This window comes from Cupressus sempervirens, chromosome 9, assembly GCF_028749045.1.
Source record: "Cupressus sempervirens isolate cs-2001-9-10 chromosome 9, ASM2874904v1, whole genome shotgun sequence".
NCBI lineage: Eukaryota > Viridiplantae > Streptophyta > Pinopsida > Cupressales > Cupressaceae > Cupressus > Cupressus sempervirens.
In genome coordinates, this window is record NC_143126.1 from 437,102,335 (window position 1) to 437,174,423 (window position 72,089).

A 72,089-nucleotide genomic window follows, 5' to 3' on the forward strand; every position below is an offset into this window, starting at 1 on the left:
TAGTTGTCATCATCCAACCTCTTAAAATAAACACAATGATCTAAATGACACCTATTGTATCCATGCTCATGCATAAAACTATAAAATTTTAGATACCATTTCTGAGGTGCTTGCTTCAAGCCATATAAACTTTTCTTCAATTTGCACACTAAGTTCTCATTACCTTTGACCACAAATCCCTGTGGCTGAGCCATATATATCTCTTCACCCAAATCACCATGAAGGAAGGCTTTTTAACATCCAACTACTCTAAATGCAAATCTTCAGTAGCCACAAGACTTAAAACAGTACGGATAGAAGTCATCTTAACAATAGGAGAAAATATCTCATCAAAATCAATTCCCTTTTTCTATGCAAATCCTTTTACAACTAACCTGGCTTTAAATCTTTTCTTACCTCCTTCCTCTTCTTTCAACCTATAAACCTACTTATTCTGTAAAGCTCTTTTACCTAAAGGCAACTTGCATAAATCCCATGTCTTATTCTTCAGCAAGAAGTCCATTTCTTCTTTCATTGTAGACTCCCACTGAATCTTAGTATCCACCTACATTGCTTCATCATAAAATTCAAGTTCACCAGCATCAGTAAGTAAGATGGAATACAAAGAGGGAGAGAATATTTCTAGAGGTCTAATTTGCCTTGTTGACTGTCTAACATTCATTGGTGTGTATGGTATTTGTTGTTGTAGTTGTTGCATATCATGAGGAATGGTTGGAACATCATCTTTTGGAGCATCATCCAGCACTACATAATCATCTTCTTTCTTCTCATGTTGTTGCAACAGATCTTTGTACAACACTTTCTCATTGAATATGACATCCCCGCTTCTTAAAATTTTATGATTTTCAAAATCCCAAAGCCTATAACCAAATTCATTAATGCCATATCAAAAAAATGCACATTTCTTTGACTTAGCTTCCAACTTGGTTCTATTTTCAAAATCTATGTGAGCAAATGCTTCACAGTCAAAGGTTCTAAGAAAAGAATAACTCACCTTCTTACTAGTCCATGCTTCCTCTAGAATACCACAGCCCAAAGGAGTATAGGGACCTCTATTAATCAAATATACAGTAGTATTGATAGCCTCCACCCACATGTGTAAGGGTAACCCAGCATGCAACCTCATGCTCCTTGCGCGCTCCATTATAGTCCTATTCATGCGTTTAGCCACTCCATTTTCCTATGGAGTTCTTGGAACAATTTTTTGTCTATGAATACCATTAGTGGGGCATTAATTTTCAAATTCATGACTGCAATACTCACCACCATTATCAAATCTGAGACATTTTAATTTCTTACTAGTCTCATTTTCAACCAAGCATTTCCATTTCTTAAAAGTTTGAAATACATCAAATTTCTGCCTAAGGAAATAAATCCATACCTTTCTAGTTGCATCATCAATAAATGTAATGTAATAATGAGAGCCTCCAAGGGAAGATACCTAATTTAGTCCCCATACATCGGTATGCACAAGCTCTAATTTCTCCTTTTTGTTTTCCTTCCCAGTCTTTACAAAACTCACTCTCTTTTGTTTTCCATACACACAACTTTTACATAAATCCATATTAACACATTTCAGACCTGGTAAAATTTTCTTTAAATGAAGTACTTTCATACCTTTCTCACTCATGTGCCCAAGTCTATTGTGCCATAGCACTGTATCACAATCTATGGTAGGTATTTGTTTTCCCTGCTCAATTACAGCAATTGTTACTGAACATTCATTTTTCTCTGAAATAATTAAAATAGAAGGAACAATATGAATTGTACAAAGATATAAGGTGCCTACTTTCACACATTTTGCTACTACAAGGGAACCTTTTGAAACCTTCCAATTTTTATCATTAAAAGTAACTACGCAACCCTCATCACCGAGTTGCCCTACTAAAATTAAATTTCTACTCAGCCTTGAAACATGTCGTACCTCATGTAGTAGCCAATGATTTTCATTCTGCAACTTAATCTTAATTTTTCCCTTTCCAACAATCTAATAGGGTTCATTATCCCCCAAATAAACAAGCCCAAAATCCCCTTGGACATAATCAATGAAATAACCTCTATGAGGTATAGCATGAAATGAAGCACCAAAATCTTAAACCCATGAATCATCAACACTTTCTAAAGATAGAAGCAAAGCATCCTCTTTGGATTTGTTACTTACCACATTTGCCTCCTTGTCTCCATCTGGTTTATCTCCTTCATTTTTCTTTTGATTCCAACAATCTTTCTTTTTGTGCCCTGGTTTCCCACAGTACTAACACTCATTCGGTCCTCTCGATTGAGACCTCCTCCCCTTTGACTTTCCTCTTGATTTTCCACAATTTCTAGAGTTACTTCCTCTCTCAGTCGTGCTGCCTCTGCTTTGTGCATTCAAAGAACTTCTTGATGTAGATCCATCTAAGGTTTTCCTACGAGTTCCTCACTCAAAATAAGTTCTTCATCATTGATCCACAAGCAATCACATGGTTGCAAACATTTTATGGTAGCCAAAATGTAACCTACAAAGGGGCGACAAAGGTAAGATAACTTCTTTTGCATCATCGCATGGTTAGAAGATTGTTATGTCTAAACTGCAGTGATGGTGCAAAGGGTTGATTTCATGATGTCGCAGGGTCATGACAGTTAAGGAGCCAACTTGAAAAGAAGTTGCGAAGCAACAATCAAGCATATACATGGGCAATTGTGGTTTTGCAGGGCTATGTAGTTAGAAAGGATAATAAGTTGCAAAAGGGCAACTAAGGAAAAATAACTACTTTCACAAGGTTGCAATAGTTAATATGCCAAAATGACTTTAGGTTGTAAAGCCACAATCTGAAGCAATCAATAGGTGAACAAAGGATGGAAACTAGATGAAATGGAAAAACCTAAGAGATTATTGGGCCACGTGGCAAGGTTGATTATTCAAATAATGACACAACTTACTTGGCATGGTTGCGTACATGGCATGAAGAAGATCTTTAATGGTGAACTAATTCCTTGGTTGTCTACAACTACTTTTTGATGATCTCCATGCCTATTTGATGCAAGGGACATTCCATAGTCGCCCTGAGTTATCCATTCACTCAACCATGCAGTAATGGCCATTATTTTTATCTCTTTGTGGTCAAAATTGGTATGAAAGACATGATTTTCTATATGTGGACATGCACCTGATCAAATCTTCCTTGTTTCAACAATGATTGTTCTCTACAACATTTAATGGCAGTAGTTGGCTTTGGCTTCCAATAGAAATTTTCTCAGTTATGCTTGAACTATAAAAGCAAGTTTTGTAACCCTTCCAAGGGTCAGTTTTTTCTTTGATTCTATAGCATTGCATTCTATGCTCTACTACTATAATTTCCCTTTTGACAGTGAATGAATATAATTCTTTGTTGTATCTGCTTCTTTCATTAATATATCTTGCAATATCTCCTTGCCTTATACTGATGCATTGCTTTCATTCTTTTGTTATACACTGTGTCTATTTATCTTTAGATAATATAGAGTGAAGCTCTTTCCTTATATCATTTTATCAATCTTTGATCTGTGCATGATTGTTGAGTCAAATTTAAAATAGAATTTGTATTTTGAGAATTGTATTGATGAACTATGCTTCCCTAGGTAGAGATCAAACAATACTATCTGGTGTATCACTCCTTCTAGATTAGAATAGGTAGTTTTCTTTTATGCATTTCTCCCCCCTTTTCCTCTCAAGAATAACTAGGTGCACCTTGATAGTGAGGAAGTCGGCCTTCTCTACATAATCAATCTCTAATTGCAAAGTCCCACACTTTCGAGATTGCTTCCATGTTACACGAGGTTGCCTTTAGGTAAATCTTTAGGCAAGGGTGCAAACTTTCATGTCAACAATTATGTTACATCCTTTTGATTTCCTTATTGTCCTCATGGATCCATACTTCTTAGAATTGTCAATTGCTTAAAGATTTTTATAAGCTGCTTATAAGGTAGTTAGTTTATATAAATGTTAACAACAAGGTCCATTATTAAAGTTGTGAATGTGATTTAGACATAAGATTTTAACTCACTTGTATGATAGATTCTTGGGGCTAACTACAATATCAATGAACTAAATCCCACATAACATTGCGAATCAAACTCAATATATGCTTCTAACATAAACTTGAACCCACTCATCTATTCTCAAACTATCTCAACTCAACTAGAACTCTTGTGTTATTATTTCATAATGCATTACAAATTACTATATTGTTAATATTAATAATTAAAATCTAATTATAAGTTTACATAATTTCTTTTGATTAATACTTGGTTTTTTTCTTTGATAAACAACTTATACCTTGTAAAGCCTTGCTCAAGAGCCCAAGAGAAATAACCTAACATGATTCAATGTTTAGTGATTTTTTTAAAAGTTTAAACAACATCAAGATAACAACGTGGAAGTAATATACACATACACAACAAGTACACATAAGTGATTATAAATACAATTTTCCATTCCTCAAGGGTTGTTTCACGTCGAGTCATGTTAACAAGTTTATATTAATTAGTTCAAGTCTCAAGTACAATGTCATGATCACAAGAAAAAAACACATACATCATCTCATAAGAAAAAACATAAATACAACTGATACAATAAAAATACATCAAATGAATAACATCTACTGCACATGTCGTAGGGTATGAGAATAGATACAAGCACATTAATAAATAATACAATATCATGTAGGATCTCAAAATACATGATACATAGATACATCAAATGAATAGAAGTCTCCAAGATATGAATAAGAATGATAAAGGATACAACTGCACCAAGGAGCATCCAACATTTGCAAATCTAAGGGGGACCCAAATGGTAAGAAGATGCTACCTCTTGACCGCATGGTCACCTAGTTAGGCTTCCACTCCCACCATATAGGATAGATAATGTATGTGTTAGAATATATAGTCCACCAATATAACTGGGGGGTTGGGGGTGGTAAGTCAGTTATCCAACTATTATCACAATTATCAACCTTAAATAGACTTAACCATATGAGCAATATAATTAGAAACCACAACAAGATACTCATCCACAATAACACCAGATATGTTAACTAGGGAAACCCTTGATTAGAGGGAAAACCCTAGTGGGGATGGTACTCACAAGATGATGTACTAATATAAATATTATTTGTTAGAGGATGGGCCCTGTTAGGAGTCTATGAATACATTCAGTACATATGAGTCCCTATTAGGAGACTTTGAATCCTTGTTAGGAGATTCCAACCTTGTCAGGAGTTGTGCCAACCCTATTAGGAGTTGTGAAAGATAGCTAGACCCACTGCCCAAATAGCTTCATGGTTAAGACCAATGAACCCACTATCTAAATGATCTCTATATTATTCCTTGCATCATAATATAAATGAAATGTACTTCCTTTCTCTTCCTCTATCCTATCAACTAGACTTTTGTTCCTTATGATCTTGTAACTAGATCACAAAAATCACATCTAATAATTCCTTGGATCACTTACACGCATTCACCAAACACTCTGCTCCTTTCACACTTCGCACTTCATACAATGATCACAACACATTACAAATAAGGAAAACATCTTTCCTTTGTACCATATCTTCAAAATAATTCCTTGAGTTAGCCTTGAGGTTTTCCCAATTAATTATAATAAGATAATTAATTAATTACAATAGCATTGTCAGTTCACATGTGCAATACTAGGGCTTGCACACTTGTTGACATTACAAATAGACTGTCCTCTATCATTTCCTGACCACACATCTTCTCATTACATCTTAGATGAAAGATATCGAACAACCATCATGAACTACTTTCCTAATGCTCTATTTCTATATTGTTCTTTGTAAATCAGGTACAACTTATGTATGTCTTTGACTTACACTCTACACGCTGAACCACATCATCAGGATATATTATAGAGCACGTCAATGGTCGTGCATCACTAGACAATCAAACCATTGCCTGTGTGACTAAGATCTCTATATGCTACTATGCTAGTCTTTACTTAAACCATACTATGTTGACATCAATGACAAACACAATTATGAATGCAACATGTCAATACTCTTCAATGCTTAGGATACTCCCCCAAAGTAGTATCATCAACATTCATGCTACTAATATAATCCACAATAGACATCAAACCAAAAAACAATCCTAGGCAAGGAATCATGATGGCTAATTCTACCTCAAGGGTATATAAACTACTTTAGAAGAAAGGTAATCAAAATCAAAAGGACACTCAATTCAATACCAACACCACATACCAAGTCAACATCCATATACCAAATACAATACAATATCAAATCAAGATAAAGTCAATGAAAGGTATCCACCTTAAGTCAAAGGCCACATGTCCAAGAATAATAATCAACAGATAACAACCATCATCAAACATAAATCACCAACAATAAGAACATCCAATAATAAGTACACCACTAGTAAATAGATGACACTCATAAATAAAAGTCAACTATCAACATTAAATGACATCCAATCAATAAGTAACAACTCACAATAAATACACCATCAAAAGTATTATCCAATAAGTACACCACTAGAGGAAAATATATAAAAACCATGAAGGAGACTTAGGCTACATGCTAGGGAGTGTCATCACATAATCAAACTACTTGAGTTACCTAGACTGGTCTCTCATTAGACCTCAGACCCTCAGGCATTGAGTTACCCTAGATTGGTCACTCTAGACCCTCAACATGTCACAGTTGAAACCAAAATACCCTCTCATGAATGTGTAGAAAACTAGTCATACCTCTCACTAGGTATCCTCCCATCCCCATCCTTGGCCTATACAAGCACTTAAGGCATGGGTGAGACAATATCTCTAAGTTATCTTTTATATGTGTGTCTAAATATTTTAAATTACTATATTATTAATTATTACACAACTTACAATGAGTTACCCTAGCAACCTCTTTGGGCCCCAACCCTCATTGCAAGCCACTCCTACAGACATGCACATAGACTCCCTTCTCAAAACTCACAAACCACAATTGTGTATCATACCGCAAAAGTAATATTGATCAAACTCGGCTCCTTAACAGAAAACCTGAAAATAACCTTGGTTCTAAAAACTCAAGTTCTCATAAATGCTCATCAAAAGAAATCTTATAAAATAAACCTCTGTTTGAATCATAAAATAAATCATGACATCTAGTCAAATAATTATAAAAGAAATCTCAAAAACACCTCTAGTGCACACCCTAACTTGGCTAACTAAACAACCCACAAAGAAAACCATCATAGAAATAAACATCACAAGCCTATAAATAGAATATAAGAAAACACATAGTTTTTAGCTGTATGATTTAATTTCCATCAATAAGTTTTTTCTTTTCAAAATCTATGACATAATTATTTATCAAAAAATTAATATAATAAATTAATAAGCATTATGTGAACTCCTAGGAAGACACAAAGTAGATAGATCATTCAATAAAGTTCTACAATTAATTTTCAAACCCTACCTCAAAACCATAGCTAAAATTTGAGATGATATGTGAATGTATGCAAATCTAAACTCTTTAAAACTTTCAACAATTCTTTTGATCCAATTCCAAATTTTCTCCCCAAAACCTGTGTGTTTCTCAAATGAACTACCAACCCCCTTATAAAGAACCATAACCCTAACTAGGTTTATGTTCTCCAATATTTCAAAAGCCACTAACTTTATTAAATAATAATTACTTTTATTATTTAATCCTTTCATGCACACATAAAGAGCCTTACAATTAAATTTTCTTTTATTTTCTTTTCCTCCACTTTATTAATTAGTGCAAGCACTATTTAATGCGTAGTTTATTATTTAAATTATTAATAATAATGAAAGCTCATTATTAAATGCAACTCTAATTTAATTATTATTAATTAAATGCTTATAATAAAGCAATATCAAATCTTTAATCTTTTAATTATCTTTTTAATGTAAATTCTTGATTTAGACTTTTAAATTAAATCTTTTAAATGAAGCACATATTTAATTAATTTCTAATTAATTAAATATCATCATATTTTAATTTCTCTTTAATCAATTTTCTAAATTAGAATTTTAAATTATTACACATTTAATTAGTTTTTAATTAATTAAATATTTTCATATTTTAATATTTAATAATTCTCAATATTATATGATTAATCCAAATATTATAATTAAATCATTTACCAAATAAATCACATAGTGAAATCCACATAAAAGAAACATTACCAAAACTCAAAATCAAACAATACATGAAAAGATAAACTTATGGGTTTAAAAAGGGTGGAATGTCAGATACATGTCCTCCTTCTTAGGACAAGCAATTAGGCTATGGCTGGGATTGGATCTTAACATTATCTCATCATCCTTACAATTGGGTTATTGTGATAGGGCACACTCATCTTGACCATTTAGGGAAGTCGATGTCTGATACTTACAAATATCTATAAAATTTGAGCATGCACATGTGCACATATATCTAAGCTAAACAAACAATGACAAGGAGTGGTACATCATGTAGATCCCGACTAGTAGGTGACTACGACTCTCTCCCTCAACCATATCAGACACGTCAAACATAAATGTAAAACACACACACACACACACACACACACACACACACACCATACACATGCAAGTATGGGGTAAGTATAATAGTAAATCCTAAATATAAATAACATCATATTCTAACATGAACATCTCATCATCATGAGGACATAATAAACACCTTTCTAATAAACACACACACACACACACACATGCAAGTATGGGGTAAGTCTAATAGTAAATCCTAAATATAAATAACATCATATTCTAACATGAACATCTCATCATCATGAGGACATAATAAACATCGTATGACATCATCATAAAAGTAATTTCATTAACTAACTAAGAGCAATTAAAACATCATCACTACAAGCAGGAAATTGTTACAACTTGACATAATCAATTACTCAACATATCAAAGTATTGCATTTCAAATATCAAATAAGGGCTAACCCATCTGCAGAATAGTCATATAGAATTTTAATAACTAAGTCTATAATGATAGCAAAGGAGGGGAATTACATCCTCCTCCCCTTAAGATAACAAAGATGAAATATACAATCACAAAATAACATTTGAAACACCAAGTGTTATGAGTCCAAGTTTTATTGTTCATAGTTCTATTGTTTCTAATTTTATTGTTTATATTTTATGTTGATAAGTCTCATTGTTTAATATTGTTGCAAGTTTAACTATTTGTTAATCGATGACACACAATATGCCCAGAGTTCCCAATGTTGAAACTCGATCTCTAATACCAGATGTAATGTCCAGCTCGAAAACCCAAAAGGAATAAATCTGATAAGTTACAAAGTATACTAAACTATTTTTTAAAGTTTAAACAACATCAAAGTAACAATGCGAAAGCAATATACAAATACACATCAAGTACAAATATAATTTTCATTCCTCAAGGGTTCCTTCATGTTGTGTTATGTTTAAGAAATTTATAATAACTAGTTTAAGTCTCAAGTACAATGTCATGATCACAAGGAAAGAATAGATACATCATCTCATAAGCAAAAAAAAAAAAAAGAACTGATACAATAAAAATACATCCAATAAATAACATCCACTACACATGTCATAGGGTATAAGAATAGATACAAGCACATTAATGTATAGTACAATATCCTGCAGGATCTCAAAATACATGACACATAGATACATCAAATGAATAGAAGTCTCCAAGATATGAATAAGAATGATAAGGGATACAACTGCACCAATGAGCATCCAACATCTGCAAATCTAATGAGGACCCAAAATGGTAAGAAGACACTACCTCCTGACCGCATGGTCACCTAGCTAGGCTTCACTGCCACTATGCAAGAGAGATAATATATGGTCCACAACATATATCAAACCAAAAAATCATAGGCAAGGAATCTTGATGACCAATTCTACCTCAAGGGTATACAAACTACTGAAGAAGAAAGATAATCAAAATTGAAAGGACACTCAATTTAATACCAACACCACATACCAAGTCAACATCCATATACCAAATATAATAGAATATTAAATCAAGATAAAGTCAATGAGAGGTATCCACCTCAAGTCAAAGGCCACATGTCCAAGAACAATAATCAATAGATAACAACAATCATCAAAAGTAAATCACTAACAATAAGAACATCTAAAAATAAGCACACTACCAATAAATAGTGGCACTCATCAATAAAAGTCAACTATCAACAATAAATGACATCCAATCAATAAGTAATAACTTACAATAAATACACCATCAAAAGTAATTTCCAACAAGTACACCACTAGAGGAAAATATATAAAAAACCATGAAGGAGACTCAAGCTACATACTAGGGAGTGTTATCACATGGTCAAACCACTTGAGTTACCCTGGATTGGTCTCTCATTAGATCCTGAACCCTCAAGCGTTGAGTTACCACAGACTGATCACTCTAAACCCCGAACCCTCAACATGAAACATGTGAAACTAGAATACCCTCTAATGAAGACGAAGAAAACTAGTTATACCTCTCACTAGGTATCATCCCATCCCCATCCTTAGCCTATACAAGCACTCAAGGCATGGGCGAGGCAATATCTCTAAGTTATCTTTTATATCTATGTCTAAATATTTTAAATTACTATATTATCACATATTACACAACTTACAATGAGTTACGTTGATAACCTCTTTGGGCCCCGACCCCCATTGCAAGCCACTCCCATAGACATGCACATAGACTACCTTTCCAAAACTCACAAACCACAATTGTGTATCATAACAAAAAAAGTAATACTAATTGAATTTAGATCATTAACATGCAACTTGAAAATAACCTTGGTTCTCAAAACTCAAATTCTTATAAATGATCATCAAAAAAATCTTATAAAATAAATCTTAATTTGAATCATAAAATACATTATAACATCCAATCAAATAATCATAACAGAAATCTCAAACACGTCTCTGGTGCACATCCTAACTTGACTAACTAAACAACCCACAAAGAAAACCATCACAAAAATAAACATTTCAAGACTATACATAGAATATAAGAAAATACATTTTTTTTAGCCGTATGATTTAATTCTATTAATAAGTTTTTTCTTTACAAAATCTATGACATGATTCTTTATCCAAAAATTAATACAATAAATTAATAAGCATTATGTAAGCACCCAGGAAGACATAAAGTAGATAGATATTTCAATAAAATTATACAATGAGTTTTCAAACCTTACCACAAAACTACAGCTAAAATTTGAGGCAATCTGTAAACGCATGCAAATCCAAATCCTTGAAACTTCCAATAATTCTTTTGATCCAATTCCAAATTTTGCTCCCCAAAACCTCTGTGTCTCTCAAATGAACTACCAACCCCCTTACAAAGAACCATAACCCTAACTAGGGTTTATGTTCTCCAATATTTCAAAAGTCACTAACTTTATTAAATAGTAATTATATTTATTATTTAATCTTTTCATGCACACTTAAAGAACCTTACAATTAAACTTTTATTTTATTTTGTTTTCCTCCACTTTATTAATTAGTGCAAGCACTATTTAATGCCTAATTTATTATTTAAATTAATAATAATGAAAGCTCATTATTAAATGTAACTCTATTTTAATTATTATTAATTAAATAGTTATAATAAAGTAATATCAAATCGTTAATCTTTAATCTTTTAATTATCTTTTTAATGCAACTTCTTAAATTATACTTTTAAATTAAATCTTTTAAACTAAGACATACATTTAATTAATTAAATATCATCATATATTTTAATTTCTCTTTAATCAATTTTCTAAATTAGATTTCTAAATTAAGTCTTTTAAATTAAAGCATATATTTAATTTTTCAAATATTCTCATATTTCAATATTTTATTTTTTAATGAAATAATATTTAATAATTCTCAATATTATATGATTAACCTAAATATTATAATTAAATCATTTACCAAATAAATTACATTGTCAAATCCACATAAAAGCAACATTGTCAAAACTGACCAAAACTCAAAATCAAACAACACAGGAAAAGACAAACTCACAGGTTTAAAAAGGGTGAAAAGTTAGATGCATTTTCTCCTTCTTAGGACAAATACTTAGGCTATGGCTAAGATTGAACCTGAACATTATCTCTTCATTCTTACCATTGAGTTACTGTAATAGGGCACACTCATCTTGACAATTCAGAGAAGTCGATGCCCGGTACCTACAATTTTGTATAAAATATGAGCATGTACATGTGCATAGATATTTAAGCTAAACAGACAATGAGAGGGAGTGATACATCATGCATATCCTGACTAGTAAGTGACTACAACTCCCTCTCTCAACCATAGCAGACACGTCAAACTTAAAGAGAGGCACACACCATACCTTGTATAATAGCAAATCCTAAATATAAATAACATCATATGTTAATATGAACATCTCATCATGATGATGACATATTAAACATTTTTCTAAGAAACATCATATGATATCATCATAAAAGTAATTTCATTAACTAACTAAGAGCAATTAAAGCATCATTACTGCAAGTAGGAAATTGTTACAACTTGACATAATCAATTACTCAACATATCAAAGTATTGCATTTAAATATCAAATAAGGGCTAACCCATCTCTAGAAGAGTCATACATAATTTTAACAATTAAGTCTACAATGGCAACAAAGGAGAGGTATTACATACCTTGTATTTTTATTAATATTTTTTTGAAAATTTTACATTACCTCTATTCACTGCAGTCACTAGAAAAAGAATGGAGGGAAGAAAAACCTCCAGTATTCCTTAAACCTTCGAGTCCTATTATTAATAAATAAGAAAACAGAGGCAATAAACAAATAATTAACATGGTTGTAGCATGCTTTCAAAAATTTACATTAATAAAACTGTAACTTGCACAAATATACAAGATTCAAAAAAAATACCCTTGACTTATGAACAAATTTAAATTTTGATTAATACTTATTATTTACACTTCTAAATATCTTTAAACATAATGATCATGCCTTTGAAATCACTTTTCATATATTAAAAAAGTTCTTTTCAAATTCTTACAATTAATACTTAATGACAACACTTTTACCTATTATTGAACACAATGATTCATATAATCCCTTTAAAATCACTTCAAACACAAAAAGTACCTAATATAATGTAATGATTTAAAACCTTTTTAACTGACCAAGTAAATAAGATAATTAATAAAAAAACAAGATACTATCTGATAGTACCTCTTAAGTACCGTTATGGTTAAAATCAAACAAAAAGTTTATATGCAAGAAGGATAGGCATTGGTTAAAACCCCAGTGGTCGTCATTATTTCAAGGTGAAAATTTTAAAAATATTCTAGTCATGTCGAACTGCCTTATTGACGACAAATCACGGTTGTTTTGACGGCTCTTTCTCGTCTTGTCCCTCCCATTACCCGAAGACATTTTTGACGGCAACGTCCCGTCAACTGCACTCGCGAGTCCCAATAGCCAGTTAAAAACAGAGCATTCTGCAGAAAGTAAAAGGCACTGTATTTGCTTTGGCAATACATTTGTTCTTGGAAGAAGAGAAGAGGAGAGGAGCGGTGCACAACAAAACAAAGCAAAATGCACGATAATTAAGCATCTACAGTAAGGATCCTATGCAGTCTTATAGCTGACCGTCCCCACTGTGTCTATAGCCATGCTAATCATGATCATCGCAAGCTTGTCAAGTCACATTTATTAATCAATTCTTTCAAGTTACAGTGCACTCTACTGTTTCTAACCTTTTCAATTGATTTGCATATTTTGCGGCACTGACTTTGGAATATATTGATGGACTGAGGGATTTACTCTTGGCAATGTGCGTTTCAGTGCTCCAGTTTCAGGTAGATTTACGTTATTGTGCTACAAAAAGGAAGTTTTGTTTTCATCTTGAGATGAACTAGTTTGAAGTATTTTTTTAAAGGTTTTACTGAGATTTGTAAGGATTTCTTAATCGTGAACTTTGAACTTTGAAGTAAATGTTAGCTTGTAAGGATCTGTCCGAACTTTCTTTTTCTGTGTCATATTGCGTAAGGCTTTTGCTTTATGTTTGGGAGAGATGTATTTTGTCAGTTGCTTCGGATTTTCTTGTTTTTAAATGTATTTCTTATCATTATTTAAAATTAATAAATTTCTTTTGTTAAATGAGATGAGCTTGCTAAATCTTCCGGGATTTTATGAAGAAGAGCTGTGTTTAGATATGTTGTATGTTTAAAGTGTATAAATGTTGAATGCTGTATTAGGTACATTATTGCGTCCTTATGTCCAATTTTGTTTATCTGTGGTAAATTTTGAATTAGTAATATCGATGAGACCAGGTGGAAGTTCCTGCTGAATTTTTTGGAAGAGAGATCTCTTACTCGTGGCATGTGGCCGAATCACTCTTCATTTATTTTAATTAATTTCGTTTTAGAAGTCGTTGGCTGAGAGTTCTGTTGCAACTAAACTAGTTTCTCTAAGATGAGTGTAGAGACAGCTCTCTCGTTGGATAGAATTTCCACGTATTTTTTAAGAAAAGCTCATGAAAATGTGAAATATGTGAGGTTTAATGTGATTTTCTGTAATGTTAGTGTAATTATCTCTGCCTGGGGTTTTTGATAGATATTGCTGTTTAATTATTTTAGGATACGAGATGTTTTTCTTCAGTTTTGCTTGAAACCGTATAATTTTCGAAAACATTGTAGCAAAATGCAATTCCGATATTTTAGTATATGATTCTTTGTTGCGTCATTTCTTTTGCAGAAAATACATTACTTTGCTATAATACTCTGAAATCTGGTGTAACATTCATTGTTTGAGACCATTTCTTTTCAAAAAAATTATCTCAAAAACATCAGGATTTGGTAAATGTAATTTCCTGTTACTTAATCTCGAGCTTTTGTATTTTGAGAGCTCTGAATTGGGTTAGTTATCCTAGTAGTTGTTAATTATTGTTAGTTGGACAGCTGTTATTTCTGACCCGGAAATAGCAGCACTATTTATGGGTAGCTTGGACAGCTGTTCGTCCTTATCTATGAATAGCGGTTGTATTTATGGGTGGTTTGGACAGCTGTTTGTCCACTTGCCAAAAATTAGTAAATGGTTATTATTTACTAATTTTAGAGATTCCCTTTTGGACACCTTGCAACCAATTCTATTATTGGCTGTTGAGTTGTCTTAATCTTAGCCGTTGGTTTGATTTAATCTCGGTCGTTGGTTTACCAACGAGAGTAGTATAAAAAGGGGTCTAGGGGGCATTTGGAGAGGAAGGCAGGAAGCTTTAGGAGAAGCTTTGCAGTTTTAGCAAGGAAGCTTTGGAGAAGCAGTTTGCAGTGTTAGCAAACAGTCTTGCAGTGTTAGCAAGGAAGCTTTGGAGAAGCAGTTTGCAGTGTTAGCAAACAGTCTTGCAGGAAGGCGGTGAAGCTTTGGTGAAGCTGTTTGCAGTGTTAGCAAACAGTCTTGCAGTGTTAGCAAGGGCACAGGCAGAAGCGTTTTGGAGAAGGAGTTTGCAGTGTTAGCAAACAGTCTTGCAGTGTTAGCAAGGGCGCAGTGTTAGCGCAGGGATAGCAGTGAGAAATATCAGCGGGAGAAATTAGGAGGTTGTCGGAGTTCTGCCAGTGTGAGGCAAGGAATTTTGTATCTCTTGATTTGCTGAAGTTTAATATAATTTCTCATCTGTAGAACTGGTTTTCCCTTAGGGGTTTTTCCAGGGACAATTTGTCCGAAAATATTGTGTTGATTCTGTTGCGCATTTCTTTCCGTATTTTAAGTGAAGTTGCAGTTGTGTTATTTTTCGATATTAGCTGGGAATTTATTTTCAGCAGTTTAATAATCATTTGTGATAGGAGATTAATAATCAGTGACTGCAATAGTTGGATTTTTCACAGTAGTTATCCTAGTATATGTTACTATATTCGTTTTCTTTCTGTTACTTTATTAAATACTTTTAAAAATTGGTTCTTTGATATTGAGTGAGATAGCTTATTCAAGAGTCGAAAGTTCGATAACTTTTGTGCCAACTATGCTGAAGGGCTTGGACAAAATATGTGATGCCTCAAGTGGAACGTAGTATTCCGGTGTACTATTCTCTCGTATATATTTAGCCTTCCAGGTTTGAGTTCTGATAGTTGTGTAGAAGGAAATTTCATGTCATGGATTGCTTGGTTTACTGGATATGCCTCGGGGTCATCTTTGGACGTTTTTGTACGAGTATGCTCTACAGGATTTCTCTTATTATTCATACTTTCTTCCTTTGTATTTACTAGGTTGAGCTGTTTAAGGCACCTCAATGTTTCAAATGCTCTTAAATACTTTACCTGCCTTCTAACAACTCCTCCTCCAACTTATTACTGACTTCTCATGAAGTGCGTGGTCTATGTTGTGTCCACATCAACATAGATTTTTTGCTTTGTGCAAGTGAATGTGTGAGGAGCATTGATGCTGTATATTCTAATTTCTGATATATATGCAACTCTTCAAACTTAATAACAATTAATTAGAGAGAAATATAACACATGCACTGAGCATATTAAATCAAAGTTTTCCATAGTGCTGGGAAAAATCATCAACAACAACTTTTGTTGTTTATGAGTTGATGTGTGAGGTACATTGAAGCCAGAAATTTTTATATATAGAAATGTAACTCTTAATGATAATCAAAGAGACAGAGAAAGTATATGAAATCAGAAGTTTCTAAGGAGCCAGGGGAAGTCAGCAACGGCAACAAAGGGAACACCTGAAGTCTTTCGGTTACCTCTTTGTACACATATGAGATCCATGTTGCAACAATGTTCCATGATCTCGTAGCCAGAGAGGTAGCCAAAAGACTTGAGGTAAACTATCTCACCACAACATGACTCTAAGAACATAGGGATTGGCACCTTGAGTCTTTTGGTTACCGCTTGATACACATCAGATTCTTGTTAGGATGGATCTTGCTATTGCTACTCTTTTGGTTGTTGTGTTCCTCTCAAATCAAAGTTTCATTACTCTGCTCAATAGAAATGCAAAATAAGCATGTTAAATGTATTAAATATGTAAACACCTTTGTACTGATGATATATACAATCTGTTTCAATGATTGTTGCCAAGTTCTGTGTTTGATAAGAAGTTTTTGTGGTCATTTTGTCTGTTTTCATGGAAATGAGCAATAGCTTCTTTGTGTTAAAGATTTGAATATTTTCTTTGCTGCTCTTTTCCACATTTGCCTAACAACCGCAAAGTATAGCTGGTGCTCTAAATCTTCAGATTTGTTCAGTCATTGCCAACTGCAAGTTACATCTTTTTTTCTAGAGCATTATTATTGATGAGTACTTTTTAATGATTTGAATCTCAAAGCCACTTTGGACTGGATACAGCTCTAGTTTATGTGATTATTTTGGATGACTTTATTAACGTAGCATCTCCTATTTTCAGAAATTAATAAAATCCAAAGATTCCTGTCCAATTGAGTGGAAGCAACTAATTAATCAAGTTGACTTATCTTACTCTTTCGAGCAATTCGTAAGCATCCTTTTACTTGTCTTTCTTTAACGATAGTGTCAAATTTCTATTTCACAGATTTCTCTAGTGGTGTAAATGAGCAATTCGTAAGCATCCTTTTACTTGTCTTTCTTTAACGATAGTGTCAAATTTCTATTTCACAGATTTCTCTAGTGGTGTAAATAATTTGAAATCTTATTTTCCCTCTCCTTTTTTGAATTTGATTCAGATTATGGGCTCGCATAGTGCTGCAATTATAGCGATCTCCGATCTAGTGTTTTCTTTCCCTATGTTTGTTGTCTTTTTAATGAATGCTGTTTTGTGTTCTCACACATGCTTTGATAGTTCGATCCAGCAATAAAACTTTCCTTTTGAGATTGATTCATTGCATTTCCCTAGTGCCCTTTTTTATTATGATTTTGTCAGTTAATATCCCAATGCTGGTTGTATCGGGCCTTTGGCTTGGATGCGGTGATTGAGGGGTATCACCTTTCAAATTCATTTAGGAATTGCACTTTTTCTTATCTGTTGTTGTACAACAGGCACAGAGATTTGGATGTGGCACTGGCAGTCTACCGCATTTAATGTTAAACATTTTTTACGTTCTAAACATGTAACATGTCTCCTTTATAACATCCCCCAATGATTGCTAGTTAAGCTCATCCCATTTGACTAAGTGTTAGGTTGAACGTTGGGGTGGAGTTCATAGAGAACATGGAGGTGGCCTTGGGTTTTTAATATGGTTTCTCTCAACTATGCGTCAAGGTGCCTCTTTGACAACACACGAGGGCAGGCTAAGGTTCAAGCACTGCCATAAATTCAACTCCTACCTTCTGGTGTTTCTATGACCACTACAAGGTGCCTTGCACGTGGGAAGGGAACTTGTGTTTATTGTTTGAAACTCATCATTCTCTACCACTTGGCCCAACCTGTTGAGAATTTTCATTTTCATATTTATAATAATTATTATATTATAATAATTCTCATATTGAACTCACTGCAAACCATGGTCTGGTATTCTTTGATAGTATGAGCTTTAGGTTGTAGTCAATGCCTCATTGTTTTGGATCTTAATTTAGGGTGATGGTTTCTATGTTGTGGCAGAGTGTGCTCATCTGCATGGGAATATGTTTTGAGCTTGACATGGCAGTGAGTTTGGGAAATTTTATGTAAAATGGAGAAAGGAACTGCTTAAAAACGAACTCAGCACTGAGAATACAGCCGAAACGGTTCAGTCTCTCCGTTTCTTTCAAGAGAAGCTCTAAGGAGCAATGGAATACAAGCGGGTGGAGGATGTTCTGGTAGCTACTTTAATTTTACTGAAAAGAACTTAAACAATTTGAGGTTAATAGCTTATTGCATGTTTATTTTCTGTATCTGTTTCGTAGGTGATTGCAGAATTTTGTAATACTTCAATATTTGGAGGTAAAAAAATGGTCCCACTAATGAAATAATGATTTTTTTTGTCTTGAGGTGCAAAAAACGAGCAAAAATATAGAAGTGGATAAACTAGAACTTGTTGTGGATCTCAGACATGAAGGTAAATTTGGTTTTCCAATTTCATGATAAGTTTTCCTGTTTGTATTGCTTGGCTTTGTATTTACGACCTTGATTCCATTTGAACTAATAATTTATACTAAACTTTGCAATCGAATGGATGACTGGGCTTATTTTATTTTATAGCAAACCTGCTGGAGAAGTTTTATAGAAAAACTTGGGATTTCCATTGTTTACACTATTGGTTGCAGGTTTAGAGGATTTGCACAGGAGCAATGAAAATGATGATTCTATGCTTTCTGTATCTATGTGTTCATTGGAGACACCTATTTGTGAACATAGCTCCTTGATGGACTTTGCATGCAATGAGAAAGTTACAGATTTGGAAATGACGACTCAAAGCTTGGCATCTCACAAAGATTCTCAATCTAAAGGAAACCAACTTATCAATCTCAAGTTGCAGAATTTATCAAAGTCCATTATTGCACAATACCCAGGTAATTGTAGTTTTGTACAAGCAATACGACCCTTTGATGATGATGGTTTTGGACCTTTTGGTTATGAGAGTGGTCATGACAGTGGCAGCAGCTCTAGTTTTGAGTTTCACAAGGGGAATAGGGCATTTCACAGGTCAGTTTTGGGATCATTTTCCAAATCGGTCCCTTCTAAATGGGATGATGCAGAGAAGTGGCTGGTTAGTCATTCTTGTGCAAACAATCATGCCAAAAAGAAGTCAAAACCTCCTGCAGCAGGTCTATTCCAAGCTGTTTCCACACATTCTTCAAGAAAAGGGTTTGCTGCAAACCAACTAGGGCATCGGATGAGTATGACAAAGAGCGAATCGTCAAATGCATCAGTGGTGTTGACAGACCATATGACTGTTGAGGAGGGTTTGTATCAGGATGAAGGGGAAACAAAGAAGATTGATTCAGAGTTTGACTTTATGCACACTACCTCATTCACCAAGTCGGTAAATTCAAAGGATTTTTTAGATTGCCATCCTTCAGAGGATGGTTTCAGTCGAAATCTACAGAATCAGAAAGAAGTCAAGAATGATGAAGCATTTTCCAAGACTTCACTTCAAAATCTAAAACCTATTGCGGATCCATCTAGTAAGTATAGAACCTTAATAAATGGGGAAATCAAATATTTTGTTCACTAGATCAAACTTTCCCTCTATTATTTTCTGATTCTGTAACTGAACTATGATTGGTAAGTTGATATTGTTAGCTTTCTGTCCTCTCCATGACAGATTAGGATGCTTGATGCAAATAATGTGCTTATAGAGCCCTTAATTTGTCTGGTTATGTGTAAGGTATTATGAAAACATGAACTTTCTCTGCTGCAGTTGTTTCTAGCAAGCATGTTTCTATGAGAGACATGGGAACGGAGATGACCCCAATTGCTAGTCAAGATCCCTCAAGAACTGGAACTCCTATTAGAGCCACTACACCCATGATACAGAGTCCTCTTACATCTCAACCATCTACTCCAGGAAGAGGTGCATCAGAAACTTTACTAATGGAAATGACAGAAAGTGAATTCGGGCAGAGAGAGAAAGGACGAGCTTTGTTTATGGATATGGACTTCCAAACTAAGAATGGGAAGGAAATTATGCTCCTGGGTACACAGCTGGGGAAAGATGATGTTGTAGACTGGGCTAGTAAAGAGGAAGAGGAGAGTGATGCATCAAAATCGCTAAAGAATATAGATCTGGAACAAGCTAAGAGGTACATATGGCAAACTCGAGCAACAGCATGGGAAGAGGCCGAACAAGCAAAATATACAGCCAGGTTCTCTGTTTTGTATACTGTTTCAGTGTCTTTTTATGTTCAGATGCAAGCACTTCTTTCAGATTTACTTGTTGAATTCTTCATATATTATCAGCCCAGAATGATTGTTAACCATCTCTCTCTAGGATAAGTTTTTGCCGCTATGATTGTTTATTTTTTATTAAATAAGCGTGCAAGGTTATGCTTTCACTATGATTTATGCCAAATGGTGCAGTTTGGTTCCTTCTTACTAAAGGAAAAAATAGTACTTTTACTAGATTTCTGTGGTGCTCTTCCACCTTATTTCTCACCAGAAGCATGTTTATGACTTTATTTATTTCCAGGTACAAAGAAGAAGCAGCTAAAATACAAGCCTGGGAAAATCATCAGAAAGCAAAAGCTGAATCTGAAATGATGAGAGTAGAGGTACTATCCACATTAAATCATAGTTTATTTATTTCATGTGCCATTATTATTGTTATGGTACTCTCTTTAAGTTTGAAATCTTAAAAATGCTAATAAGTTTAGAGTTTAAAACTTGCTTGTATGCCTTTTGAAGGGTAAACGTTGCATTCAAACAGTACTGGCTGCTGCCTTGTAATAGTTGGATAGTCTTGCAAGTTGGTATTTATATTCTTATAGGACATGATGGAAACTAAGGATTATATTATGCACGCATACCTGACAACCATATCCGCTATTATTAGATATCATATTGACAATGCATGTATGTTGTTCGCTTTAAGTGGATTGGTATGCACACATTATTTTCATTCTAAATTTGTAAAACACATGCTTGGAAACTGGTTGGTAAGTCAAAGAATTAGATTCATCTTGGTATCAAGCTAAACTTGTAAACATATCACACAATATTAGAAAATACATAAGTATGAAACATTTACAAATTACAATTGGAAATTTCTGAAATCGTGCATTTATAATACGTGGGGCCTTTCTTAGTTTTCATACAGGTGAGCCAAGTTTGTGGAGTCAAATTCTGTTTGATAGTGCTGTGATAAGTCTGATTGAACCTTGTTGAGTAGCAAGGGGGTTAGCCAAGCCAGGTCATCAAGTTTCTGTAGGCATTGGCATTATTTTTCATTCAAGCAATGCTAAGGCCGAGACAAAGTCTATTTGAGGGATTCTATAGTAATTGTTGCAAAATATATCACATAGCCTAGTTTACTGCTAGCACAACTAGAGAAGCTAATATTTGATTGATTTAAAACCTAAGTTCTTACCATTCATAAATTCAGGTGCAATTAATTGCACTTATGACTATGAATCGATGTATGGGCAAGAAATTCAGCAGAAACATTCCCTTTAGAGATTCTTGATAGCAATTAAAAGACAAAAACTCATGATTTGGTATAATCATAACATTATGGTGGACATCATGCCATTATTGCACCAGAAAAACACCAGATATTTAGTTTCTATAAATTTCTGTACTATTCTTGCTTCAACTCTCACACCGTGTCCAACCTGCAACTAATAAAAAATATCACGGAACGAATTATAGCTTGTTGCCATTCTGGTCATAAATTTGCATTGGATTCAAGCACACCTAAAGGTCACTAGTTTTCAGTAAAGTTAATGAAATGTTGTAGACTTTTATTTTCCTTATTCTGATAAATGCAGCCAAAAAATGTTTAATTATTATTTATTGGCTCTCCTAGGTATAAAGGCTTCTTAATCAGCGAAATACTGAAAGAGTGTCAGTTCCATGTCTCTAAAGCTGATGTAAGAGCACTAGAAGAAGCAATAGTTATAGTCTCAAATACCGATTCGTGCCAGTCAGGCCTGGCTTCCGCATCCGATGCGGACGGATACGTGAAGCCTCCGGATGAGCTGCGGGTGCTGCCCGGAAGCCACCCGGATTCCTGCAGGTGGCTTCCAGGCAGCACCCGCAGGGAATCCGGGAGCATCCGAGCATGGATTGTGTATTCGAGCATGTACGATTTTTCCTGTCTTTGTTAAAAAACAAAACTCAATATATTTGATACTCTCTACCCTATTCCTTGCGATTGTTTACAGGATTTATCTCCATCTTCCCCAAATTTCTGAGGTCCCTATGTTAATGTGATCTTTGTAAGTATTTTCCTGCTGACCGAATTTAATATGGTATGATGACTCTTTTCCCGCAAATAGTGCTTCTAGTTCCATGTCGAGTTGTTTCCAACAAATCTTACATGATTTTGATTGTTCCTCCATTCGATGGGTCCTTCCACATTCACAAGGTGGTTCCCTCCAAATTCTATCATTTCTATAACTGGTTCAGATTGGGCTTACTTTCCTCCTGTCGTAAACTCCAGCTGGAAAAGTCTCCCCTTATGTTGAATGTTGAGTCACTAAAAAAATCAATTTTTGATATTATTCTGCTTCCTCTGTTTTAACGCCTCAGTTCCTAATTCGAATTTCTCCCAATGTGGCCTGTGTAATATGCTAGAAATTTATCTATTTTCGTATATTGTTCACCTGAGCTAAATCAGATGCATATGTTAATATATATATACGCATATACATATACATATACATATGTATATGTATATGTATATGTATATGTATATATATATACAGACACGTTTCCTCTCGCATCCGCATCCTTAAAAAAAAAAAATCCCCGCATCTCGTATCCGCTTCCGGAATCTGCTTCGGAATCCGCATCCGAATCGGTAACTTAGGTTATAGTTAAACTGGAAAATGGAGGGAATTTCAGCACTATGCAGAGTTTTGTTGGAACCAAAAAGGAGGAAGGTCTTTGGCAAAGGAAAAACATTCAAGAACTAACTTTATAGTGGAAGGAGATTGTGATTGAATATTTATGTAGGAAACATACATAGTTTGAACTTTAATTTACATAAAATAGTATGTGAACAATGCCATCTTTGTTGTTTAGCATCATGATGTAATATGTGATGCAATGCCCATTAATGCATGCCATGTATCATTGTGAAGGCCTTGGCAATCTGATATAAGTGTAGTCTTAACTGTTTATGATGGGAAAAAGAGCACCTTCACTTCTCGAAGGGATGGGAAGGAGCTGGAATTGTTACTGAAATAAAAAAGGAGAACGCAATAAAGCAATGTTGATTCCGGCAAAAGGAGTTTCTGGGGGAAATAGAATGCCAAAGGTTTGTTATGCCTTGATTCCTACATGATAAGCTTGCAGTCAAAAAGATTAGCAGAAGTGAACAACATGTTGGAAGAATATAAGGACATTTTCTTGGAAGCATTTGCTTCATAATTATCACCCTTGACATGCCATTCGTACATTTTGAGTAGTTTTTAATAAACTTTGGCTTGATAATGCTTTAAGGCACTAACAACTTTGCCTTTGTTCCCCATCCACATCTATAGATAGATTTGTGCACATGCACGTGTCCTCCCACATCACAGTCGTTCTTGCAATAGAGCAGTAGCCAACCTAATTCTGATACAATATCTCACATCGTGCATTGAACTTGTGCCTAGATTTTTGAACTTTAGTTAGATGAATTGTCTGAATCCAACATATTCTGGTCAATTTTTCCACTTCTTCAGGTAGGCACCTAATGGCAACACAATGGCACAAGCAATATTGAGAAACTAAATGATTTTGGTTTTGCAATGAATGTAATTGTAGATCACCTTAAGCATTTCACAATAATATTGCTATAATTAGATAATACAATATTATTAATAAATAATAATAATATAATTAATATTAAAATATTAAAAAAAGAAATAATAAAAACATATTATTATTATAATATAAATAATATCATAAATAATCTATGTAAAATAATTAAATAAGGATAAGATTATAATGCATGAATAAGTAAATAAAAATAAAATCAACTATAAGAGACAATATTGTAGAATCTATGTTACGGATCTAAATAGGATTTAATAATAAATGATAATAAACATAAAATAAATAAGTAAATAAATAATATAAATTAATTAAATCTAATGAAAAGTCGAGAGATAGTAGAGAGATGTGAATCCTCCTAATTAAGATATAAAAGGGAGGAGATTTCATTTGAAAGAGGAAGGAAGAGGAGAAGAAGATAGGATTAAAAGAAGGATTAATGGAAGAGGAGAAGAAATTGAAGAAAATAAGGAATATGCTTTTTCAAAAGGTTGAAATGATGAAAGGATGCGACTCTTTGAAAGAGTTGTAATTATGAATGGTGGCGACTCTTTGAAAAGGTTGTAATTATAAAGGGTTGTGACTCTTCGAAAGAGTTGTAGTTATGACATGTTGTGACCTTTTGAAAGGATTGTGATTATGAAGGGTTGTGACTTTTTAAAGGGATGTAGATGACATATAAAATATGGAAGGATTGAAAAACAATTATACCCATGAGAGTTGGGTTGCAAACCATTAGAGTAGAGAAAGTAAAAGAACTAAACTAATATCTAGTTTTTAAATGAGTGCTGAGAATTAAAATAATAAATATTCCGTGAAGAACTAAAGGGAACCAAAGGTATGTTGATTTGATATTTTTATATCTGAAATAAATATGAATCATTTGGCAGATAAAATTATCAATTGAGGATTGATAATCAAGCTTGAGATGAGAACTTTCAAGTTTTCATAGACACCAAGTAAGAACTTGGTAGAGGGCATACAATAGAATGTTGAGTTTCTCTTCAGAGAACTCATAGATTAGAGGGCATTCTTGATTGAATGTTGGCATCCAAATTAGAACCTAGAGAGAGATTTGTAGAGAATCTATTAGAGACAATATGTATTGTAGCCGTTAATCATATGCATATGTTAGAGACAAGAGGCTTAGTTAGAGGTGGGATCTTTGCCACGTATATGTTGTTCATGAACTCACTCATTAAAGAGATCCTAGAGGCCTTAGGAGGCGCTCTTAATATGATGGTTGCCTAACTAAGAGTTATTCTCATCAAAGGGTTAGGTAAATCTGAGTAGAGCATCCTTCTAAGGATTAGGTGGGTTTATTACGGGAATTAGTATTTAAGACGGTTTACTAATTATTTATCTTGTTAATTGCTAATAATTGTTTCATAATCATATATTTTTATGCTATCTTTTCAATATACTTTCAAGCATCAGATACTCAAGGCCGGAGAAGGGACAATACACATAGGGTAGTTACCAGACTAGGACTTGGCAAAAATGCCTACAGATTCAGCACTTTGAAAAAAAAGAATTACATCATATTTTGAGTTTTTTTAGGAAGCAAATGTTTTTCTATGTGCTTCTCTGAATCAACTTTATAAACAAAACCTAATCAATTATATGCTACTTTGTTTGCATACACAAGTATACATCAGCCATTAAACAACTGATTCCAAAAATGGATTTTGTAGAGGGAAAATCTGCTGTGAATAAAGCAATAATACTTTGTTTAGTTTTGTTACTATTTTGCAATGTAATTAGTTGTTCTTGAAAGATTGTGTTGGTTGTTGACGGTTTGATAGTTAGGGCAGGAATAGAAAGCCTTACCCGATATGGACGAGAAGAGCAAAACATAATTAGAACACTCTTGAGTCACTACTTTGGAGAGCACAGTTGCAAAACTATGCGAGTGATTGACATAGACGGGCTTACAGTTGCAAGAAAAAACTACTGAGCTGGTGGCTGTGCAGGAAGGATTAAAAGGGAAGGCTGCAAAGATTGAGAAGGTAAAGAAGCAAGTAATGGTGGTGGTCAACACGGTGAAGGCATCCCAACAACTAGAGATGGAAGCCACACAGTGTCTCCAACACCTTCAGCAACAGTCAGCCACGGTAGTCCCTTCGGCTCCATGGACGACGGAAAAACTACTGAATCGGTGGCTGTGCAGGAAGAATTAAGAGGGAAGGCTGCAAAGATTGAGAAGGTAAAGAAGCAAGTAATGGGGGTGGCCAACATGGTGAAGGCATCCCAACAACTAGAAATGGAAGCCACAGAGTGTCTCCAATACCTTCAGCAACAGTCAGTCACGGTAGTCCCTTCGGCTCCATGGACAACGGCTTAACCCACTTCTTAGTTTTTTTTAAAAAGTTGATCTGCCCCATTTTGCTTTCTGCCATCTACAAGATGACACATCTTTTTTGGGGGGCTGATGTAGACAAAAAATCTGCTGCAAATGAAGCAATAATACTTTAGTTTTGTTAGGAATTGATAGTGTAATTAGTTCTTCTCGAAAGGTTGTGTCAGTTTCTGACAGTTGGTGGTCGTAACCAACTATTTGACACTATTTATGAATGATTCAGGAACTAGTTCACATTATGATTCTACAAACACACATTTGGAAATAAACCTACATCTTTCTGCCACCAAATGTGTTATATTTGAATTGCTGTGCTATATGTGTTATATCTATGTTCCTATTTACTCTGTATTAAAGCATATACAGTGTAGGGAGTAAATCAATTTGATCTAGAGTAACAATGACTTTTAAAATATACATTTATACCTTAGTTGCCAGATTTGTACCCTGGAGGCCGGATCTGGATTCTGATTCATGCCCGGATTCATCCCGATTCAGGCAGGGAAAGTCTGCTAGTGGGACTTTCTCGATTTCCTAAGTCTTATCCTCAGACTCAACAGTTTTTTCTTCCAAGTGGGCAAATCTTGTTTAGGCTTCCCTGACCTGGGATTTCTAAATGCTGTTTTTCTTTTGTAGTACTGTGTGACTGATAATGCAATTACATTTATATATATTTGAAAAGTTCTGTGTTCATTTCTTTGCACGATCCATGGTTAAACTCAATATATACATTCCTACATTGTTTCTTCTTAACCATGTATGGGCATGTGATGTCCCCAACTTTGCACTGTTGATAAAATAGCAGTAAAACACTGGTGTGCTCATGGAGTGCCAGAATTTGAGCACCTACAGATGGTTAAAAGGTAGTTAGTATTAAGTTGTACATTACAAGTAGATAGATTGTGTTTGTGAGTAAAACAATTTTCCTAGCTGGCTTTAGAAATATGAAAATGAGTCTGGATCCAAGATGACAGATGTCTCCATCAAGTATCAACAAGCTCACAAGTTATCAAGAATGCTCACAAGTTATCAAGAATGACAATCTTCAGAGCAACCACCTAATCAATAAGTAATCACGATTTTACTATCCAATCGGAATAGTAAACCCCATAATCAATCATGTTGACAATATGACATCCTAGGTCAATCATCATCAGAACAACATGGTAGAAGCAAGGTACTAAATGAAGATATATCATCATGAAAACTTAGATCAGTAAGTTACCAGTCAGCAAATAGTAAAGATACAAGTGATTGATACATCAGTCAGCATGCTAACTATATAGTTGAGATCAGCAGAGCTGTATCGATAACTATGCACTAAGAAGGTCCACCACCCACGCATTGAAGACAGAGGATGATAGAAAGCAGCAATTAACGGTCCCATAAAGATAATCAAGCAAGAAATATAGATGATACACCATTATGGAATAAGTAGATCAGTCATGTACATCCAATGGAGAGAACATGGTAAGCAAACCGATTACTTTGAAGCCAGTCATCACTGCATATTGATCATACTTGAAGACACAAGTAATTGATACAACATCATATTGATGGAGAATTAGAAAGATTAGGGAAGATCAATCATCAAGCACTGAACAATATATAATGACAGTAAGCATCCAATCACTTCAGATCGATTAACACTTCTGATTATATATACCATGAAAAACTGTGACATACTCTTGAGGCACAATAAAAATGAAGAGCGAAGAAGATCTATGCTAAACCATCAATATGATGTAGATTGGTAATAAAGCAGATTGACTATGACACATTCGATGAGATAGCGATTAACATCAGAATAGCAACTCATTGCTATAGGCGATAACCTTTTAGTTGCACATTCATATCAACATATATTCATTATTGCATTCATATCGACATATCAGACAGCATCATATTCATAATTTCAGTCATAACGATATATCAGACACAGCACTATATAGCATTATTGCTATCATCAGAAAGAGGTTCATTGTATAGCTTACATTGATACATCAGGAAGAGCAGAGATCTCTATATATCTGCAGAATGGAATATCTTAACCTTGCATAATTTCTAGAGTCATATCAGATACAGCAATGAAATACCATCCAATCCGCATAGAATTTTCCAACTGTACTTATTACCAAAGATAATATCATTATCAATATATAGATGTAATCACCTTACATATATTCAATAATCAAACTAGAGATAGTAGTGATATTGTCATAAATATTCTATCAATTGTATAACATAAATAGGAAGATGGACCGATTCTTAGCTGAACAAAGGGATACTCAGAGAAAAATGGCTCAACGATTGGATATTCTCACACAAACAGTAATCAACTTCACAAATAACAATAATGGAAGCATGGGAGGTAATGAAGGGCAATATACTAATGGGAGCCCAAAATAAAGGACCCCACAACAAGCTCAATGCTCACAATCTCAACCTTCACTTCAAGAAATGAACAAGAGGAGGTGGAACCTACATTGGTTGATGCCAAAACCAATTTAGGTTAAGATTGGATAGATGGAGATTTCCGACCCGAAATGTCACGAAATGTCACTTTAAGAAGGACATGGATTTGTGGATGAAGCATATTCCAAGGAGAAGAAATTGAGACAAGCATTCCGAATTGAAAAATAAAGTGGGTAAGCTTAACATCCCCTACTTTGAAGGATTGAGGAAGACGCCACGTTCATGGGTGCAAAAGATTGAAATATATTTCCAATTGAACCTTATGTTAGAGGAAGAATCCATGAAATATGGTGCCCTAGACTTGGATGGAGTCTTACATGGATTGTGCCATCATGGGATGACCACTATGGGACATGCAAGAATAATGTCATAAGTGGAATCCACGGAAAGGTTAATTGAATGGTTTGATAACAAAGATCCCAAAATTTATTTCAAGGACTTGACTAAATTGAAACAAAAAGGGATTGATTGAAGAATATATCATGGAATTCCAATAGATGTCAGTTCTAGTTATTTACATATAGGAAAGGAGATAAATGGTCTTATTCATGGATGGACTAGTTGATCCATTTATAGGATGGGTTAAGGCTCCCAACCCTAACTCCCTACAAGAGGCAATTAAAAAATCCAGGAATATGGATCTTAGGAAAGTAAAACTAAAGCTCCACCAAAAGAGCTATCAAAGCACAAGAAACAAGATAACCTACCATTATCAAGGGATACACTTGTTGATGCGAGTTTTGTATCACTTACATAACATATTAGGATTTGAACATTTGATACAGAGTATCAAACATACAATTCCTCTCTTGAAAAGTTATTGCTCATGGGATATGAGAATAACTCCAATGTTCCTTACTCTTGTAGATACTCACTCAGTTTTATCGATGTGATTTGTTGGTAATCACATAGGCGGCCTTATGCTATTCATTCAAGGATGACTTGGACTTTGGTGGAATGATGGTGATGGTGATGGGTTTGTGAAAGCTAAATGATGTTGATGGAAAGTGATGGTGGTGGAGGGTGAATGGTTCTTTCGACTGGTGTTTTTCTAACTTTCTTCTCCTAAATTCTAAGTCCTAAATTACTTGCTATCCTACTCTTACTCTTATGGATGGAAGACTAGCAAATGGACTGGGATCGAACCTAATGAGAGCTGACCAACGGCCTCACTTCCATAGGTGCAATGATTCAAAGGAATAATAAATTAGTTTATCACACAAGGCTTCCCAACCAGCCGCTAGTATGCTAGTGGTCTAGTATTGATCCCTATCAAACATTTACCAATGCTACCATACAACTATCCATCTATTTTAACCTCACTTAAACAACTTCAATTGCAATTTACTTCAACAACTTGAAAATAAATCTAACTATGTGGAAGTAGAAAACATGCAATAACACCCAATGTTCTTAATCACCATGCAAGTGACAACAATGAAAAAGAGAGCAATTTTGGTATTATCTTCGCAACAATTTCTCCAACACTTTACAAATGAGAGCAAATGGCCTGATATAGGGGCCAAAAATACAACGAATGATGGAGATAAAAACAAGATCAACGATCCAGATTGGATCCTCAAAACCCTAATTAGGGTTGCCACCCCATCGGCCAATGAGAAGCTGCCACCTCATCAATGGACCAATGAAAAAAGTGCAAAAAGTGGCAACCAATGAGAAGGCACCAAAATGGTGGCCAATCAGAAATAGACATTCTCCTATTCTAGAAGAAAGAGAAATTTGCCGCTTGGGCTTACATCAAATGATCTTCTAATATAACTCTTCCCTTTTCTTTCATTTTCTTAGCTAAGGCAATGAACTTAGCTAGCCTTTCGTTAACTTCTTCTATAGGAGGACAAGGTGTGTGCTTCACCCTAAGTTCTGTTGACTTCGCCACATTGCTTGCTGCTTGTATTATGCTTTCATGGTCCCTCTCATATTCCTTCGCAAATCCGATAAAAGCACTAAGAGAGGAAAGGGTGCTTAGATGCTTCTTCCTGATGGCAACCTTTTCTAGCTCATCCAATCTCGATCCAAGTCTTATCTCATTGATATTCTCCTCTCTGATGTCTTCAAAATCAAGGGTTGCTCTGTTGTCGCTCATCATGGTCATAATGGAAGTGTTGATGCCTGGGCTGTGATGTGCAACTGCCTTTTGTATATCTTTTTATTGTACTGCCATTGGTATCGGTTATTCGCCTCATTTTCAAGAAGAAGGGTGTTTTGGGCATCATATCTTCTTTGTCTTTTTTAGTGTTTGTCCGCTTGGGATTCTTACTTGCACTAACATCCTCTTCTCGTCGCCCTATTACAGGATGGTAGAGTAGTGGACCAGAAGGCCAGTAGAACCAAGGGAAGCAATCTTTAGACTAGAACGAAAGAAGGAAATCCGCTTAAGGACCCCTTTCAACTCTAAATGATTTGAAATTACCTTTACCAATAGCCAAGGGGGATTGTCCTTCCTTTAATCTATCCCTCATCCATATCATGTCCACTGTATCAATATTGGTGTCGGTTATTCTCTTCATTTTCGAGAAGAAGGGTGTTTTGGGCATCATATCCTCTTTGTCTTTCTTAGTGTTTGTCCGCTTGGGATTCTTACTTGCACTAACATCCTCCATGCTCATCGCCTTATTATGGGATGCTAGAGTGGTGGACCAGACGGCAAGTAAAACCAAGGGAAGCAATCCTTAGACTAGAACGAAAGAAAGATGTCAGCTTAAGGACCCCTTTCAACTCTAAATGATTAAAATTCACCTTAACCAATAATCGTACAATGACTTTTCGGAATTAGGACAAGACCCCAAGAACTTCAAATCAACATGCAAATCAGAAATTTATCATGTAATCTACCTCTAAATAAAATTACCCAACCTAGGGCAAAAATCGCAGCTTCTTGCAAAAATCAGAATTTTATCTCCCACAAAATTCGGCTCCCACAAATTTCAGCCTTACACAAAATTCGCCTTCCACAAATTTTGCCAAGCAAGAAGAGTGCAGATGTGCTCTTGCAAAATCGTGAACACCTTGAGAAGGAGAAGTGAGAAGTGAGGAGGAAATGGGAGAGAGGCCTCCTCTTATACCCAACTTTCTTACTCCCCCCAAGCTAGCCGACTTGGACCCTAGGAGAAAGAAAAACAAATAATTAATGCAAAATTATGACCCACAATTAAATACTTGGCTAAAAATTTAATTTTGCCAAAAGGAAAATTGCACTTTTAAATCGCCAATTAGCTCCAAATTGCAAAAATAAATTAAATGGTGCCTTGGAGATGTTAAATATTTTCATTTAACGAGGATTTAATAATTAATACGTCATTAAAATTGGATTTTGGCTAACCAAAAGCCATTTTTTCAATATTAAATTACCAATTTCATTAAAGGCAAAAAGTTTTCAAGGCAATTTTAATCTATTAAAGCCAATTTTTTGTAATTCTCTCCAAATCGATTTTGCTATGCCATTTAAAATTTTATGACAAAAAATAAGATTGCCTCTAGAGTCAAAAATCGGTTTTTGCAATTTAGCCTCATTTCAATAAAATTAAAATTTTCACCAAAGCAAAAAAATTTAAGATTTTCCAAAACTTAAGTCTAACAAAATTTTCCTTTTGAAAGATTGTTCAAATTTTCACAGTTATATCCGGATTTTCAAAAGAAAACGTCTAAGTACAAATTTAGAATTTTATCCTACCAAATATTGTTCTTTAAAATTTTGTCCAGCCTAAGGATGAAATTGGTGGCTCTAGAAAATCAAGTTAAAAAAATCGGGTGAAAATAAGCTAAGTCTCTCCCATTGGCCGGAAAGTGTCCAAGGCTCAAAATTCTCGAAAAATCAAAATTGTTGGACAATTCAAAAATTTGCCAAGGTGATAAAAAAAAAAGGGGGGTCCCCAAAATTTTGCGATGGTGTGAAAACCTCACAACAACACTACAAAGGAATAAGTTGGACAAAGAAACCTAACGGGATGTGAAGAAGAAAATTGTGTTTTACATGCAAGGATCCCTAGGCACCAAGACATCGATGCATGGGTAAAGGCCAAATCCGTTACATGGAAGCAAGGCCTAATAGTGAAGGAGAGGATGATGAAGGTTTGAGCAATGAGAAAAGTGATTCAGAAGATGATGTCAAGCAACCTTCCTTCGAAAGGAAAAGTGGTACTTCAGCTACCCTAAGTGGATCCTCCAACAATAACATATTCAAGATATAAGGAACCTTACCCAATAGGTCATAACCATTCTCAGTGATTGTTGGGCTACGCACAATTTCATAAGCACTAAACTTGTCACTTCCCAAAGATTTCCTACTTGTGAATAAGAGACATCTAATGTATTGTTGGCAAATGGATCAATCTTGGAATTCTATACGCTAACTCCAAATCTAGAAGTCATCATAGGAAGTTATGTATTCAAACATGATTTCCATGTGATGGGATAAGGCAAAATCAACATGATACTTGGCATCTGGTGGGCAATTGACAATTTTGCCCAAGACTTTGAAGCCATGACTTTCAAATCCAAGATGAATAATTAGAAGTACATCTTCCATGGATTACGTGATGAAAATCTGCAAGCCGTATCACTTAAGGAAACAACAAGTTCTCGTAGTTCTAATAATGGGAGAATAAAAAGTAAACATCAAGAGCTAGAGGACAAGTTCCGTGAAGGAACTGACCGATCCCATTCTATGGAAGCATCTATCCCATGCCACCAGTCAAACACATCAAGAGATTTAGAGATGGTGTGCAAGGATTCTTAAAAGAATTCAGATTTTGTAAAGATCTATGCCTATTCCCATCTATGCAGAATTAATGGTGAAGAAAGGTGGAAGTGCCTAGTGATGCTTCAATTACCAATCAAGTTGAGGAAGGAGCAATTTGAGAATGCTTGTGGGCAAGCATTCTCAAGGAGGGGAGACTATCCCCAACTTTGCCATACTGATAAAATAGCAATAAAACACTTATTTGGTCAAGGAATGGCAGATCTTGAGCACCTATGGATAGTTAGAAGGTAGTTAGTAGTAAGTTGTAAATAACAACTAGATAGTTTGAGTAATAAAGTATTGGGAAAATTGTGAAGTCTTATAAATAAGACGATTTTTCTAGTTGGCATTAAGAGATATGAGGATGAGTCTAGATCCAAGATGAAACATATCTCTATCAAGCATACCAAACTCACAAGTTTTCAAGAACAACAATCTTAAGAACAACCACCTAATCAACATGTATTGGTGATTTTACTATCCAATCAAAGTATTAAATCCGTAATCAATAATTCAATCATGTTGACAAGATAACATCCTATACCAATCACCTGTTTATATCTTTAGCTTAATTTTGTAATAGGGTTTTAGGGCCCCTTCAAAACCTGTTTTCATGTAATAAAAAACATCCTATATCAATCACCATCTGAACAAGGGAGAAGCATGATACTAAATGAAGATTTCGTGAAAGCAGATTTAGATCAGTAAGTTTTGGATCAACAGATAGTAAAGATACAAGTGATTGATACATCAGTCAGCATGATAATTGTAGAGTTAATATCAACAGAGCCATATCGATAAATATGCACCAAGAAGATCAACCATCCATACATACAAGACATGAGATGATTGCAAGAAGCAATAATGATCGCATAAAGATAATCATAGCTAGACATATAGATGATACATCATTATGGAAAAAGCAAACCAGTCATGTACATCTGACGGAGCGAACATGGTAAACAATCGATCACTTTGCATTTGATCATCATTGCATTTCAATTATACTTGAAGACACAAGTAATCGATAAGACATGCTATTGATGGACAATCAGAGAGATTGGGGAAGATTTATCATGAAGCATTGTACAATAAATGATGCCAAGAGTATCGATATATTGATAATAAGCATCTGATCACTTCAGATTGATTAATGCTACCGATCATATGTACTATGAAAAATAAGACATACTCTTGGGGCACAATCAGAATGAATAGCAAAGAAGATACATGATAACCTATTGAGTATAATGCTGATGGTAACAAAGCAGATTGACTAAGACACATTCGATGGGACTGCAATCAAGGTTTATGAACATCAATAATAACAGTGATTTGCCAAGTATTGGGTAAGCAACCAATCACTTTGCATTTGATCATCATTGCATTTCAATTATACTTGAAGACACAAGTAATTGATAAGACATGCTATTGATGGACAGTCAGAGAGATTGGGGAAGATTTATCATCAAGCATTGAATAATAAATGATGCCATGAGTATCGATATATTGATAATAAGCATCTGATCACTTCAGATCGATTAATGCTACCGATCATATGTACTATGAAAAATTGAGACATACTGTTGGGGCACAATCAGAATGAATAACAAAGCAGATACATGATAACCTATCGAGTATAATGCGGATGGTAACAAAGCAGATTGACTAAGACACATACGATGGGACTGCAATCAAGGTTTATGAACATCCAAATATTGGGTAAGCATAGATCAATACTAAGGTTCAAAATTACTTATAGAAAGCAGCGATTTACACAAGTAACTAATAAATATATAAATCAATTTGTTATGAAGAAACTGATTGGTAAGAGACATGTCTCATTGTAGATGAAGATGTGCATCCCTTTGAATTGAAAGTTATAATATGTAAACCAAATCCATTCCCTTGGACACCGATTCAGAAAGCCTTTTATCTCTCATTACATCCATTTTTGGATCTGCTCAATTGAACATTTGCCTTTGGCATCAAACATTTGCATACTTTTAAGCGAAAAACCAAAACTTGGAATCGAATCGGAATCGGCGAGGCCGACTCGACTCATGAATTGGCTACAAATCGACAAAGTGAAAAACCCTTGAACTTTAGAGATTTTAATGATTTAAAACTTATTTCATACACCCTTCATTGAATATAACTCCAACACACTATAACATCATCAAATAGAAGTTAACATACATAAACAAGGAACATAAATGATAAATCCATCACATACGTAAAATGATTAGTGTAGTCATTTAGAATGCCCCTAATTTTGTTGCATATGCTGCTGATTCTCATGTTGCTTTAATTTTTTACTTGCCTTTTTAGCATACTCCATTCAATGCTCTTGTTTAATTATAGTTCATTTTATGTGAATCCAAAATTTCAAATAACATCCACTTATTTCTCATGACTTAAATGGGGGTTTTTGGAATGCACATGTTTAAAATGCTTAGAGGATTGAGAGAATTTTCCCGATTTCCCTCCCAAAATCTTACCCACAAATTTTCTTAATATATTCTGTCTGCATATTAAAAGACATTTATATTACTTGTTGGTGGTGAGGATCCGTGGTTCAGTGAGGATAACTGTTAACCACTGGTAACTGCACGCATTGTTGTTCATTCTCTGCCTTTGTAGAAATTAATGTTTGTAGGTTGATCTCAGTTGACAAGTCTTGTGATTAAATTTACGTAAATTGAATGAAATCTTGGATGTAAACAGTAACTGTTCTGATTCACATCTGATGATTATGTAGTAACAAATTCATGATAAATACTGTCACATGTCATTTTAATCTTGCATCCCTACCTGGGTGAAATTAAGTGTGATTTTGGTAATATGCAATTTTAGAATCCTGATTCATGGCTATTTTTGCTTGAATTGCATGAATCACTGAGTTGGCCAATTTATGGCAATTAATCACCGATCTGAGTTACCAAGTCACCCAAACTTGGCAAGGTTTAATTGAATCATAAAATCACCAGAATCACCTGAATCACGGCGATTCTGGGATCTCTTCTTTAAAGTATCAACATCAGAGAGCACCAGAGTCATTTCAAGAATATATTGTCAGATCAGAATCAGTATCATCATTGTAACAAGATAAAAATATCCAGATCAAAAACAGAAACTCACTGCTATAAGCAATACCCTCTTTGCCACACATTTATATTGACATATCAGACATAGCAGCATATTCGTAGTTGCATAATCATATCAACATATCAGACATGGCATCATATTCATAATTGCAGAGTCATATTGATATATCAGATACAACACTATATAGCATTATTGTTATCATAGAAGGAGGATCATTGCATAACTTACACCGATACATCAGGAAGAGCAGAGATCTCTATATATCTGCAGATTGGAATAGCTTAACCTTGCATAATTCCTAAGGTTATATTAGATACAGCAGTGGTCTATCATCCAATCTACTTATTATTATTTGCAGATTATACATATTACCAATATAATATTATCGTTATCGATATCCTTACATCCAATTGTCAAACTATAGATTGATGTGGTCAAACATATTCTATCAATTATATTACATAAACATTTATTAGTGGTGTCATTGATAATAGTTCTTAGTGTTAATTGGGGCTTTGAGGAAAGAAGTAGCTTGCTATTGATTTTTGCAAGTAATTGTCCCAATTTCATAAATTATCACAAAAGATGTTATTAGAGAAACAACTCTTGATGAGCTTTCTTGTCATTTGATGACCACTGGAAGGAACACAAGAAATCAAGAGCTGCACAATTGGTGGCACAAACAATGTCACCACATAGCAATGATTGCAGTAATGCATGGAAGAAATTGATAAGCTGTTGAAGAGAGCAACCAAAAAATGGTAACTTGATCCTTGTGGGCATCATTGCTACTCTCTTTAGAGGTCTAGTTATCATTTGTTCTTTGTTTTCCTTGGGAAGGTGTTTTGGATTCACTCTCGATATCCATTGCATGGCTATGAGCATCAGCGAATGATGGCGGTGGTACTTCATTTTCTTTTTGAGTGGAGGGCTCAACCCCTTCATGAGCCATCACTTCATTAGCCCATCCACATGTAGATTTTCCACTTTTAGCAACAACTCCTTGAGCCTATGATTGTAAGCCTGCACATTTTCAAATTTACCTTGTTTAATATTGTAAATTTCAGCGACGATCTTATTATCGTATCTTAGCAGTTTAGTACTCAGCCTTGAATACCCTCTTTCGGGTGTCCCAAGAGACTATGCATGGGGCATTGAGTTTTGTGAAACAATGATGCTATACCTCGTAGCATCATTGGGAATGCTCTCAATCAAAAAATCTGTGATGTCCCCAGAGTGGGCCCCTAACGGAAGGTGACGTAGGTCTGTCCGTGCGGTTTGTCGCTACCACGTGTCTGGGGTCCTTGCCAGCGAGGCTATCCTGGGGTTGCCCCCTTAATGCAGGGAGGTGTCGTTTACTAATAGTCCGGGCTTTTGGTGCAACGGTTACTAACTTGGTATCAGAGCCGGAGGTCTCGAGGTCGAGACCCGCGGAGCGTGGTGGGCTGTGATGTCCCCAGAGTGGGCCCCTAACGGAAGGTGATGTAGGTTTGTCCGTGCGGTTTGTCGCTACCACGTGTTTGGGGTCCTCGCCAGCGAGGCTGTCCTGGGGTTGCCCCCTTAACGCGAGGTGTCGTTTACTAATAGTCCGGGCTTTTGGTGCAACGGTTACTAACTTGGTATCAGAGCCGGAGGTCTCGAGGTCGAGACCCGCGAAGCATGGTGGGCTACGATGTCCCTACAGTTGGCCCTTAACAGAAGGTGATGTAGGTCTGTCCGTGCAGTTTGTTGCTACCATGTGTCCGGGGTCGCCCCCTTAACGCGGGGAGGTGCCGTTTACTAATAGTCTGGGCTTTTGGTGCAAGGGTTACTAACTTGGTATCCCCACCACGCTCCGCAGGTCTCGACCTCGAGACCTCCGGCTCTGATACCAAGTTAGTAACCGTTGCACCAAAAGCCCAGACTGTTAGTAAATGGCACCTCCTCGCGTTAAGGGGGCAACCCTAGGACAGCCTCGCTGGCGAGGACCCTGAACACGTGGTAGCGACAAACTCCACGGACAGACCTACGTCACCTTCCATTAGGGGCCCACTTTGGGCACATCACAGCCCACCACGCTTCACGGGTCTCGACCTCGAGACCTCTGGCTCTGATACCAAGTTAGTAACCGTTGCACCAAAAGCCCAGACTATTAGTAAACGGCACCTCCCCGCGTTAAGGGGGCAACCCCAAGATAGCCTCACTGGCGAGGACCCCGGACACGTGGTAGCGACAAACTGCACAGACAGACCTACGTCACCTTCCGTTAGGGGCCCACTCTGGGGACATCACAAAATCTGTCTTCTTGACCACTTGAGAATCATATTGTTTTGCACAGTTTGCAGTGCCACAATGGGTCTTCTAATCCATTCCCTCTAAACTTGGGGAATATTTGCTTGTCCACCCATGGATTTGTCGGGGGAGTCACCATCTTCCAAGGTTGGCATGGACTTGCCTTTTGGGCTTGGTTGGATTATTTTATCTCTGTTGTCCTAGTGCTTCACTAGCACTTATAGCGACATTTGAGTCCTCCACATGTCCATCCTCAACACCCCTTATACCTTAACTACCTTCCCCTTCATTCTTGGACTCTTTTCCTCAAATTCTTTGGCTTAGTGCTTGTTCGCTTGTTGACTCATCATGGGATTCACCATCTTGCAAGGTTGGTAGTACTCGGTACAAACCTTGCATCTTGGGCCTAGTTGGATGGTTTTACCTCGGATATCCCAATGCTTCACTAGCACACCTCAGTTATCTTCCTCTTTATCCTTGCACTCTCTTCTCCTCGAAGTCTTTGGCTCAGTTCCCCTAATCCTTGTTTTCTTTGTTATGGATAGTTGTTCAATCCACTATATATTAGTCTCCAATATCATCTCAAATTTGTTCATAGGATTTCTGTTTGTGTTCAATTTGTCTGATATTGATTATACCAACAAGTTGCCTATTTAATCTGCAAGTTCTTCATACTCTTTGCCTAGGAGTGTTAGATGTCCAATTAGATCTACCCACTCACTCTTCGTCTGTGCATTGTTACTGCTGACAAGATTCTTTTTCTCTCCCTAACTACAACTACAATTGATGCTCCAAGTCACTCTTGGGTGGACTTGGGATTTTCACTTCAAGGTTTCTTCACTCTCGTCAGTGTTGCTCACTTTGTTCTCTTAATCAAAGGGATCTTCTCACTGATCTATTTGCGACTTCTTGACCAGTTGGTAGACATCTTTTGTCCTTGTTTGGCTGCACTAGAATCAATTTCCAAAGGTACGTCTTCTGGTTGTGTCAGGCTCTTCCTCCTCCTTTGGTTTTGTTCTTCATATTAGTGTAATATTTGTTGTCTTTGTGCTCTTGATCCTTTTCCTCTCAAAGGTTATAGAGAGTGCTGAAGTTATGTGCTAGAAATCTTGGTAGCCTTGAAAAGAGATGATCAACTTCCTTGTTCACTGTTAACTGCTTTTGGACAATGCTCTTGGGGACCTCTCAATTGAGACTACCTTAGAACGTATGATTCTACGAATACCTCCAACAAGTATACCAAGTCTTGAGTCAGTTCGTCTTCCATTGTGTCTTCTTCTTAGTTTTCTGATACTTCCGACCCTTTGTAGGGTTGAACCATTACACCACTATCCATCTTGTCTGTGACTTATATTGCAAGGCTTTGTATTAGCAACAACACCAAATGTTTATTCCAATAGGATAATGCTACGTAAGAAACAAAATAAATGAGAATAGAGCATTCATAACATGAAGTGTCTAACACAATTATAGTTCTAGAAAGATAAGGTATTTTATTCCATTCAATTGATATGCAAATAAGTACATTCACATTCACATTCACATTGACTCTTCCCAATACAAAAAAACTATGTATATAAGTAATAAGAGTACTATGTTGGTTGGGATTACCAACTACCACTAACCGCCAATTAACCAACTACCCATTGGGAACTAACAAACACTAACTAACTACCAACTGGTTTTTTTGTGATGGTGAGCGGGTTGTGGCTCTGGCTCGCTGGTTACTAGTCTGGGAGGTTTTACTGGTTGCCTTGCCTTCCAGTCTGTTTACTTTCCAGGTTCTAATGTATTTTCTGGTTGCTTTTTTTGGATACATCTGTTGGTTTCAGGTCCTTGTAAAACCAGGTTTAGATGTTCAGCTGGTTTCAGGGCCTTTTAAAACCTGGTAGTGCTTTATGGTGTATCTTTCTTTTTGATGTAAAGGGTTTCGGGGCCCCTTCAAAACCTGTTTTTACCTTAATCTAAAACAACCACTTACAGCATAAACAACTTGGCACATTTGGCTGACTATAAACAACTCTAAAGTGAGAAATAAATGACGAGTTTTTTGGCTATGTAGAAACAATGGCAGCTAGTCTTTGGAGATACTGGTGACCCATTTTGTGTGTTCTCTTTATCCTTGAACCAAGGTTGAAATCTCCATATCAAGTTTTACATAATTTGATATATTTGCTTGTAAAATAAATTTGTATGTATATATGAGTACTGCTTTGGTTATAATTACTAACCACCACTAGCTGCCAACTAACCAACTACCCATTGGGAATTAACAACCACTTACGGCATAAACAGCTGGGCACATTTGACTGACTATAAACACCTCCAAAGTGAGAAGTAAATCACAAGTTTTGTTTTTGAGCCATGCACAAACAATGGCAGCTAGTCTTTGGAGAGACCGGTGACCCATTCTGTGAGCTCTCTATATCCTTGAACCTAGATTCTCCATATCAAGTTTTACATAATTTGGGATATTTGCTTGGAAAATGAATTTGTATTTCAAGCTTTTTCTTTGTATTTACCCAAAGTATTTTGCCTGAGCAGATTTCATGTTTTTAAAAACTCATGTACTTTTTTTTACCAACAACATTACTATATGATCTTGCTCATCTGCTCTCCACTATGCTCAATTTACTGTGTTTTTTAAGTCAGTATAAACTAAGTCACAAGGTTTGAGTTCAAATTCAAGTTCGTCAATCATAAAATTTGGATGAAATTCGGGAAGGGTAAAATTTCAGATAAAAATCAGCATTAAATTCAACTTATACATATATTTTTAATAGTATAAGTAATATATCCACAAAATTGTCAATATAGATTGACATTGCTAAATAATTAAATTAAATAACTCAAAATTATTTAAAAATAAGATACTATTATTATAAATAACAATATTATATTTAATATTATAAAATTCGGATGAAGTTCAAAAAGGGTAAAAAATTGATGACATTTGAACTTCATGGATGAATTTCAGCGTATCATGTGACTTAGAGTATTAATATCCCATGCTTTACACTTTATATCTTCTTTTCTTTTGGGCAAATGAAAAACTTCTTTTAAATGAAAAAGGACAAAACAATAGGCTATTTAATTGAACTTCGAATTTTTTAAATTTGTTTACAAAAAGGCTTTTCATTATTGGTCATAGAGTGATTGCTGGATTTGCAGATGTCTTTTATTATAAAATTGGGATGAAGTTCAAAAAGGGTAAAATTTCGCTGAAATTTGAACTTCATGGATGAATTCATCGTATCATGTGACTTAAAAGTTAAGAGTATTAATATCCCATTCTTTACACTTTATATCTTCTTTTCTTTAGGGCAAATGAAAAACGTTTTTTTAACGAAAAAGGACGAAACAATAGGCTATTTAACTGAACTTCGAATTTTTTTAATTTGTTTACAAAAAGGCTTTTCATTATTGGTCATAGAGTGATTGCTGGATTTTCAGATGTCTTTTCACTTTAAGTTACCAGAGAATGGACTGCAGGTACTACAATAGGGTAAACTGTTTACAAAATGATCATTGTCAGTTGGGGCCAGATCCCAAATCTGCCTAGTTGAAACAGAGCATACCAGCAGGATGGAATACACAGTAAAACTGTCTAATAGTAATGCTTGGATTTTTTGGGCTGGATGTTGTTAGCAGCAGAATGTAGTATATAAGTTAATACAAATTTTCTTGCTGATGGCCATTGTTTGTCAAAAGATGGATCAACTGAAATCATGAATTTACTAATTTGACACATGGTCAAGACCTAAATGTAGAAACCCAGGATAACTCTGATACGCCTTTGTGAAAGGTGGATGGACAAAATAAACTAAAATGGAAAAATACTCAAATTTCATTACCATTTTATCCATATCAATAACATTACAAGATGCCTCTATTTATAGAGGTCTTTGATTGTTTTCAGAAACATCTAAATTAGCCGACATAAGACATATAGACTTTTCTAGAACAATCTAAACATAAATAACTTTTAGAACTTTACAATCCTAAATATTAATTTGACCTAACCCTGTTCGGTAATCCAGGAATTTCTAGAATCCTCTAGTATGATTTTACAATTTCATTTGAGGGGAAATTACACATTCCAACACTCAAAAGTAATTGTTGGAAGTTTCTGGTTAGGGGTTCATAATGTTAAGAGGTACCTGTCAACAATGCAGGTAAAAAAAATTCCATTCAACATAAAGAACATGAAAAGAACTTAAGATTTGATGAACTCAGTCAAGGTTAGGGGTATGCATATGAAATATTCCTTTATGTAATTGTTTTAACTTTTACTGTTGTCTCCTCTATAGTGTCTTTTGAATCTTTGATGCATCAGAAGATCATGCCATAGACAAATGAATTTTGTACATTAGCAAGGATATTTTGTTTATTTGTGTGTACCAATTGTAGGAAATATACCTAGTACTGAGTTATTTAGGATTCAACTGTGGGCTTTGTTTTTTGCATTAATTTCAAGTTATTAACTCATCTTGACGTTGAATCACCGAGTGTGATCCAAAATGTTGATACTAAAAACTCACAGTTGAATCCAAAAGTGCTCACTTATTTTAATGGAATGTAATAAACTTATGCCTACCAATTTAAGTGTTCAACTTGACAAAATTTAATGGTGATGCAAACTTCAAAGCATCAAAAATATTTTTGTCTCATTGCAGCTTTTGACAGTGGTATCCTCTAATTTAATTGTTATATCAATTTTAACAGAAGTGGGCTCATCAAATTTGTTTGGCTTCTTGTTGGACAGGTAAAAGTGGAAAGGATGAAATCTCATGCTCATGAGAAACTGTTATACAAGTTGGCAGCACTAAAACAACATGCAGAGCAAAAGCGTGCAACTGCGAAAGCCAAGCAAGATGGGCAGGCAGCTAAAATCACAGAGCGAGCAGATTACATCCGTAGAACAGGACGGATGCATATCCCTTTCTTTTGTTGCACCTTTTGTTTCTAGAAGACATTTTTTCAGTTTTCCCGTTATTCTTTAAATCATTTTAACACCTATAGATCCAAGCAAGATTTCCAGCCTAACATTGATGGCATTCCCTCCCTTTTTAAATGCTTTCAATTTCACTGTAATCTATGCCTAGCATATGCATACTTGCAAGGCCTAATATGACTTATTAATGTTACCTCAGCTTCTGTATTTGCATTCAGGCTTATATATCTTGCGAAGTAGTTAAAAAGCTAGATCCTTAAAGGAAATTACCTGTCTTCATGCAGCAACTTCTTTCAAAGACAAAAAAACCTTATGTGATGGCTAATATTTTTTTCATTATACATTTGAATGAGTTGGATTACTTTTTTTTTTTTAAAGATTATTTTTTATTTTTTCAATTTTTAGAGTGAAGTTAAATTATGAGATTTTTTAAAAAATTAGACACAATCAATTGAAATAGTAATGAAACTAGTATAATTTATTCATCATTTTAATAGAATTAGTCAGCACAATACGATCAGAAACAAGTTCCAAACAACAAAATAGTCAAATCGTTATTAAATATGTCGATCATTTATATTCAAAATCTTAAAATAAATTACAATGTACAATAGTTGCTTTGACTTTTAATTGCATTTACCCATATGGTCCCAAAAGACTAGTAAGATTGAAATAATTATAATTCCCAACACTCGAAGAAACAAGTTTTCACTCTTTCAGACCTTGCACAACTTGCAATCAATACTTTCATGTGCTACGGATTTAGCTATGGTAGATGTGGGTGGAACATCATCGACCCATTGAAAGAAATTACAACCACTATCCCCCTACAATACAAAATCTAAATTAGTAGTGTCTGCAACAATTAGTTGATAAAAAAAATGTAAACATACAACAAAAATTAGTAATAACCTTTCTTCCATTTTTACAATAGAAGAATTTACGTTCTGGATTATTTGTTGTGTGCGAGGTCTTCAGTACTACATGGCCAACGCCACACTCACACATTGACACCCTTATCAACTATTGGTCCCTCTCCCCTAATCTCCAACCAAAATACACGCTTTGACCTCTTCAACATGAAAAAAAAGGAAAACAAGACAATGTTATGCTCTGAGATCAATCACAAGCTCTCCTATTGCCCTCCATATTTTGTTAGTCTCTTGCTCACCAAATGACTGTAAAATCAACTACGCATAACTTGAATGTTTTCCTTACATGCTATTTGCAATGACAATGTCTATTTACACTACAAAACCAAACAATTGAAAAGTGTGACATTTGAAACTCGGGAGCTTAGACTAGCTCCAAATGCACGACAAAATCACTTCCAACAAATAGGGAAACGTGTGTTGCAGATCTCACATAAAAACAATAAATGCTAATGAGGTAACAATAAATAGTTAATTGTGTTGCATATGGAAATGTGCGTACCACATGGGTTATATATTCTTCGGATACTTGTATAGTGCACGAGTGTCATGCACCCATTAAAAGAGTAATATTTGCCCTTTTAAACAGTGGCCTTGTTTTGAGGAAGATAGAGAAATATGAAGGTGGAGATTAGCAGTGTTACTAGCAGCAATCAACATTACACATTGAATCAATGGATTAGAAAAAACTGAAATGAAAGGACTGTCATCAAAGTCAGCATCAATGCAACAGTTTCATGTTAAAAACACCAAGTTAATAGTTGTTATTAACCCTTAATGAAGATTGCTACAAAACTTTTTGATGTAAAGGATTTTGGGGGTTGGATGGAAGTCAAATCCAAAAGATCATTTAAATATGGCAGATCTTACAATAGAGACCCGAGGCAGTTTGGATCAACAGTTCTAAATTTTTTAGCCAAAAACGGTTTGAGAGCTCAACACAGTAATGCCCCAAACTCGAGCTTATGTTACTTACCCTTGTCTCTTGCTCATGCATGAATTCTCTTCTTGACGCCTCAAGTCAAGAAGATATAGGAAAACTAATTTCAAAGATAAGGGATTCAAAATGGGAAAAGTAGCTCTAAAAACTTAAAATTTTTTTTTTAGGTAGTGTTTTATCTTCAAGGGGCAACCATTAATGCAGAAAGAAAAAAAACAAATTAATACTGTTTGAAACAAACAAACAGGGCACTGTATGTGCAGCAAAAGAGTATAGAAGGTCAATGTTATGAAAACAACACAATCTACATACCTCAAAATTTGACCAACTATCCCACTCTTTTTGTGGACTTCGCTCCTCTTTGCCCTTGAAAACTTCCTGCCAATGTCATGAAACACAACCCTACACAATTGTATTCAAACACCACATAAAAAATTAAAAAAAAGAATAACAATGAACCCTACACCCAAAAAGCAATGAAACCATGCTCCATACCTGGTAAAAATGGAGGATGAATAACGATGAACCCTGCTACCAATGGACATGAGTTGAGAATGAATGAGTGGCAAACAAAATTGAGGGAAAAAGCAAAGTTGAGGGCATGGACTTGAAATTTTATATTTTCTAACAAAGTAATAAATGGAATAGGAATAATTATTCATATTCCACCTATTTAGGTGGAATTGTGTACACCCCTTTTTGGACAAAATTGAAATACTTATTCCCATTGTATTCCTATTCACAATTCAACATTGTTGCACCCAAACAGAGGATAGGGATACACATATGTAGAGTACAAAGACAAGAACTAGAGAACATAAATAAACTAAGTTTAATTCAAATTAAATGGTCAAATAGTGATTCTGGGGTTGTTGGATTGGTTTGTTATTTGTAAGTGGTATATTTCCCACCTCAAGCAAATCAGCAAAGGGAATGCAAAACTAGCTAGAGGAGAAAGAATGATGATGAGACAAAAGAGAATCCGTGCCCTACCTTGCACAACCATATTGCAATAATCACACTGGCATGCATTATTCACATGAAAGTCACCATGAATGCATTGTAAGAAATAGAGAAAAAACGCATTGCCAAAATAAGAAAGGCTAGATAATTGTATCGAGTGTAGATTGGTAATCATTCAATCAGATCAAAATAGTCTTTTCATTGGTGATTATGGTCACGAGTTTTGATTTGAGCTAGGATTGAGAGACCCTGTCATTGTTGAAAATGTACTGTTGTGAGAGATGAAGAAAAGAGATTTGCATGGTCAAGAAGTCAGCAACTTTCTAAGCATTTCTTCAAATATTTAATGGCCTGAAAGTTTGCAAACCGTGATAGGAGACAACAAGTGTTGCCTAAAACCTTCGCTTCAATTGCCACCTTTCAACGTCGGCCTTAAAAGAGAGAGTTAGAAGTCAAAATGCCAGTCAGTTAGAAACTGAAAATAGGGTGGCTATTGATGCCATAAGATAAGATAATATAAAATTATTAATGTCCACGAAAAACCAAAACGGTTTATGAGACTGAGCATACAAACAGAAGAGCCAGCCAATCAAAGGCACTGAACGGTGACTAAAAAGGAACAAAGCAACAAGAAGAAAGAAAGACAAGGAAAGGACTAAGGGTCCTTCATTGTCACAAAGAAATCCGTAATAGAGAGGTACATCCGTGGACAATCCATAGTCTTCGGATGTCGTGAAGAACCCCTATAGGACTGATGACGCCTGTAGAGACTGGTACAATGTCTGACAGATCTGGAATGTGAAGTAGTGGAAGGCCTTTTCAAACTCCGCGGAGGAGACAAGGGAGAGAAAAAGGTGGTAATGAGCTGATTAGAAGTTCGTCTCTGATGAAAGGACTGTAGGGTATTCTCTCGAAGATGGGTGGCCTCCTGAAGATAAAGTGCTAAACACCGCTGATTAATATAACTGAAGAACATCAAGAGAGAAGAAGAACAATCTCTAAAAAGGCAATAGAATCTCCCTCTGATCTCATAGTAATGAGGACAACGGAATATGAAGTGAGTCTCGGTCTCAACCTCCATCATAGTGCATAACTGGCATAATCGATCAACTTAATCCATATGGTTATCAGTCTGAGCCCTGAGACGATGAGAACCAACTCTAAAAGAGCCCAAAGAGAATCACAATGCATGATTCCAATGCCAGTAAAGATAGGCAGGGCGAACAACAATACCATCCTGAATAATAAGAAAATGCTTAGCATAGAAGGCCATCTTAGGTCGCAAACCACCCAGGGGATGACACCAAGTAGTGGTAATATACTGCCTATAGACATCCTATCTGACATGCTCATTCAACTCCTGACGAGAGGGAAGAAGATGAGCCGGGGCATCCAGCAAAAATTGATAGGGAGGAAGACGATCAATCTCAATCCCGATCAAACCCAACAAAGAGGTGGCCTGAGTGTACCAGCATCTTGATCTAGCAGAAGTGTCAGATCTCATAATCTCCACTGAAGAACAATATGCCAAAAAAGAGTATCTATGTCGGTCAGCACCTGTCTCCATAAAACCACGAAGCCGATGAAGAAACCAAATCAAGTAAAAAATAACGGCAAGTTTGAGAGGATGAGCACCAAACTCCGCTAAAACAATGCTGTGAGGGGTGAATTTGTTACACCTAATGATACAACGCAACAACAGTGTCTGGACCCGCTCAATAGAAGCCCAATCAGAAGCAATAAGAGAAGGTCCCCAAACCATAGAACCATAGAGGATTGTCGGACGAACCAAGGAGTCAAAAAGGGACAACTTGGACGAAATATCCTGAAAATGATGCCTGAAGCATTGTCTCTCCAGCAAAGCCAGGGAGCCCATACCCTTACTGACTCTGGACTGAATAGCAAGTCTCAAACTGAAATGTGGTCCTAAGAACATCACACCAAGATAAATGTAAGAGGGAGTAATCTCAACCTCCTTCCCCTGGAAGAAGAAATGGAGATGAGAGGTCTTTAAACAGTTAAAGACCATAACCCCTGTCTTAGATAAATTGACCACAAGCTGTTGTTGAGTACAGAAAGAAGCAAGACTATCAAGGAGTCTCTGTAAGCTATCAGGAGAAGAGGCCAAGAGAACAACATCATCAACAAAGAGGAGAATAGAGATCAGAACCTAATGTAAATAACACCCATCTCTTGGTTGAGAGGATTTCATAAGGAAATCCTCCAACTCATCAATATACAAGCCAAACAGTGTAGGTGAAAGAGGACAACCCTGCTTCATGCCAATGGTGCTCTGAATCAGATCAGAAAATCCCTTCGGAGTTCTGAGCCTACCAGTAACCTTCTCATGAAGTCTCAAAATAGTAGTCTGTAACATATCTGAAATTCCAATCTCCTGAAGCCGTTGAAATAAAGCAAACCTAGGAATAGAATCAAAAGCCTTACGGAAGTCCACAAAACAACAATAGACCTTCTGAGAGCGGTGTCTAGCCTCCTCAATGATAGCCCGCAGTGTAAAAACATGATCCATAGTCTGGTAGTTTGCCCGAAAGCCAGCCTGACCTCTCGCCCTACATCCCTATCTATCAAGCTCACTGGATACCATGGTGTTCAGAGCAGTGGCATAAAGTTTGGCAAAAGTATGACCAATCATAATAGTTTTGTAATTTCCTGGATCAGAAATAGGCCCAGACTTGTGAATAGGGTAAACAACATGTCTAGACTAGGAATCAGGAAACCTAGTGCAAACCACTCTATTAAAGAGTGTAGGAAGGTAAGATCCAAGAATTGAAGCACCAAGTTTGAAAAGTTCTACCTGAAAACCCTCTTCATCAGCTGCTCTACTACATCTCAAAGATTTGATGGCCTCCATAATGCTAGAATAGGTGAACAAATGGCAGTGGGGAGGTGGAGTGGAGTAGAGAGGAGGCTGCCCAGGAATGTGATAAAGCATCGTGATATGGGAGGTTAGAGAATGATAGTTGAGAGTGGAGGATGGGGGGGAGCAACGAGAGAAAAGGGTGCACCAGAAGATTTGGGGATTCTGGATAAGCGTGGAGCAAAGGGTTCTGCACTGAAAAGAGGCAAAGGAACGTTTCTTATGACGAAGAAAACACAATTAAGAAACACACAAATGGGTAAAGGCAGGAGATTGAGCCTCAAAGGCGACACGAAAAGAGCGATGGAAAGCTTTGTAGTCAGCTTCAAACCATTTATTCCTAGGATAGGTATTCATACGGTTAGCTGTGAGAGAGAGAGAGGGGAATGGTGGGGAATAGAAAGGAGAACAAAATCCCATATTTTAGAGGCAAGCAAATCAAACATGTCTGAGGCAGCCAACGAGTCATCAAAACTAGCAAGTGACAAAAGACGCCTAAGGTGATAAGTAAAGAGCTCACCATCACTCTCAGGGTAATGGAAGCGAGTATGAAGGGAGACAGTACTAGTCAAGCAGAGCAAGGGCAGGGAAGGATGGGGTGAAACACAGATAGAAATGCTAAGAAGAGCATGATCGGCCAAGGGAAGATGCGAAATGGTGAAACTGCGAATGGAAGAAATGAAAGGAGAGGAAATGACATAGTCAACAACACTCGCACCACCACAGTGCGGTCAACAGGTAAAGAGGTTCGATCCAAGAAGGAAGGATAAACCATTTAGGATCAATAACCCAGAAGACTCACAAAGCTGGAGGAGGTGGCGACCATAAACAAAGAACGGCCCAAGAACATCCTCTGAAGTGCGCTGCAGGCCCATAGTAGTCGGATCTAACTTAGAAATGTAGTTCAAATCAGAGCCATGATCATGTAAAGGGATCTGATGATCCTTGGTACGAGCATTGAAATCACCAAGAATAACAATATCTCTTAAAGCCTCAAACTGCGAAATACTCTCCTGAAGGTCAAAATAGGGATCGCCATCCTCCGGGTCATGAATAGCATAAGGAGAAAAGGTTGGAGGAAAATAACAAATAGCAATTAAAATATCTCTCTGTCTATATTTTCGCCGACCAATTTGGACCCACATAAATCTGGCAAAAGCATCAGAGTGAACAACAGACGTAACCCTGAAAATATCATCTTGAACCAAACAAGCAACACCCCCAAACCCACAGACCCCACTAGACGTCTGAACCTCATCCCTACACACTAACAACCACTGATAATCATGATAACCTGGAAAAGGATGCATAGGGCTCTCGTGAGTCTCAGTAACAACCAAAATATCTGAAGCCCCCACCACATCCTGAAAAAGACCAGGTAATGACCATAAAGAGCCATTACTATTCCAGTAGTTGACAAGAAGAGAAGAAGATCTCTTCTTGTTAGACTGCTGTCGGAACCATCATGCCGATTTGGAGGTTGTCCTCTCTACCCAACTAGTAGGAGGAGAATCATGGACGACTGCCTTAAGATTCTGAATAACAGCCCATTTTCCAGCATGTCTAGCCTCTGCCATAATACCTCAAGCCTATTGAAGTTCTGCAATTGTGCCTTAGTAAGATCTTCATCTAGATAAATTTTTGAGGGGAGAGAGAACAACTTTCTCTTCACTCTAAGGGCACGAAGCCTATCCGAAAAAGAGAAGAATCTGATAAAAAAAATGTCCCCCGTACCAAACCAGCATCTATCCAAGGTGATGTCTAAGATGCCAAGTTGCTCAAAGAGAAAGGCATGTCCAACAACAACAGGGTTAGAAGTGGAAGAAAGACCTCGAACACGCAAGTTGAGCTCACGTGCTCGTCGCACTCTCTTGTCGTCAATCTTACCTTGAACAATCTTGTCTATGCTCAGTCTCGGAGTAGTAGTATTAGTATTGATGCAAATTGAAGCCCATGATTTCACCTTCTATTCTGTTTCCAAAACCATTTCTGTATACTGATCCTTGATTTTATCCAGTCCAATAAGTTGTTCTATAACTGTCTCAATATTGGATTTCAGCATTGCTGTTTCAGGGATGAAGGTATCTGCGAAATGTTTGATATTCGATTCAGTTGACTATTTGAGATTTGTGAGTTCTGTCGTCAAGTTCCCAATCTGATCTCTCAATATGATGTTGTCGACTTCTAACTTGACCACCCTGTCACAAAGCTTAAGAGAGAGCGAAGATGCGTCAACAACAATGTCCTTTAGGGTTGCATTGTCACTCTCTATTTTTTTTATGCGGTCAAGTAGCTATTGGACAGTGATTGGGTTTGGTTGGGAGTTCAAAGTGGACAAAACAAGGTCTTCCATTCTATGTTTAAATCTACCCAAAATCAATACAAATAAAGATTCGACATTCTGTCAAACACTTCCCCTGCAATCATGATAAGATCCAATAGCAGAGAAAATTCCCCCACAGGTTGCAAATCGATCTGGAATGTGTGTGAAGCACCATGATACCTTCGAGGGTTTGCATCTACAGTGTTGTGGGTTTACTATTAGAAAGGTGAAATAGCAACTCGATGCCCTAGTGATCACCCAAAAGGAGGATCTCCAAACGTAGACGCAGATTAGAAAAACCAAAACTAAAGAACGGTACCTTTGTCAAACACTTCCTGTGCAATCACGATAAGATCCAGATAGTAGAGAAAATTCCCTCACAGGTTGTAGATCAATCTGGTAACACCCTCTTGCATTACTTTGAAAGTTCTAGGTCTTCAGCATATGCCTGCATTTGAGTTGGTAGTGCTCTGGTGCCCTCGTGTCTCGTGTCCTCCTGCTCACATTCGAGCCATAACAAATGCGTTGAGCATCAAGTTAACCAATAAGGTTTTTGATGGTTCTGTCCATGTTTGGTTTGACAGATTCTCCTATGGTGGTACCTTCTTGATTTCAGTTGTTGTTCACATGGCTTTAAGGGAATGAAACAATTTTATGGGCAAGGGAAGATAGAAAAGGAATATTCATAGGTAAATATGCCAATACAATGTAAGAGGATAAATATAGAAAATTTGTATAAATATTAGAACAAACTAATGGAGCAAGGTTGTCGACTCAACAAGCCCACAAATCCCATTCAAGGAAAAAATGAGTAATAGAGAAGCATAGTGTATTTGTAAAGAGAAAGCTCAACAAATATTTGGATAAGTGCATGCTGGGGTTTAATAGAGAAGCATAGTGTATTTGTAAAGAGAAAGCTCAACAAATCTTTGGATAAGTGCATGTTGGGGTGAAGCTCATTGTTGTAGAGTTGTGGCAATGAGGTCTTGTGTATGTAAGCTGTGTCTTTTCTTGCGAAATTGGTTGAATTGACCCCTATGTCATTTAATACAATTTAAGTAGATATTATCTCCTGCATCTTTATGCTTATGTGTTTTGGTGTGGATGCATGGGGATGTGTTAGATGCCTTGTGGATGCATTCAGATGCCCTATGGTTGTGCATCCACATGTTGTGGAGACATTTGAATGTACATCCAACACATCCATTTGCATCCACGAGTAGTGGATGAGCAATTGAACAACATCCAGATGCATTCGACCATTTGACTCACTTTTTTACTATAAAAAACACATTTATAAGTGAAATAGTTCAGGAGAAGGGCCATGCGGCATGGTTTCTAACACTCTCTAAGCTACCCCAACCAAGTTGATGTCCATACTCATTTGATTTCTTGCACTATGTATCATTGCTATAATATTTGGTAAGCTCATGGGTGGTACCAATATATATTTTTGGGTTTGGTTGCCATTGCATTATTGTATGACGTAGTTTTTAGTGATTGTTAATTGCATTGAATATTTTTGGCACCCATTTGTAATTGTAAAATTTGATCCCCTCTAAATGTAAGCTACACTGATGAAGTTGTGAATGAAAAACACAAATTATTGCAAGCCCAAGAACAAAATAATAAAAATATCTACAAAACAGTGAAAACAAATGAACTGAGAACCTAGAAAGTGACTTGGGAAACTCTTAGGAATGTTATGTGTTGTATGCTATCATCCTAGGTGGCATGGACGCTTATTTTTACAATACTTGTTCAATTTGCATGCACAATCATTCAAATATAGAGAAAAAAATGTTGAAGAGGTACAAATAATTATTAAATATAAAATAGTGGAAAAAGGAATAAGTGAAAATTTCTAGAGCTACATTGTAACTATTTCTTAACAAAATGAAAGGTTGTGATTACTCATGAGGTTGCCACAAATAGTCAAGGCTCGAGTTTGAACTTTTGACCCCCACAAGCAGTTGGAATAAGGAATATTGGATGTATATGTACACTTATCCTACATGCATCTAAGACAAGTAGTTGTAGCATAAATGTTAACAAAACAATATTATTTGTGTCTATTGTTATCCCTATGCATGGAGGAAAGTTAGGAGATGTAAAAATCCACAAATGCCAAGTAAAAAGAATAATAAAGCAGTATGGGGAATAATAGAAAAATTCCTCTTCTAGGGTTTTAATTAATTGTTTATTCCCAATTTTAAATAAACTTTTTATTTTATATTTTACAAAGTGTTTTAATGTTATTTTTGCATGCGCGCATGTGCGCGCATACACATACACACACATGCACACATGTACCCAAAACCCCCCAAATATCCACATTGATTCTCTTACCGACATCCAAATTGGTAACTTGGAGTACTACACATGAGTAGTTTAAACATTGACTACATTGAGTGACTATTATACATGAGATTATCTCATGTCTATTTAGATTGAATTTGTTTGTTTGATGGCACCCTTATGCTCGAGAATTCTGTTCATGGAATTCCTCCAAAATATTACCTCTAGATAGGTTAGTATTTGTATTGTCATTAATTATTGTTAAATTACAAACAATGTATTTAATATAAACTACAAAGATCACAATTTCAAAGCACTAAACATGAAAAATTATCATTGAAATTGTATATTGCAAACTATATGCCATATGGTTTGTCTCCAAAACATTTTATGAAACTAGATGCTCCCTTTGTGAAATCTTGCTAGTTTCTAGGAATTTTTACTTGGAACATGGCTCTTGTTGCTACAAGTAACTTTGCTAGAGTATCTTCTCTTGAGCCCTAGTTATTATATTAAAAGAGAAGCAACATGTTCCAACATTTGCAACCACGGGGTCATCAATTACTACTATCTTTTCACTTTGGTATTTTGAAATCGACCATTCTTATAGTGCCTCCTAGTCTTGTTGGGCCTTTCAATTGTGAGTATGAGACTCTTGTGGACATGTTGGGAGCTAAAACTTTTATGTTGTGTTCTATTGTTCTAATATGTTGATTTAATGAACCTAACACACCCATTCAAGGGAAAATTGAGTAATAGAGAAGTGTATTTGGGTGCCTACTTGGATGAAACTAGGGGCTTCCACAATAGTGGATTACAATTTTTTTGCCAACTTTAACATTGGAACAAACATTTTGAAAAAAAAAAAAAAAAGTTCAAATTTGAGCACATATTGTCAATAATTTTTTTAGAATTTTAATTTGTATTCATTTTTTGATCTCATTTGAAAACTTATTTTTTCTTTAAATGATATTTGTGAAGAGTGACATTCACATAGACTTGCTTAACTTTTTTTTTGCTGGAAGGGATAAAAATGTGATTCTTTCAAATTTAGAATTATAAATTTGACATCTAGTGATTGTAATTGGTTTCATTTGATTTTGTTGAATATTTTATATCATGTTAAGTTTTGAAATGACCTTAACTATAATTTAGACATGGGTTCACTTATAGATCCATAACTTGTTATGTATACATCAAAATTCATTATTTTTTGTTGTTGGAAAGAGGACATCAATACCTAGTGGCTGGATATTTTTCAATTTTCATAGGCATTGAACATAGAAGTTGATATAAGGTGAAAACCCTATGTTTAGTAAACTTAAAATAAAAAGTTACAATATAGTACACATATATTAAAATCATAATCATTGAAAATCTTGGCTCGAGTAGCACAATCTTTCATCTAGGTTTGTCAATGTTGTTCTTTTTGAGCCTCCAAAGGCAAAAAATCTATGAAATCTAGGTGATTTTTGGGGAGAAGCCCATAAAAAGGACTTTCAATTGAACATCTATGGCTTTCTAAGTTTGAGCTTCTGGATTCAATTGTGTTTATCTTTTTTTTGCATCAATAGGGATGAAGAAGTGTAAGAGGAAAGAATGACGATGGATCATAGAATATGATCCAAAATGTTGATGCAGAAAAGATAGACACAATCGAATCCAAAAGCTCAAACTAACAAATGAATGGATTGTGGAAAAATTATGAATTTAATATATGGCTTTGATTAAACCGGTTTAATCAAACACATGGGACACAAACAATAATACAATGACCCACTTCAACCAAACATGGGTAATATTAACCACCCATGTTCCCTCAAACTTGGTGGACTGAATATGTCATTTTTTCAATTGAGTGGTTGGGTATGAATAAAATTTAGGTTCTCATTTTTTTCAAAAGAAAAATAAGAGAAAACTCACATTTTTTGATAAAGAAAGTGCTTTTTGTTGGTGTGAACATTCAATGACAATTTTTTCCAAAAGGAGATGGGAAATAAAAGGACAAGGGCAAATAAGTCTACACGAAAGTGGTCATGTGATAGGGAACAAAAAAAAATCCATTTGCACAATATCATAAAACTAGAGCCAATATGCATCTTAGCTTTTATCTCCCTAGATTCTTCTTCTCTCCCTAGTTTATGTTAGTTTATCTCTCTCTAGATCCTTATTTATGTTTGTTTATATTTCTCTATCCTATTGAATGCCTATTTATCTCTGTCTATCCCCTTTTAGGTTCTCCCTCCCTCCCTCCCTCCCCTTGTATTATATTATCTCTCCTCTTAAGTATTTTTTCATCTGTGTGCACATGCGCGCACGCACGTGTGTGTATAGGTTTTTTCATTCCCCTAACATAGTCTTGCCCACTCTCTAGGTTTTTTATTCCCTTAACATATACTCTCCCTCCCTTTCTCCTCCTCCCTATCTCTAGTCTCTTAGGCCTTTTTATTGTATTTTGACTCTTAGTATATGTTGTTTTACTCTATTTAGGTCTCTCTAGTCTCTTTTAGTCTTTTTAGGCCTCTTCTTAGACTATACACTCTATTTAGATTTGTTAAGGTAAACTCTTAGTCTTTTTAGGCCTCTTCTTAGACTTTACACCCTGTTTAGATTTGTTAAGGTAAACTATACATGCATAGATTGCAAATTAGAGAGAGGGGGTGACGGGGGTTTCTAAGAATATATTAAACAAATTTTAAAAAAAATTCTATTGTTTTTCTAAATCTTTCTAAGATTTTCTAATTTTAAATTTAAAAAAAATCTTTCTAAAGTTTTATATAAATTATGTTATTTTATTTGTCTAACAACATAACAATTAAAAGTTGTACAAATCAAACACATATAGTTCAGTAAATAAATCTTCAAACCTAATGGACTATTTTAAAACTAGACATATAACATACACATGTTATTATCAAAGTTTAGTGGTCTTCTAATTTTTTCCAAGGTTTTATAATGATTTTCTTTAAATATGTTATTTTTAATCTAAAAATACAACGCTTACAACTACAAAAAAAGCTTATATACTTGCATAATTAAAAAGCCATAAACTAATTATAGGCTTTAAAAAAATCAACATAGAAGCAAAAATAATAAAGACAAGGCAATTTTAGTACATATCATGTAGGTTGATCTACTCATCCAAGGGGGTTTGCTAGAAGCATTGTGGAGTCCAAGAACAATAGTTGAAAGTGACAAAATAACTATCATCTTAGGCTTTTAAGCCTTTTTTGTAAAAAAGGTAGTTAATAGGGTTTCAATTGAAGAAACCTATCAATCGAAGCCCCCATAGACTTCAATCAAACCTATGACATCATGTAGGATTGATTGAACATTATGATAACATATAAAACTAGTTTGTTTGAATGGTAGGCTTTGATTGAAGAAGTTTCAACGATTGCACTATTTTTGTTTGTGGAAAAGATTGTAACCCACTTTTGTGGGATCATCGAGCCCATTATTGTAAAGTTGTTGAATGTGGCCATATTGTAAGTTTGTGTCTTTTTCTTGCAAAGTTGGTTGACTTGGTCCCTATGACACTTAGTTCAATATCAGTTACTATTACATGCAATTAATTTTAATATCAAATAAATTGAGTGATATTATTATTAACAAGTTTTTCCCATGTTTAGACGTTTGAATTCATGTGTTTGATTATACCCTTATGCATGACAATTCTACTCATGAAATTCCTCAAGTAAGATTGCATCTTGATAGATTAGTGTTTCTATTGTGATAAATTATTGTTGAATCTTAAAATAAACTATGAAGTACACATTTTCAAAGCAATACACATAAAAAATTGTCATTGAAATTATATAATGTTAACTATATGTTATATGGTTTTTCTCCAGATCTTTAATGAAACTAGGTGTGTCCTTTGTAAATTTTTGTTAGTTTCTAATTATTGTAATTTGGAAGCAATGTGTTCCAACATTTAAAACAACCATTTTATAGTAAAAATTATCCCAATGAAGAATAACAATGAGATCATTATTTTAAGAAGATTATATGAATGCAAAATTGCATGCATTCCAAATTACCAATTGATTCCTAGAATCAGAAGTACATGGGTCTTGACTTTATGATATTGACCAATTAAATGTAAGTATAAAAATCAATGCCAACAAATGAAATATATCAACAAAAAACTTTAACTAGTGACACATGCATACAAAAAAATCATGTTTTCATTCTTTTGTTTCAATATTTTTGAATTTGTAACAATATTAAATTCAACTATAAAATTTTTGGGCTAAGTAATGGGGGATCTATTGATCCTTACCTATGTAACATGGATCTTAGAACAACAAACATGAAGTACATAATTTTTTTACAACCAAGAAACCACTGCACAACAATAATATTATTAGATAATCATATCCTTGAGTTCCATAAAGCTAAAACACACCTCATCTACCAAGTAAAACTTCTAGCTAGCTATTAATCCATACTTTCACTAATCAATAAAGTTTTTGTTTTCAATACAATCTCAATGCCATTTTCAATTACACATTATTTCTAGATTTATTATATTGATTTTAAGCATAATCTATTTACTTTTATTGGGTGAGATAATTGTATAACCACCAATTTAATTGTCATAGTTAGCCCAATTTTAAATGTATTTTTAAAAGGATATGGATCTAGACCAAAATTTGTTAGTAAACTGATATTAGAATTTAGCAATTTCGCTATCATACTCTCTTAATTGTTACGAAATGTAGTTTAAATTCATCGTTCTTGCCATCTACTCTTTATACCCTATTCACAGTCATTGTTTTATTATTATTAGTAAGGTAGCCTAACAAGGGGGCTGACCCTTTAAACACTAGAACCCAAGGGTTGTCCACATTAAGGTCAAGAAAGACCTTTCAAAAATAGACTAAAAACATAACTTATGACCTACATCAAATATGGGTTGGCAAACAAAAACCAGGGAGGAGAATGAGAGTCGATGGAGGGAATTTTTCTTTGCTTGTAAACAACTATACAAACAATGCCAACTATGTAGTATCTCAACATCTAAGGTTGGTATAAACTAGTAGTAACAATAGTCAAAGAATGTTCAACATAGTCAGAGGATGCCCCATCAACAAAAAGAGGTAGTGTTAGATGCCCAAGTTAGAGGAGTCTATATCAATAGAAGAATCACCCCATGGAGAGTCATCATCAACTTGTGTAGAGTTAACAAAGGAGTTATATACATGAAAACTTAGATGACATCATTTGTATCCCTCCACCAAGCAAAAACACCTCTTTGACATGCAAGATAATAATATGTATCCAAATGGAATCTTCATGAATGGCTCCCACTCGCACTCCCACTTCGGTTGCATTTCAAAATGTTGTTGTTCCCACTAAAGTTGCTCGTCCTACTGCTGCATGCCCTGATGCCATGTTTGGAGGTTTTTTTCTTACAACTGTCGATCTTGGGGAGTCTTATGCTGTTGCTACTACGTCTAGTGGTGGGTCACTATGGTCTTCCCAGACAACCCTCTTAGGGACTCTATTGGCTAAGGCTAGATCTGTGATTTCTTATGTGGATGTGGCTGCTTTTGAGGCAAGTATATGTGGTCCTGCTTCTGGTAGGAGAGGGGGATCCTATCCTTCGATGTTTCCTGTCTTTGTGAGTAGCCCCATCATGGTTAATCTTGATTAAGATACTATAGATGAGATCTTCAAAAATGTTGAGGATATTTCTCTTCTACTGTTGCTATTTTTCTAATTAGGGGTTCCTAGCTCTCTCTTTCGAATTTACACGCTTGGATTTCCAAACATTGGGAACCCATCATAACAGATGCACTTTAGATTTACCTTGTGGCAAGGGGTTTGTTATTGTGAAATTTCAAAATGATGTAGATAGGAACGCTATTTTGTGTAACTGTTGTTTCTCTTGGGAGGAGCAATTTCCCCTAATGGCCAAACCCTCGTATCAAGGTTTGATCCTTGTACTGAATCCTTTAGTAAAATACCCTTATTGGTAAGATTGTTGAATCTTCCCCTTCATCTTTGGTTTGAATCAATCCCAGAGTCTATGGGGGAGGCCATTAGGGATTTCCAGATGGTTGATACAAATTCTTCTGATATTTTTAAGATGACATATGCTCATATTCTTGTGGAGGTGGATGTTTCTAAGGGTCTCCCTGAACATATTACTTTGGCTTCTTCAAATGGTTCTTGGACCCAAAATCTTGATTATGAGGGATTTTCATTCAGATCCAAGAAATGTCATAAGACTGGCCATCTTGTTGCGCGATGCTCCTTTGATAAGGCTAGATCGAAGAAATCACCCTCTTGGTAGTTGGGGGTTTTAGACCATCATTATATAGTTTGAAAAGTTTCCAAGGAAGGGGGTGTGGCGGATTGCTCACCTTAGATTGATCATTCTTTGGCAGGTGCTATTGTTACTGTCTTGGATGCTACAAATGTTGTCTCTATGGTGGCTTTGGTTCATAATGTTAAGGCTATCTCTTTTATTGTTGTTGTCCCTATTTAGAACACTATTGTTGGTGTTGGTTCAATTATCTTATCTCCTATTGCTATGCTATTGATGCCCATGTTTCTCCTGGGAAGGCTCTAGGGGCTAGTTGTGGTGCTACCCCTTTCAATTTAGTGGTTATTGATGTTGTCTACCCTCTAGATTAGCAGATGACTATGGAAAAGGTGGAGGATGGATGGCCATCAATTAAAGGAAAAAAAGTCAAATCCCTCAAACTTCCATTTGATATGTCTTTATGTTCTCATATGATTGGGCCAAAATGATCTTGTTGGTCCTTTGTTGTGTTTGGCTGGATGGTTTCTTTGCCCTCTTGATGGGAACTATAGTGAGTTCCTCTAGTTTTTTGGGTGGTGTTCCACAGTTGTATTAAGATTTTTCATTGCTATATCTTTCTTTTCTCATTGTATAAGGTTTCAAGTCCTTTCAAAACCTATTTTTACTTAATAATATGTGTGTGTGTGTGTGTGTGTGTGTGTGTGTCCAAATGACCAACAGAGTGAAAGAGAAGAAAAGAGGAAAAACATGAATGTAAGGAAACCATAAAACCTATAAAAACATACAAAAAATCCTATCCTAACATAAGAGAAATTCAGACAAAGTACATAAAAGAAAGCAAATGAATACAAAGACTCCCTCAGTTTGACTCCCATGTCCTCCTTTCTTCTAAAAATGTTAATATGTTACTCCCATATTGAAAAAATACACATATAGCATGAAAGAAATAAATTGATGGTAACAATGAGAAGATTTGAAAGGTGATGGTTTTATAAAAAGAGATAGAAATTATCTCAATTTATAGAATTTGCAAGAGGAATTGTAAAATAGCAATTAAATGTGCAAAAGGGCAATATTTATAAACTAAGGATATTGACAAATTTTGAAGAGAAAAATTGTCATAAATAATTGAAACTTATGACAAGTTGAATGTACAATTAGAAAGTTAAAAGTTAAAAAAGAGAAATTTGCCATAAACTATGACAAATATGACAAATTTTTTTTTTTTTTGAAAAATTGTCATAAATTATGACAATTACGATAAAAGGAAAAATGAAATTACCATGACAATTTATGAAAAAAGTAAAAGGAAAGGTGGAGCCTAAAAAGAAGAAGTCATGACTAGAAAAAATGAAGTGAAGCACAAATGAAGGGATAAAATCCCATTTGGAAAAAGGAGGGAATTTTTGAATTAAAAAATTTATTTATTCCCACAAAATGGAAAGTTAGGATTTAGGAATCATGAAAGTTCCATAAATCAATAATCAACCAATTAATTAATGTCAAATTAGTTAATTGTGAAATCATCGGAAAAGGGATAAATAAATGACATTTTTTATTATCAAAACTTAAGGCTTAGGAATAAGGGATAAATTAAAGCTAATGTACCCCTAGAAGGATGAATTGATTGACAATAAATGGCAAAAAATGACATGATCAAAATGTTAAATTGATAAAAAAATAACATAAATTGGGGATAAAAATAAGTGGTTGATGGCATAGAATATTGACAACATGATAAAAAGGAGGGTCATAGGTATGAACCACTTTTGAGTATCTATATGGAAAAACACCACCAATCTTGAAAGGGAGGCCCTCTTAATCCATCAATTGAGCCCATGACATGACCCTAACCATGGGAACCACCTCCCTAGGGAAGGATGTGGAACTTTAACTCTTCAAACATGAACCATATTTTATATCTCCATCATAAACCCTCATTAAACCTTAGCTTCATCTCAATGCAATCATGTACTTCAATATAATATCAGATCTAATATCTAAATGCATGAATAAAATTCATTAACACATGACGCAAAGATTTGGTAACATAGAAACCCTCCAAGGTGAAGGTAAAATTGCAGTGGGGATGACACCTAGAAAATATTCACTACTGCAACAATAAAGTTTGACAGTTAGGGCTACAAATTTGACCACTTTTGATGATCTACCCTATGAGGGGTTTGTCTTCCTTTTTAAGATCTTACAAGACTATTAATTCCTACCTTGATTAAAGGATTTAAACATCATAGCTAAGTGAGTACTCTTTTAGGATATTTACAAAAAGGTCTATTAGGACCACTCTATTAATATATTTACACCATGAAACAAATGTTAAAATGTATTAGTACCCAATCCTTTGGTTTACACTTGAATGCTGATAACAGATCTTCTCTATCCAATTCACTAATCAGCTTTATGATCTCATATGTCACTAGCTTTGCAATTCACTGTTTGGTCACCTCTAATTCACCTTAAAATTTTGCATCCAAAATCCTCTTAATTGCACACATGAATTAGGTCTAAAACCCTCCTTTTTAAGTTTTTTGATGAAGCTTCTAGATTAGGATCAATGATATAGATTCATCCCTTTTGTCGCTTGAACCTTCTAATTTTCTGATTGGCTAAATACATTACATAGGGATTAATTATCTTCATTATCACACATAATCAACTCCTTGATTATCTCCTCGATCTTAAAAGTATGCTTCCAACTCGATAAAAATGGTTTACATAAGTTTTTGTGCCATTACAAACAATTATACAAAACTGTGTTACTCAAATTCAATAGCTTCTTGATGCTTGGCCTTAGCTATTCTTCCTTGCCAATCCTCAGCTAATACTAAGATCAATGTGAACTAAATTGATTGGCTTATACTCTATTCTCTTCTATTTGACTTGACTTCTATATCACTTAGCATATACTATTTTACTTGGTAACACTGGTGTGTACTCCACACTAACTAGTGCTCGGTCATAATTGAATAAGTACACAATTCCATATATTTGCTCGACCCACTATGATGGCTAGATCAGAGTGATGACCAACCGAATTTGCCTAGAAAATGAGTAAGTGTTTGAAACTAATAGAAAACTTTTCCTTAGGGATCAACAATATCCCCCTTTGACATTAGTTGAAAAAACACTTTGTCATGATCAACATTGCAAAAAGTACAAAATAACAAAACTTCAAAAAATTCCCCCTTTAGGTGAATTCCATACCTTGACTCAATAAACACTATACACATGTTCAAACTCTGCTCTCGATATATACATGTTCAAAACTCAAAACTCTCCTTGACTTGATCGTCCTCATATTTCCCCCTTGTTTTTGTTACTCATGGCTACTAGGGTGTAGGGGTAAGACCAAACTTATCCATAAATGGTTTGTGGATTTAAAAAATTATACCTAATGTTTTATCCCAGTTTGTTTGTATGGATTAAATAGCTTCGAATTCAATATCCAACTTTGTTGCTAGATCCACCAAACTATCTTCAATTGATAGATTTGGATCTTGTTGGACTAACTCTTTTGCAATCTTTAAATGTATTTGCATAACCTCTAAATGAGGTGTCATCAAAGCTTGAATTGATATAAGTTTAGCTCTTATCCTGCTATATTATGCTATCAATTAAGTGTGCCTCCCTTGTTGAAAATTTAATTTGGATGAGTGTATTGAACTAGAACTTGTGTCCATTGTTAGTGCATTGGCACTATGTTGTAGATCTTCCTCTATCTTATCCATTCTCTCCCTTATATCCTTTGTAAATGTGGAAGCATCACATAACTTCCTAAACAATGTTTTGCACATTTTGGAAAACTTTTTCCAAGTGTTTTACAAGGTTTGACAACTCTGCATGTCTAACAACGATCTCTGTTGTAACCTTCTCCATAAATTTATTTTCAAACTTTCTTTTTGACCATTGCATTAGCCTTTCATTTGCATCTATGGTTGGGTCACTTACTTTCTCCATAATTTTAATAGATTTCTCAACAATTGGAGCATTCTCATCTAAATCATCAACAATAAATGAATCAAGGAATATGCCCTTGATATCATAGAGTACCTATTTCTGTGCTTTCTTTTGTTGATGTTCCCTCCTCAACTTGGCTTGCATAGCCTTTCTTGCAAATAATTCACTTAATATCTCCATCTACTCCTCTATCAAATTTGATTTGTCCCAATCAAGTATAACAATGTCTTCATCAAGCGTAACATGTTTAGCTTGAAATGCAATAGGGGACTGCACTCTTTTCTTCTTGATTTTCATCCCTTCAAAATTAGGAGTACTAGTTCTTAGCATTGGTAGTTGTAGGCTTTGTGTTTGTAACTCTAGACTCGGTCTCTGAGATTCCTTGACACTTTTTGTTCTTATCTCTTCACCACTTTGTTTCTCTTCGGTAACTGTCACCTATTGCTCAGGTGCATTAACCTTACTATGCTCATTAGTAGAAATGAGTTCACTTGTTATACTCGGTTGCTTAGCCTCCTTTATTCCCTCCTAAGGTATTTCTTGTCACATATGTAGCAGGCTAGTCTCCTATAGCATGTGAACTATCTTCCTTTACTTATCCTTCTTTATTAGTACATGCAATGACCTTTTTGTCATCATTGATCTGTTCAAATTCTTGTGCATTATCACCTTCACCAATCGACATAGTTTGTTGTTCAACTCTATCAACAACATAAATAGGTGTTTGTTGAATCAATTGAGAAGTTACCTATGTATCCACTTTAGGATATTCCTTCACTTTTACCAACACAAGATTGGTGTTCATCAACACCTCTTTTATTGAATTTTGAGTAGGAGCTTGCTCCTTTTGCTCTAGCTTGGTCAAGGTTGTCTTCTCTAGCCCTTCCTTTCCATCGGTCCCATCTTTCTTGTTGATATTCTATGGGTTCATCCTCTATGGTGATTGTCTCACTTTTATTTTCACTATCTTGAGCCATCAGATGTATAGTCTCAACAAGTTGCTCTGCATCTTCATAGATGTCTTCTTTATCATGTAGCTCAACTTGGCTAGCCTCTTTCTCTTCCTCTTCCTTGTTTACCTCATCATAAAGAACTAAGCCATAAATATTATTTCATATCAACTTTCTCTCTCCAATACTACTTCCTTAACTTTCTTCTTCAATATGCTCTTCTTTTAGGAACAAATCTGTTTGTATGGTTCCTTAATGCTTAAGTTGATTCATTGCTTTGTAAGTTTTGACATAGTTTGGGCTACTGTGGCTTCCCTTATTTTCCTTTTAGTAATTAGTTCCCATTTCCATTTACCATCAAATTTATTGTATATCTCTTCTAGAATCATCTTACCCAATTCTATAGGTGTAAAATTAAAAGATACCATCATATCTAACATTGCTTCCTCTACTTTACTTTTATCAGCATTACTTAAAGTATCATATTTTATGAAATGAAATCCAAATAGCCTTGCAATATTCCTTATATTCTCAAATACTTTATCTAGGTCTAGTAGCTTCTTGTGTGTGGCCATCCTGAATTAACTCAAGTCATTAGACTTAGTCCTCTTTGCTTCTCCTTCTTCTTCATCTTTTGAGATTATCGGTCACCTTCTTGGCTTCTTCTTTTTCTTATTTGACTCATATTCTGTAGTGATTTCCTTTCTCTTTCATGCATTTTTTCCTTCCATAGACTCAATGATTTTATTAGTACCCTTCTTTGGTGGCTCAACAACTATAGTGCTAGCTTCCCTAGTCCTTTGTCTTGTGACCCTTGATGGTGTAGGTGTAGGCTCAGTAGCCATCTTCTTCAAATATTTCTTCATCTTGGGGTCTTCCACAAAATTTTTCTTACCCTTGGATGCCTTAGGATCAACAACCACTAATACTTTTCCTTTACCTTTTTTTCCTTCTTCTTCATTCTCACCTTCATCCTCATCCTCACTGCTAAGATCTTTTCCTTTTCCTTTAGAAATAATTACTGGGGCTTCACCAAATGTGTCTTCCAAGTTCTTTATCATCTTCTTCCTTTTCCTATCTAACTTTGGAACCTTTTTTTGCATCTTCATCTTGATCTTTGTAGTCTCATAATTACCAAATAGTTTAGCATCTTTATCAATCTCCTTAGCCAATAATGTACTAATTTTTGTCACACTCCATCAATGTTCACCTCATAGTGAAGAGGTCTCAACCATGCACCTCTTGGTATGACAACTTGAAATTAGGTGTAATCAATATCCACTAACAAAAAATTATCATTATAATACTATTCTACTAATAACTTAGGGATCATGTACCTATTTTTCATCTTTTGCTTAAATTCTTCAAAATACCCATCCATAACTATCTTAAAGTTCTCACCCATTTGACTGATAAACTCGTTAATTTGTTGGGTAGCAGGCTTCTTCTATCCCAAACTATATTTCCTATCGCAAGGAATGAATTCTATAGATAAGATAATATGCAAAAAATGAGAGAACCAAACTTACATGAACTATTCTTGGCTTTCCTTATGGCTCCTAGGTTCTCTACTAATTTTGTATGTTGGAGCTCAGCTAGATCATAACTATGATCCTTCTTAACAATTTTGTATCCCATGTCCATAACAACAGATGACATGATGTTAAGTCAGCTTGATTGGTAGAATTTGTGTGCTATGAATCTAACAACAAATTCAATATTTGTATCCTCAATGGTTATAATTGATATTCCTCTACCATTCTATTTTTCCAAAGTATTTTTTCAATCACGTCCCTTCCTTGGCAACAAATGGTCTTTACCCTATCTAGAATATGGTAACCCATGACACAATGGATGATAGGCTTTGTAATCTTCACTGGTTCATTCTCTAACTTGTGTTTCATGTCATGGATTTGGATTGATACAACTTTGATCCATTCCACCTTGACAACCTTTGCGAAGTTTAGGATAAGAGTTAGCCCTTTCTTGGCTACTACCTTGTGTTCATCCTTTAACTTGCCATTCTCACACAATTTTTCATATGCATTCCTCAACTTGAAGTCTCCAATCTCTCCAATCTTGCACATATAACACGATCTAACATCATGAACCATAATGACCCTCAATGGAATTGTCGATAATGCTCCAGAAGAATCAGTACTTAATGTAATATCTGGGTATGCCTTGAGTTTTGGTGGAGGGCATGCTTTGTTTTGAACTAATTGAGCATTACTATCCTTCAATAAAGCCTTCTTCTCACTTGTAGACATGTTCAATGCCATTTCTTCAGATTAGGTTTTGATTTGCAAACAACTTCACAACTTTCTTGAGATGTTGACAACACACACTAGATCTTCAACAACTTTGCAAAAATTCACTCTACAATCACTTTCTCCACTTTCTCTTGTAAATTCTTGAAAGTTTGGTGAGTAAAATGAGCTTTGAAATCTACTATATAAGGTTAAATGATTGAATTAGGTCTTCATAAATGCTTTATACATGTAAAAGGTGCTCAACAGTTGTCTCGAGCAACTCAATGAAACTCGACAAACAAACTTAAATTGCATGAATAAAATGCATGACACACTTGAATAAAACACATAAACACATAAATAAGACACATAAACACATGACACACTTGACACAAAAATTTGGTAATGCAAAAAATTGTTAGGATTAACCTCAGATAGAAATAATAGTTACATGCAAATATAACCAATATTAGAAAATAATAGATTGCACAGAAGATATCGCAAGACACCAGGATTTAATGTGGTTCACCCAATCCATGAGCTACGTTCACCAACAACAAGTCCAATATTATTATCCAATGATTACAATCCACAATCCCTTATAACTCAATACTACCGCAAGAAGCTACAATATCACCATTACATTTTGAAATCCCTAACCCTAAAACTTTTTATACATGCTTTTTCCACTTACAAAATTAGGGCTAGAATAAGTCATCTAATAGTAAAAATAGTAGTTGACACCTTTTACAATATAAGGACATTTTTGGGAGCACACTTGGGGCACTGCCCAAGGACCCTATAGGAGCGCTGCCCCCAAACCCCCATAGAAATAAATTGGGGAGAAAATTGTTCCAAATAAAACTTCAAGTCTAATCAGGCTCCACATCACAACAAAATCCTCCAAGGTGGAGGTAAAATTGTGGTGGGGATGACACCCACAAAATATTCACTACTACAGTAATAAAGTTTGACAATTAGGGCTACAAATTTGTCCACTTATGATGATCTGTCATGTGAGGGGTCTATCCTATTAAGATCTTACAAGACTATTAAGTCCTACCTTGATTAAAGGATTTAAACATCATAGCTAAGTGAGTACACTTTTAGGAGATTTACAAAAGGTCTGTTAGGACCACTCCATTAAGATATTTACACCCTAAAATTCCTATTAAAATATATCAGTACCTGATCCTTTAGTTTGCACTTGAATACTAATAACAAATCTTCTCTATCCAACTCACTGATAAATTTTGTGATATGATATGTCACTAACTTTGCAATTCATTGCTTGGTCGCCTTTGTCGTTCATCTCTAATTCACATTAAAACTTCACATCCAAATTCCTCTTAATCACACACATGAATTTAGTCTAAAACCCTGCTTTTACAGTAGTTTGACAAAGCTTCTAGATCAAGATCAAAAATCTAGATTCATCCCTTTTTCCACTTGAACCTTCTAATTTTCTAATTGGCTAAATAAATTACATAGGGATTTATGATCTTCATTACCACACATAATCAATTCCTCAATTATCTCCTTGATTTTAAAAAAATGCTTCCAACTTGATAAAAATGGTTTACATAAGTTTTTCTGTCGTTACAAATAATTATACAAAAATATGTTAGCTCATACTCAGCCCAGCATGAACTAAATTGGTCAGCTTATACTTGGTTCTCTTTTGATTGATTTGGCTTCTATATCATTGACATATAGTATTTTTCTCGAAGACACTAGTGTGTACTAGACACTAACTAGTGCTCGATTGTAAGTGAATAAGTACACAACTCCATGTATTTGCTCGACCCATTATGATGGCTCAGTCGCAGTGATGACCAACTAACTTTGCTTATAAAATGATCAAGTGTTTGACACTAAAAGATAACTTTTCCTTAGGGATCAACAAACCATTGTAGTTGTAGCCTCATTACCCTTTAAAAAAAACCAATAGAATTGCTAGTAACCTCAAAGAAAGAGTTTTACCAAAATTTGAAGAGGGGATTGAGGTGAAAAACCAACAGTGGACACATACTGAGAAGTTGAGTAAGAGTGTTGAAGGGGATTGTCTAGGGTTTGGTAGAGAGAGAGAGAGAGAGAGAGAGAGAGAGAGAGAGAGAGAGAGAGAGAGAGAGAGAGAGAGAGAGAGAGAGAGAGAGAGAGAGAGAGAGAGAGAGAGAGAATTCCCCACACCCAAAATATTTTCAACACCAAATCATGTTCATTAGAAATAAAAACTATATTAAAAATCTTCTTAGTGTAGGGGAAAAGCTCAATGTTACCTAAGACTAAGGGTCTCCATTAAATCAACTGTAATACCCCAAAATTGGCACATTGGCATTCTGAATCAATTTTCGTACATCAATCTTACAACATCTATTTCTTGATTAATTAAGTCCTATTGTTCTATGCATTTCCAATTCTAATTATCTTTAGTCGACCTAAGTGTCAAATGCAAAAAACCCCTAATCTATATTAATCACATACTTTATTTAATTCCTAAATATCAACTTAAATTGGCTAAATTAACCTTATAATTTAATTAATTTAATTACAAGTCCTAGCACTTTGATTAAATTAAAATCCACCCGGTTTAGCTAATACACATGAAAATGGAATTAAACATATTGATTTAATTAAATATCCTCATCTTAATTGTTGAATCTAATTATTTAATTAATTATAATAATAGATTATGAGGTCATATGTGAATAAATCAATATTACTTTATAATTCATCTCATTCAACTCCTCCAAAAATGTAAGACTCAATCTCTCCTCTAATCTGAATTGTTTATGTGGTTTAATCTTGACCGTTGATTGGGTCCAAGATTCTATAAAAGAGACCCTTGACATCTCATTTGGGAGGATGCAATTAAAGATTATCGAATCATTTTTGGATTGACCACTCACGTATTTTGCATTCACAAATCCATTACTTTCACAAGCTTTCTCATATAGATTACAATGCATTTTTTTAGAGTAATTTGCTTATCTCATTCTTAGATTAATATGCATATCATCTAGATTAATTCATATCTTTGCATATAAAATCTCAAAAAATTATAGATTAGTCTTTCATTCACTTTCATTTAAATCCTTCATTCTAGTTTGTTTGGTTACTGAACTCTCAATTTTGAGAGTGCATAGTAAAACCCTATCTAGATAGAAGGCAACATATCACCTTGTGCAGATATGCCAAATGAATGATCTAATGTTCATTCCAGTATGTACATGAAAAACAATGATCATATTGAAGAGTTTGGTTGAATCATAGGCCCATATTTAACACTCACACAAATAACTAATGATGTAGATCAAGGAGATAGAGATGGAGGTTAGTGAATCTAAAAACCAAACCAAAATGTTTCTAGAAATCCACATTATCCACCAATATTGGTCACACACCACCATAGAGAATGTCTTGGCACAAACCATGGGTTAAGATTTTTCCTTTGAAGGGATAACAACAATAGACTTTGCAACATGCACAAAATTGCATCTATCAACAAGATGCTTCAAGGGTATAGTCACTTTACCAAGTTTCCATGAAGCGTGCCCAAAATTTAAAACTCAACATGAAACCCTACCATCATTATGTGAAAGAATGCCCAAATCACAACATGAGCCCCCAATCCAACAATATTAGTATAGGGGTAATTAGCAACCACTTGGACACCCAAAACACCATCAAGGGTTGAAGGAGCCTTAGAAGTCAAACCCAACACTTCATAAGACATAGGCATAGGAGCTACACAAGTTCTCATACCCAAACTAATAATATGTGAATCTAGGAGGGAGTGAGATAGATCAGATCTAGGAGTGAGTCAAAGCCAACTATTGGAGAGAGAGAAGAGCCTAGAGAGAGAATTTTGAAATAATCAACCAAGAAAGTTATCCCATTTTTTTTGTTGTCAACATGATCATGGAAGATATTTTCACACTTGTTGGCATCCCACTTTATAGAGTTTTGTAAGGAGATCAAA

General features: G+C 35.2%; 1 protein-coding gene across 3 annotated transcripts; it reads left to right on the forward strand.

The window, feature by feature from the left end:
- The first annotated feature begins 13,537 nt into the window (after positions 1-13,537).
- On the forward strand, positions 13,538-44,526 carry LOC149539174 (uncharacterized). 3 transcript variants are annotated; one of them, XM_089800499.1, is made up of 7 exons: positions 13,538-13,874; positions 18,595-18,791; positions 18,964-19,030; positions 19,239-20,099; positions 20,336-20,780; positions 21,104-21,185; positions 44,131-44,526. In XM_089800499.1, the coding sequence occupies exons 2-7, from the start codon at positions 18,762-18,764 to the stop codon at positions 44,332-44,334; spliced, it is 1,689 nt and encodes a 562-aa protein (XP_089656625.1). In that variant the 5' UTR covers positions 13,538-13,874; positions 18,595-18,761; the 3' UTR covers positions 44,335-44,526. The 3 variants fall into 3 exon arrangements, with proteins under 3 accessions (XP_089656625.1, XP_089656626.1, XP_089656627.1); XM_089800500.1 differs by lacking the exon at positions 13,538-13,874 and adding an exon at positions 13,995-14,019; XM_089800501.1 differs by lacking the exon at positions 13,538-13,874 and adding an exon at positions 17,917-18,348.
- The last annotated feature ends 27,563 nt before the right edge of the window (positions 44,527-72,089 follow it).

Bases quoted from the DNA above. Each gene is read 5' to 3' on its own strand.
- LOC149539174 (XM_089800499.1), top strand. From the start codon at position 18,762: ATGGAATACAAGCGGGTGGAGGATGTTCTG. The intron at 19,031-19,238 runs GTAAATTTGGTT...TATTGGTTGCAG, and splicing joins TGTGGATCTCAGACATGAAG to GTTTAGAGGATTTGCACAGG. The intron at 21,186-44,130 runs GTACTATCCACA...CTTGTTGGACAG, and splicing joins CTGAAATGATGAGAGTAGAG to GTAAAAGTGGAAAGGATGAA.